We start from the raw sequence: 72,089 nt of genomic DNA, 5'->3' as shown, positions 1-72,089 counted from the left end.
TACTTCCTTTGACCCTCACCTGAAGTTCTCCCTTAGAGCCTCAGCTGCAGCAGACCTAAAAAAAAGGGCCACATAATGGGCTGTTGCCGCGCAAGGCGGACTTATTGTTGTCCGATGGCGGAACGAATCACTGCCACATCGGCGCAACTATTTGGGCCGTGACCCCTTTCACAAACGAGCCTTAGTATTTTGCCAGCGTGATTGAATCAAGTTACGTTCTCGCGACGTCGACAACACTGGTGAGCCTAACCATTCGATGAATAAGACCCGCCGCAGAAAGACCAATGCGCGTCACCAAGATCAGAAAAACGACCACTCAGTAGTAGTGCGCAGATAATGATACTTGTTACCCAATACACGCACTGCAGCAGGACATGACGAAACTTTCGTGTTTTCGCGTCGTCGATGTAGAAAAGACGTACGCGCTACTGTTAAACTGTTAACTTCGTTTATTCACTAGATAAGAGGGTGCGACCAGCGTCGGCCGAGGCGTAGGCCGAACTGCCGGGCGAAGAACGGAGGGAACGGAGGCCGGAGATGGGGATGAGGCTTGTTTCCCATAACTGGAGGAGAGTGACCGGAGCCCGCCGTGGGGGGCGTCCCCCTGAGCGCAGGCAGGCGGCGAGTCCTCCTAGCGAAGCGCTAAGAGGGGTGCGGGCCTCTTCATTAGCGCGCACTGCTCCACTCACAACAGAACGGACGAGCACAGCACTTGGAACACAACACTTCCTTCCCCCTTAAAAAGTTGCCTGGTAGCGTGCAGGGGGTCGGCGAGGACGCGTGGAGACGCGCTGGCTCTGTGCGCACAGGGAAGGACCACTTGTAGGCTGGATGTTGCCCGCTGTGCTTTGTAGGTCTGCCCTGGGTGCAGCCTTTTCTTCAGAAAGAGATGCCAGGCTATGTGAGAGAATGGTTCAGATGTCCTCGCTGCTGCCGGACCGCTCTCGGAAGGCGTCGTAAATCCACGCAGCTGTTTGAGGTGTCGGCGCGCCACTGTTCCACGTATGCTGACGAGCCAAGAGCGCAGGCCTATGCGTCTCACAACAGTAGCTTCCTCCCAGCGTGGTTTTCTGAGAAACTGGCGGGCGAGGACGCGCTGCCCCTCAACAAGTGTCCCGCAGCGCGGAATAGGTTTTTCTTCCCGGGTCGTCTCTGTTTCTGGCTCGGGGAGAATAACTGTGAGCTGCGTCCGCATTTCGCGCTCGAACATCATTTTCGGGTCTGGCCTATCGTGTTTTGCACTGTTGTGTGCTGCTTGAAAAGAAAACGTGCAAGGCGGCGCTGCAGGACCCTGTCTGGTCTCTCTCAAGGGCACGTTTTAGCTCGGCCACGTTGCGCTCGACTTGTCCGTTTGTCGCTGGGTGGTAGGGGGCCGATGTAACTGATGAGATCCCGTTGTCGCGATAAAACTTGAGAATCTCTGCAGATATAAACGGTGTTCCGTTGTCCGACACTACCTTGCGGGGAATTCCGAACGTTGCGAACAGTGATCGGAGGTTGTCAATGATTGCTGCCGAAGTCGTCTGTCGCATTTCCCTTATTTCAAGCCATTTGGTGTAAGCATCTACGAGTACAAGGAAAGTGCAGCCTTCAATTGGGCCTGCAAAATCAATGTGCAGGGTGTGCCAAGGTGTGTGTGGCTTTTCCCATTCTGGGAGAGGAGCTTTCGGCGGATTGCTCCGGCTGCTTTGGCAAGGCTTGCAGTTTTGTACTGTTGTTTCAATGTCGTGGTCGATGTTAGGCCACCACATATAGCTCCTGGCACACGCCCCTGTGTCCGGCGTGGATGAAGAAGATAGCTTGTGCGCGTAGCTCTCTCGGAATCACAACTCGGGATCCTGATAGGATGCAGTTGCGGTGGGTGCTCAACTCTGTAGCTCGCCTGCGGTAAGCGTCGAAGTTGTCCCCTTTGAGTTTGTGCACGTTGCCTTGTTGAACAGCTGTGTAAACTTGGCGTAGAGTTGCGCACTTCTGCGTAGATGCTGCAACTGTGCCTCCTGTAAGCGGAGGTTCTGGCAGTGCTTCGAACATAAGAACATCTCCGGGCGGAGGCGGTTCGTCAACTGTTTCATTCAGTGGCAGGCGGCTTAGCGCGTCGGCATTCTGATGTTTAGTCCCATTGCCGTAGACTAGATTGTAGTCGTACGCTGAGAGCTTGATGCACCAACGTGTCATTCGCGGAGACAATGTCGGTGGCATAGGCTTTTGTGGCCCCAGAATGCTCAGTAGCGGTCGGTGATACGTTATAAATATCCCCTTTCGGCCGGCAATGTACTGGTGAAAATGTCGTAGACGATGGCCAGCCCCTCTTTATCCAGTTGCGCGTAGTTGCGCTCCGCTTGTGACAACGTACGTGAGGCGAAGGCAATCGGGGCCTCCCTTCCTTGGTCATCAGTCTGCGAAAGAACCGCGCCGACTCCGTACGGAGATGCGTCGCAAGACAAAAGCAGTGGCTTCCTTTCGTCGTAGTGGCTGAGGACTGTACACCTTCGAAGCAGGTGTTTCAGCGCGTCGAATTCTTGCTGATGGCGTGGCGACCATGTCCATTTCACATCTTTCCGGAGCAGCTGGTATAAGTCGTTGGCCACAGTAGCTCTTTGTTCTAAGAAACGGTCGTACAACGTTAAGAGTCCGAGAAACGCCTGTAGCTAGCTCCTGCTTGTTCGTTGGTGCCCGTGCTTCGGTGATCGCTCGCACTTTGTCTTCGGTCGGGTGGATGCCTTCTGCATCAATTCGGTGTCCCAGAAATTGCACCTCTGACACCGCAAAACAGCATTTTTCTTTGCTTAAACGCAAATTTGTGTTCGCTAGTCTTTCAAGAACGTGCTCCAGGCGCGCTGCATGCTCTTCCGTGGAAGCGCCACTGATTATGACATCGTCTAGGTAGACACAAACTCCTGGGATTCCTTGAAGTACTGTCTCCATGAACTTTTGAAATATGGCCGGGGCAGCAGCTACGCCAAAGGGCAATCTCTTGACCTTGTACAGGCCTTTCAGTGTGTTGATAGTCAGTAATTCTGACGTCGTTTCGCTCACCTTCAGTTGTTGATAGGCCTGGGTGAGGTCTAGAGTGCTGAAGACTCTTGCGCCGCGTAGCACACTGAACACTTCTCCAGGTGTTGGCAGAGGGTAAGACGACGCTTTAGTCGCAAGATTTACGGTGCTCCGGTAGTCTCCACAGAGGCGTATGGTTCCGTTCTTCTTGCGAACTACAACCAGTGGTGTGGCCCATTGCGAATGTTGTGTCGGCTCGATGACACCTTGCTGCTCCAGTTTGTCCAACTCCCTTTTACGACGCGCAAACACGACAGAAACAAAGTTTTCAAGGCAGGAATTGCAACGAAAACGGGCTGGGAATACTCGTCGTTTCAGCATGACCTACGAGTCGAGTCGTGTTTTCGGCAAACTGTAGTCGCGAATGTGCTGCATGGCAAGCCAGTTGCAAAGCCTAGCGCTAGGCTTAGTGTGCTCACGCAAGTGATAAAGGTTGATAAATTTCAGGACCACTGACCAAAGCTCATGGAAGAGCATCAGGGTCGGAAAATACTATGACGAAATAATATTTCGCTGAAAGCAGCATCAAGAGGCATCACACTGAACGTGGGGTGAAGTGCTGAATCATCATATTTTTACTGGGCCTACCAAACACAGGGGAGCAGTAGCGGCACAGTGCACTCCTGACGTCATCGCAGACTAGGCTGTTATGGGATGGACTGACCGCTAGCGATTCGCGGAAATAAATTGCGGGCCGTGAAATGCGCTCACCTCTCCCGCGGCCTCGCGGCTGCGCTAGCAGGACGATCTCCATCTGGGAGACGGCACGTTTGTGGGAGCCCAGATTTGCGACAACGAGGAGGGACTTCTCTGGCTAGTTGGGTGGGAGCACAGGGCGCCTCACTTCAGCAGTGCCTTCAGTGTCCGGCAGATGAACGAGCTCCTTCTGAAGCGAGCTAGACTGAGCGTGCCTCGTGCCTTGCCTCTGCCCCAGATGGGCAAGACCCCGGGCAGGGTCAATGGGGCAGCGAGCCAGTGTTAAACTCGCTCTGTGACGTCAGATAGGAAAGGTGGGTTGCGCGCGCGCGGTCACGCCCACCTACTCGTGGCATGGGCTACTTCGTCCTCATCGCCTCCGAAGGTAATTGGGCAAAGGTTTTAGTCGTAGTAGACACGGTCAAGTTTGGCTCCACTCTTTCGTCCATAGGGTCACGGTGCAGGAGGTCGAAAGAATAAAATACCCTATGCTGCGTTTAGAGGAATAGAAACTGGGTGGTGATGATTAGTTGAGTTTATTGGCGCAAGGGCATCCGTGACCAAAGAGTGCCACAGACTGATACTTTATTGTTACTATGGGAAATAACAAATAGTCATGAGATGCTGTGAATGTAGAAAAGGGATTTAGTCCACTGTAAATGGGTGGAAATATAATCAGAAAACTTATGACATAAAACAAGATGATCACCTGGTAAAGAAAGGTAACAGGTTTTAAGGACGTTGCAGGGTTTGACATTAGCAATAAGGCGGACAAATTCTCACCGTGTATGGCATAGAAACTAGATCAAAGTGGACACTTCCACATGTTATGCTTTTAGGAGCCTTATCTTTTTGTTTCGCTATAAAGAGTACGGGACGCAATGCTTTCAGCCCTGCAATTGATTTTTAGTAAATGTAGGATGCAGTAAGCGTTTCACTTCATTGTGAACACCTGAACCGTATCTTGGGGTAAGGGACAGCCCTACGTCCGATCTTGGGAGGAATGGGAGGCCTTTCTTGCGTCGCATGACCCGGACATCCAACTTCTTTGTGTGAACCGGGGTGCCAGTGCCTTGGACCTACGTGGCCTGGACACATGTGAGGGCCGTGCGGTGGCCCTGGGCCCTCTAAGAGCCCAAATTCACTCGCCAATAAAGTGTTTTTCTCCTCCTCAAAATGCACTGACATCGCGCAGCCCACGAGTTCCTCTCGCACTTCACCTGCATCGGATAGCGGTCGGGTTTGGACCCGTAAACTCCGACTTAGTAGCCGAACACTCTCACCACTGAACCCCAAAGGCGGGCGATGTTTGTACACACGCGCCCGTCGAAAATGTAGAAAGTCGGAGACAGGGCTACGATATTGACACGTCAGGTCCGCAGGAATCCGACGACATCCGCGGGAACCGCTCGCTCTGTTCCGTTGCTGTCGTGAGTGCCTTCCCTGTAATGCCTCTGCATTTCGAAGACGCGACAAATCACGATGATTTGCAGGCAGCGAAGGTAAATATGCTAAGTGAACCTAGGAGGAGCAAGAAAGAAAAAAAAAACGATGGAAATAAGGTTCCACTGAGGGCAAGTCCTAAAATGTAAAGAGCATATTTCACCATGGCGTAAGATATGGTCAGCGGTACGGAATAGGCCAAATTAAAAATACTGATTAAACAATACATATGTGGTAAAAAATATATAAGAGCAAGCGAAACGACCTCAAATCCGAAACTAAAAGTGGCCTATAAAGGTTTTGTTCAATGAACAGGCAAGAAGCAAATTCGCGACAAGGCAACGCACATACGGGAGAATAAAATTTATCGTCCAGTGCGCGAGTAGAAACGTGTAATAGAGGACAGAAGTGGAACTATTTGCCGATATCAACCATTCCATTAATCCTTGAGCACCATTCCATTAATCCTTGAGCAAAACTCTTCGCTGCTTCAATACGCCACAGTAGCGGCGTGACAAATCGAATCTTAAATCTGCGATTGCGCTGAAAAACTACACGTCGACGAATAAGCGGAATTTTCACCATAGCGCGAGCCGAAGTAACCGAGCACCCCGTGAGGCCGCGAAAACAATCAAATGTGAGCGCGATACGTATCCCTTTTGCAAAGGTTCAAGTCCACCTAGGTAACAAAAAGCATCGAAAGGATGCTAACCTTTAAAGAAATGCCTTTATATCACTACTTGTTACTAATATATTCGTCTCCTCGTTTAAGTTAAGTGCGAATCGCAAGAAAAAGCATAAACCACGAGCAGCTGTTCCAGGTGGAACACTAATACTGCCACGTCAGAAGAACCTGAGAGAGTGTTCGATCAAACGTAAACGCATTCACACCACGAAACCTTCAAAAGAGCAATACCGCGGAAGTTTCCCTCAACATTTGATCTCGTTACGTTGGATAATTCTTGATCAACCCGCCCAAGCCAGCAATCATGTTGACTGCCTCGCCACCGCGCTAGGTCAAAATATTGCAACAAAGTACGTAATTTTAACCTCACGACTAATTAACCTGACGACCAGAAGGCTCCTAATTATTCGAAATAATGAACAACCGATCGGGCTGTTGTATTGCGAGGTTATTTGCGGTTCAAGGCGACACCCGCGCATTTCAAATGCATCGTGTCCTCTCGCGCTTCGGACGGGCCACGTGGTAAACCACCAGGGAAAACTAGAGTGAAATAAAATAAATATACTCACTGCGAACTCCCCGCATGACTTCAAGTTTCGACATCCCCTCTACGTAGGTGCGGAAGAAATCCAATGCCTCGTGGTGACGTTGACTATGCCGGGACTCTGGCCGGGTTCTTCTTCATCCCTGCTATACAAGCAATGGAGGTGCCCTGCACGAAATAAAAGACGATGTCAGGAGAGACAGTCACTGCCGCAGACGTTGAAGCATAGGTTACAAATACGAGATTGGGTACAGACTGGGAACCAGAAAACAATGCAGAATTTTGTATGAGCACTGACAGAATTCGGTCGGCCATTGACGAAAAGAATCAATTCGAATGAGTCGGACGCCTGCCGCTGTTGATACCACCCTGCTGTCGAAAGAGAGTATAATGATAACACTGAAATGACCGTACGCGCTTTTGTCTGCTTTTGATGGCGTAGCATATCTTAGTCTCGTGACATACATGTGTCGCCACGCTACTGGTTCAAACCTCCGGGCACTCACGTTCTTTCCAGTTCTAGCAATGTCAAGTAGACACGAAGAAGGTGTGCGCGCGTGTGCGCGCGCTTGTTTGTGCTAATGCATACTTTTTGTTTTCTGTGTGCGTGCAGGGGCTCATAAATTATAAGGTCGCCGATTCCTTCTAGCGCTGCAGAGTTAATTTGCAGATTATAAACTGCCGCCCGAAAATATAGTAAAGTACAATTTTTGGAAGCTCTGGTCATTCATTCATTCATAAATTTATTGACAGTGGTAAGAATAGTTATAGCGTTTTGTCGCAGGTGGCATTGTTATATGGTATTTATTAAGGCGCAAGCCTTTAATACCTCATCGTTGTCAGCCGGAGCTGTCGGCAGAGGGTGTCTCACTTTCGAAAGCGCAGCACCTACACATCCCCCTCGCTTATCTCTGCTCAGTAGAGCTTTATTGCGAAAGCAATACTACGCCAGGTCTAACCGCTCGTCGCTGAGTGCCGTGTCCGTGTCCGTGGTCCCCTGGCAGGAGCTGCTAACTTGGGTCTCTCGTTTCACATGGGATGGTTATGTCAGAATTAGCCTGCCGGGACCCTGGCATTCATGTTACCCCTATAGGCCACTAAGGCACGTTCATACGGCTTGGTTAAAGCGGGGCTTTATATATGGACTGAGGAAGAAGAACGCTAGGTCAACCGCAGCTAAAGCTTTCGCTCCATATTCGGTTCAGCAGCGTTGAACCCTTCTAATTTCTTTAGTCAATCATAAACATGAATAAACCTTGACTCCATCGGGAACCGAACCTCCATCTCTTGGATACCAAGCCAAGCGCTTTAACCAACTGCGCCACGCCACGGATCATGAAACGCTCATCGTAATTCCCCTTGTCTACCGTGAGGATGAAGTGGGATTCCGCGAGTGACAGATACAGTGCCGTAAACAAATCAAAGAACCCCGATGAACTTTGATGCGTTCAATGAAATGCTGGTTGTGTTCGACAAGGGGCGCGCGATGTACAGTCACGACTGGTCATGACGTCACCAGGTGATTCATGCATATATCCCAACACCGATATCTGATGTAAGCACGACGCGGTGGCGCTTCTATCGCTAGGCTTGCACGATTGGGGGTTAAAATTAGGGTTAGCGCCCAGAGGAATACATGGGACTGAAAGATTTCATATCAGTTTTCTCATTTCACGGGGCACCTATGATGTCGCCATTTGGTACAGAGACACCATGAACATTCTAGAACAGATCGTTAGTGTTGGGGGCGACCAAAAGCAAACAGAACGGCAATAATGCATCCGTGAAGGAGGTTGCTATGATGTCGACAAAATTCACTTCAGACTGAAACGCTGCAAACCAAGTGCTGGGATATATTGTGCGGTTGTTTGCATTCACGAAATAATGTAGATAAGCCCTCAAATTCACAAATGCTATGCGTACGGGTCGTGGCGGCACTGCCTACCTCCCTTAATGGCTGTTAAGCAGCATATCTACCTTTATATGTTCTCCTTTTTACGAAGTTACCGAGTTATGATGTTCCGGGTTTTGAAAAATTAGGGTTATGCAACTGTGGTGTGGTCGCTATGGTGGTGAGGTGATTGTGATGCTGGTCTCTGAGCGACGCAGATTGAGAAAAAGAAAACATCGTTTTTGTAAGCAGGTGAGCAAGATAGAGATTATTCATGTGACGTCATTGCAGCTTTACTGGCAACCATGGCACGAACAACGCAACATCGAAGAGGGGGAAAGAACGAGAGAGAGAAGGCCTACGGCGAATCATGACACGACGTCGGTGAAATCCGAGCTCTGGTTGGATGGCGTTGCAGCAGGGAGGACGCTGGTAGACCGGCGCCGAGTTTCGAACCGCCCAACGTTATGGCGTATCCACAATGCAAGGTTGCCACAACTGCCGCCTGCTAAACCTTGTGAGTAGGGTCTATAGATGTGCGCGGTGATTGTTTCTTCTGTTGACCCCAGTCATTGTTCCATTCATCCCCTCAAGAGTTTCTTGCCGTAAAAGGAATTTGAACCAACTCTGTCACTTAATTTGTTCAATGCGCAGCTTCTCTTGCCCACGCGAGTGCGAAATTAGCTAGCGGGATGTATGTCCATTCATCGTTGAGTTATCGAGGTTTCCGTGTGTTTCTCAAAGCCAACAGCGGTAACGAACATTTGTTAGACTATGCGCGGGATTTCATTACTGCTTCGCAAAAACAGTCGGTATCGGCGCCTGCTTTAACCAGCGTAAACTTATGTAAGAGATGCATGAGCGTGATATTTAAGCTTTAGTACAGGCGCATTTATAGTGCAATCCGAAATCTATGGCACAAAAAAAAAGGAAGCAAAAGTTGGCTCGATCGACTTCGCATATGACCGTTATCTCTTTTGTTGCCGGCGAGACTGTCGGATTCCTGCACCCTAACACCTTTTCTCTATGGCTTGACGCTCTCGGCGCGGGCCTTGTCATTAGTTTTTTGTTGTGCTTCTCGGTCTGAAATCCAACCAACGCTACGCATAAGGCGCGGGTTATTAAACTGTCTACCGTGCCTAATGTTTCCCTTTATTCGAACTGGTTCAGTTTAAAATTTTCTTTTTTCTCTAGTGTCAGGCCCACGGATCTTTCATTTTTAATTGGATTTAGTTCGTGGTGACTCATTTGGGTGCAGGCCCCCTTAACTTTTATTTTTCAATTTATATTGTGAGAGCCGTAAACAAGGAAACTGTGGCACAGGATGTGGCATAGGACTGACTGAAAAACATTTTGCAGGTATATCCTGTGGATCCAGTAACTGTTATTTCAGGCTTGTCTAGAGGCAGATTACGCAAACATGGTACGCTCTTCTCTCCCATAACGTTAAGTCGAAGCAGTATTACAAAAAACTGACAAATATCACAAAATTTTCCTTTAGGTACATCACCCGAGGCAGGGCTTCCTTCCATCAGCTGTATATTTGTTAAAACGGTGCAAAATCAATGGAAAAGGTTTTCGGGCACAAACAAACAAAAAAACTGTCATGTCACCATGCAAATATGCAGCCCAACATTGAGATGGGGTCATTTTCGCCCAATTTTCACCAGCAGTGAAAACAGGTCATTAACCTATTCCTTTGCGCTTACGCTAAACAGTGGCGTTTTGAGAAAACTTCACCGCACCGTCTTCACCGTACGGTCGTAACAGAAAAGTTCGTGCAGTGAAGCATCCACAAGATGTGACGGGGCCATTTGCGAAGAGGCACCACTGCTACTGCGGGGTATTGCAAAAAGCACCATCCACTGACCTTTCTGGCAAGGCTGTGGCTAAAGGTACGTCGGACGGGCCCGATCAATGGTCTTAAAGGTACGTCCGACGGACCTGGTGCGTTTTTCTTCGGGATACGTCGGACGGATCCAAGAAATATTTTTCAGAGGTACGGCGGACGGACCCGATCAAGTGTTTAAGTCGTCGGGAAAGCCGGACGCACCCGACCTGTGGGGTTCGTTCGACGGACCCAACCTAGGAGGATAAATAACCTCCTTGGACCCAATACGCATTTTTCTCCGATATAGGCCTTGGGATCCGTCGGGAAAACCGGACGGATCCGAGAAATTGACCTTGTCCGAGATCCTCAGATGTTGTAGCAACAACATGGTAGCCATATTGTTACATATATACCCTGCGTCGCTGGATGTTGAAGAAGAGGACTATTAACAGTAGTGACGCGAAAGGAAGAGGAAGCTGAAGAAACCATTGGGACTTGCCTGAACACTTGCTATGTTCTGCTCTACTGTGCTGTGAACACTTGCCCATCACCTGCTGTGGTTTCCTGTGCTAGCCTTCTGCCCCGTATCATCTTGGTGGAGGTGCGGGACAATACCAGGAGGTTCTGCGTTGATTACCGACATCTCAACATTATGTACCCAAATCGAAGTTGGTATGAGATGCGAGGTGCAAGAAGTATGTACTACATACTGCATGCGTGAAATGTGAAATTCAAATAATACTACAGTGGCAAGAATACTGCCTAGAATGGGTGATATACTACGTGATGGCATGATGATAGGTTTGCGTTAGTTGGACCGCGGCAGTGTGGCAAGCACGCAAGCGCATGTAATCACGTGCATAGGTGTCCTTAGACAAATACATACTCGGGTGTGTGATTGTGACGCATGGGTCGACAGAAGGCCATGTGGAGCCAGTGTGATATTCTTCACGAAGGCTAAAGTAAAATTGTACAACAGCTGCTGTACCATGAAGAAAAAAATTGGTCATTTAGTGTATAATTAACTGACCATGAAAAGCGTCTTACTCAGAGTATGATGTGATATATTATATCTGGTTTAGCATCCCAAAATAACTACGGCTATGAGGAACACAATAGTTCAGGGCTTCGGTATAATTTCGACCACCTGGGGTTCTTTTACATGCACCGACACCGCACTGTGCATGACGGCCTATTATTTCGCCTCTATTGAAATGCCCCTGCTGTGGCTGGAACCAAATCTACATCTATGGGTTCAGCAGCCAAGCACTCTGACTACTGAGCCAGCACAACGGGGCCAAGTATCAAAATGGATGCCATTACATTTCCTTTTAGCCTGTGGTTTCCTTCACAGAACTAATGTATACAAGAAAAAGTAAATAGCAAGAAAACACTAGTTTTATTGCACATTATATTCACATTTCAGCAAACATTCTCTAGGAAGAAATTTCTCATAATGTTTGCATGGAAACAATGAACATCTTAAAATAACAAAACAATGCACCTGCTCCACTCCAATTATTAATGGGTAAGGTTGCATCTATGCTACTACACTGCACTTATCACAAAACCACAAGCCCCATCTGCTTTGGCCAATCACTTAATGAACCTAACGAAGACAGATGTTGCACACCACAGACTGGTCATCTCGCAACATAAACATATCTCTGCATATGTTGCATTTCAATTCCATGCCTTTCCACTTAGCTTCAACTGTTGCCAGCATTACTAGTCACCCATTTTTTCTGAAATTCCTTTTTACGCTGTTGGGATCAGCATCCTTGTTAACGATGGTCTCTGGCATTTTTGATGCTATCATTTTCACATCTTCCTCACCTGGAAGAACGAAGAAAATGACATGCTTTGAGCAGACGAAAAAATTAGGGAGACTCCTAATCTCCACCTGTAAGGGTATGGTGCGGCAGCGTTATTGGCTCTTTTCTACAGATCCCACTGTGGATTCCCATTAATTTACATGCCCTTTGCTACAAACTTAATTACTAATTCCTTAATTCATGTCTGTTATCTCAGATATACTCATTAGCATACGGTCATAGGCTGCCCTGTTATGTGATAGACAAGCTGGCATAGACCTCTGTAATCCTCACGTTAACCAAACTGTACAATCATGCCTCCATGGCCTAGGAGTAACCTTTCTTAATCGGAGCTGAAATGTCTCAAAACATATTTGAAATATAACTTTGTAAGCTTGACTTAACAGCTCCTGCCATGTCGTGTGGCCTCGTGACATTTGGCTCGTGGCACTTTTGGCTTGTGCACGGGGTTCATCTGTTAAATACTGGTTAACATGCATGAAAAATACATTTTCACAGAAACTGGTGGAAAATGGTCAAGTGGTGCACTGCAGATTCTGAAATGTATACCTATATGCATGCAAGGATCGCATCATCACATAACATGATCAAGAGTTCTGTCAGTACCTGTAGTTACATAGCATTTCAATGGCCATTAATGGACCACCTCAGACAATGGTTGTTGTTACCATAAGAACTGTTCTAACAGCGTACTGACACCATTCCACTGAGCGATGGACATGTATATGCATACATATCCTAGACAGCTCATGATTGTGGATCTCATTTATTTCTATGACTTCCAAAGAGTTCCTGTCATAAGAAACCCTACACTTTATGAAATCGGGACAGCTGTCTTGAAAGGTGATGAATAGAAATAACCAGGTTACCTTGACGCAATGCTAAATTACAGAGGATGAATATGCCGCATGAAGATACCAAGAAGCTTGTACAAAGAAAAGTGAGAGTGAAATGGCAGGATTTTTGAAACATTGAAATAAACTACAAACTATACTTGTCAAACCTGTCATCGAGGAATGGAAATCATGCAGTAATCAAAAACACAACATGGAGGACATTTTAAGTCATCTTCACAAAACACATACCCACACCTCATACACAGCTTCATACTTACGAAAGAGAACAATCGAATATGCAAGGAGTGTCTAGATTAACTAACAATAAACATATCTTACACGTGCGCCAGTCAAGAAAATAAGAGGAAAACATTTTCTACAATTTTGCAACAGATCCTTTTCCATCCCAGCATGATCCTAGGAGAGACGTGCAAATTTCCTGCATTTTTGGTTTCCTAAAATGTTCCTAAACAAGCTACATCCTAAAGAACATCCTAAAGAACACACAAAATAAACACATTAAACAATGTTCTTGGTGCATGGTAGCAATAGTTGCTTATGCACCATAAAAACCAAGGTATACCTTGGTTAGCTATGTTATATGAGACAAACTTTTGGTCTCGTGTGGTCCTTGTTCACGTGACAGCGCTGTCATGAGGGTCTATGTCCCAGCGATCAGAAAGTCACCTATTCCAATAATTTTAAAAACTGAAGGCGATTCTACAGGTCTCTAAAGACTGGAGTGCTCAACTGTTTTATCAACGTTCGCCTGCTTTGACAGCCTGGAGTGAAACTGTTGAAGAGAATACATTTTTGAACATTTAACGCGTTTCTGAAGGCGTTGCTTTTAATTACGGGACCCACAAAAAGCAGCTGGATGTCAAACGCCACCTAGGTAGGCTTTCTAGCAAGACAGCGGTGTAGCGTGGAAAATCGCTCCGCCTGTCCATCGCTGGCGCCGCTGACTTGAAAGGCGAACTGTTCAAACTTATAGCTACTGACCACACCTAAAACACTGAATTGTGCATGATCAAGGCAGAATTTCTCTAACACTGAGCACTGAACACATTTCTAACCTGAAACAAAAATGTGGTTTTGGCATCAGAGCACTACTAAAAGCGCGTCCCTTTTTTAATCATGACACTTTAATAGCTCTTTACTACGCATTCATTCATAGTCATTTTAATTACTGCATCACTTCATGGGGAAACACTTACCCATCACATTTATATCAACTGCAACACCTTCAAAATCAGGCCATACATATAATAACCTACAGTTCATACCGCAGCAAAGCGCTATCACTTCTTCACGAGCACAGCATTTTACCGATCGCTTCACTGATTACCTCTAGTCTCGCAATCCTACTTTATAAAGTTGTGCACAACACCATACCCTCAATTGTAATCAACAGGGAGGCCCTCACCAATAACAATCAAACAAGATTTGCTAAGGACAACAATTTTCTATTACCAACCGTTCGAACAAACTACGGCAAGCACACGGCTCTTTTTGCTTCTTTACAAATTTGGAATAACCTCCCTTCTCATGTCAAGCAATCCCCATCTCTGTCCGGTTTTAAACAACTGTTATCCGTATTATCACAATAGTGTCACATTCAAACAAGTTTTTTCTTTATATACTTACCGCTTTGTTCACATTCAATTCATGAGTGTTTTCATATGCCTGTAGGGAAGACGTATCACTTTGTATATGTATCTTTGTATGAATATGTATCACTTCGTATACTTAATTTTAACAATACCGGCCGCGCATGAAATTTTCGAGCTTGTATTGAATTCCTATTCTTTTGTTTTTACCATATTGTGTTCGCCGGTTTTGCCTCTTTTGACTGCTTTTGCTGTACCAATAATATTTTTCATAAGTTTATACATCCATCCATAGGAGGTCCCGATATAGCCTTGAGCTCTGGGACCTCCTTCTGTATTATTTATGTAATACCTGTTTCATGAATAAACAAACTTCTTCTTAAAAAAAAAAAAAAACTGGTAGCTACCCATTTTGCGCCCAATATTGTGAAAATCTGTCCTCTCTTTGATCATTGATACGTCCAGCCGTGGGAACATGGATGCGTGGTTGTAGCAACGATCACTTGCATGGCACACTCTGCAAAATTCCAAGAGTCAGCTTCTGCAACGAAATGTGCAGCGCACATTTTCTACCGCGTACCTAAGTCCGGCGACGCATGCATATCTCCCGCTCATTTCAAAGCTGCGCGGCCGTTCAGTCGGGTCACGCTAACCTCGAGCGTGCGGGGGTTTAAACTACATGTAAAGCAAAATTCAACGACGAGAAAAAGATGCAGCTAAACACTTTAGTCTAGTCTTCCCGTAAATACCAAAGAACACTGGTGTTCATAGGGAATTCGGATAATTCGACGCGCTTCCGGCTTTCCAGTTGTGCACTCTTGCGGTGCGGTGCAGTAGGTCTTCGCCTCGACGAGTCGATGTGCAGCTCGCCGCAGTAGCAGCGCAGGCCTCTAGTAGATTCGGCATGTCTTCTGCCACGGCTCTGAGGTAGAATTTAAACGAAGAATTTAGCTAGAAACATCCTGTTTCCTCGGTCTGCATGTGAGGAATGAGCATAATGCCATTTCACATAGTTTGGACTGCCGAATGTTCCGCACGGCGAGGTGTGTGTGTTGTGCTGGCGCTAGATCTTCGGAGGTCGATGCAGGATCTAAGACAGCGTAAATGCTAGGAATAGCTCGCTCGCATTACGGGCAGATCGAGGTGAGAGTTTAGTGCGAAGCAAAAGCTGCTCGTGAATGTACGTATCGCCTGCAGCTACGTGCGTGACAGCGATGCTTGCCGTACACAATCCTGAGTGAAGACCGTGATCTATGTTAGAACGGATGCACTCTTCGTAGCACCTCATCGAGAGTCGCGGCTAGCTGATATCACAGAGGATAAGATTCATTCACGTGTAGCAAGCGGAATGTAGCCGCGTTCGACGTGCATTTAGCCATGAGCCTGTATTGCCTGTATTGCCTGTATATCGACGTCCGCCTTATCTTTACGAGAATCAAATGGGTACGTCGGACGTATACCTTTAGACACTTCGTTCTGGCAAACATAGGTTATAATCAGTGTGGTTTTTATATGCATTGATGCGACATTGTACCCGAGTGTAAAACTAAATTTTAAGCAAAATGTCTGAATCTGTTTTATACCAGTGAAATCGGAACCGAAACTAAATACACTTTGTGCTTTGTAGTTTTTATTTGTTCAACGCCGTTGTTGAAGTGCTGGAATTCTAGAACACTATAGTGCTGGGTCCCGTCGCATTAGCCATTGCCTCGTCTTTGTCACTGCTCGCTGTGCCGGACGTCGGCGAACATTAATGTTTGTTCGAAGCACTTCTTCGATTGTGCCGTGTTCAGCGTGCGAATTCTGTAGTAGGGCGTTCGCTCGTGTAGTGCTGTCGAAATGCGATATTCCACTTAAAGAGCCATTTCCAGTCTTGCTAACTTCTCAGTGTGTGTGCTTCATTGTGCTGTGCTCTGTCTGAAGGATGGGTGTTCTGTGTCCACTTTGAAAGGATCGGAAGGAGGAGGCCTGGACAGTTCTTTTCAATGCGACTACAAGTTGGATCTGCCAAATATGCAGCAGTACATTTGCTGAACCTGGATAAAGGCGAACAGCTAGCTGTCTGCATGGCTACGCTGTTGTCTTTAGAGGTAAGCAATGTTTACAATCTGAATTTAAAGTACTTGTGCACATTACGAAGTAAGACAAGTTAAGGAGACGACGTATTGTATCGTACTGCTGCAGTATGTCTTTACAGCCTCTAAATAATGTTCTAGGCGCTTCATTTAAACTGCCGTAGAGGGGTCACGGCACCTGTGGGTTAGTTTCGGTGATTTGTTGCGAGAAGGCGTGGTGCAGAAAGGCTGCAGCATGAGTATATATACACGGTCGTTTTGTATTTAAAAAAATGCTACCGTGTGTGTGCAATGCTTTTTGTGACTTTAGCTTCAGTGGGAGGCAGATTGGGTCTTTTTTTTTAATTGAAATGTGTGAAGTTAAGCTGTAATTTGGCCACGTCTGTGTGTCGTTCTACGCATTTCAGCTCATGCTAGTTCCCATATTCTTGTGTGTTTGTGTATGTGTGTTCATGCACGCCTGGGCTAGCTTAAATTTATAGTTGATGATCAAGATAATAGCTGTATTTTGTGGACATAGGTATTCAGATCACTTTATAAGCATGCACGTTATTGGCTCTGTCTTTTAACTGCTGAATCCATCCATCCTAGAATTGCAATCCTGTTGGTGTTACAAAGAGAGGTAAATTTCTCTGCGTCTGGATTTACGATCTTCATCCCATGAACATTTTTTTTTTTATGCTCATCATGTGTCTGGTTGCCTAGACTGTAGTTTCTGACATTTTGATTGCGCAGGATTTGTTATTGCTTTTGTGGTAACTATGCTTTTGGACAGGCATTGACAGATTTTCCTCAGCGTGATGATCGTGCTGCCCAGACAAAGACAAGTCCTCTCGTCGAAATGTTGGCTCGGCGAACTTGGGCTCCCCTATAACCCTTGCTCAGTGCACTTTCATGCCGTAGACATCTTCTGTCTCTTGTTTTGCCTTTGTTTTTATGGGTCACATAAAATGTTGATTTACGTTTCTCTTTTTCTTAAAATTATTGCTTGAAACAGATTAATACAGTGCAGTAGTGATAGGGGCAAGGAAGACTGATGCAAACAAAAGAACTAACAACGCTGGTAATAGACTTGAACCGGCTTTCAGAGCCACCACTTCCAAAACAATACAAGGAAAAGAAACAATGAACACATCATGGAACTGTTACATAATTCTGCCAGCAGTCTTGTGTTGGTGTCACAGCATTTGTGCAGAACAGCTGTTCTTTCAAAGGCAGGTGTGCAGTTCTTACACTTGCTGCGGTGTTCGCTTACCTCACCCAAGTTTTGATCTATGTCTGAGTTTTCTTGAGTGATATATATCCTGCTCTCCGAGACCTCACTTCTCAAAGGTGGAGTTCAAGTATGTTGAAAGCAACTCCAAAGAACTTGATCTCCATCTTTGTTCATAAAGTGAAGGTCATATTGTCTCCCAACGAAGTGGATGTTGTATTGATACATGTGTCGCGCCAGTCTTGAGTGATATATATGTCTCTCGAGACTGCAAGTTTCAGGATCAGTGCACCGAGTGCAATGTAAGCCATGGTCTTTAGGTTTATGGATTCCGTCCTTGCAGTTCTGAATGATATCAGAGGGTGTTTTGATACCACTGGCTTTTCCCCTCGATCGGTGGCAGTGCATGTGTAGACGGCATATGTTCGACCCCCTAGAACCGAGAGCCGAGCACAGCTGGGCACCGTCAGTCAATGGAATTGCTCTTCAAAAAAAAAAAGCAAGTTCTTTCGCAGGACAGGACGAGCCCAGGTTGTATTTGGAGATGTGCCCTAAGGCGCCGGGCCATGTGTGCACGTGCTTTTTCACCACTTGGCAGTTCTGCCGTAGTTTTAATTTTCTACTCGGTGCATCGAAACGAGAGGTGACTTGCGACTGTGCAGTGCGCAGAAAAACAGGCATAGCTGAGCAAGCTCCGCAGCACGTGCTGTTCTGAGGTGGCGATCCTAGAATGTTTGAGACTTATTTTAAGAATAACTGCTTGGTGCGCGGTCAATAACTGTACGAAGCTAGCACGTGTATGAAGTGCGCGAGGAACTTCACAGTGCAGAAGGGCCCTCGGATATCTTCGGAAAATGCGCGCCTTTTACGACGCCAGCTTGGAGGTTAGTTTTATTCGGCCCTTTTGGCGTCTCTTCACCACATGTGTAATTCGTTTTTTTTTTAATGTAGGTTTTGGCAAATTAACCCACGCAATATCACCGAGGCCAGTTGCATCTGCAAGGTCGGGGGCCCCTGTTAACGATGAGTCACATCGCTCTCGTATGATTTTCAAGGAAACCGAAAACACTTTGATTTTCGGTTGCTTCCCGGCGGTTTTTTGATAACTATTAAGGCACCCATAAACACAGCAGTAAATCGAGCTGTAAGTCTTAAAGGAGGTTTTCTCATTGCGGAAAGCCATAAGCGCGTGGCAAGAGCGTGCACTCCTGCAATATGCTTCGCTCTCGATGTCTCATACTTCTTCAGGCTAGTCTTCCCAAAAACGAGCGCCGAGAACAGCTGGAAACTATCATTACGAAGTCATTAAAAAAAAAACATCCGGCTGGGCAGGAAGACTGCGCGCTCTCTACAACACATAGGCCGTGTCCGAAGACATGTTGAGCACTGGTTCCAAGCATGCACGCATAGTACAACTCTTAGGGCTTCAGCTGAGTCCAGAAAAAAAAAAAATGACGCTACCCTGCTTTTTTTGTTTTTCGCATGCCGCGCGCTCGATACAACCAAGCGATTGGTCGTGCGCATGCTTGAAAAAAACCTAGCGTGCAGTTCTGAAAACAAAAACAAAAAAAACACGGGAGATGCGCAGCCGAAACGAAAAGCAATGGGTGCGATATCAGGTTGGAAGTGACCATAAAGACAACAGTAAGTAGAGGCTCTTGTTTCAGTCTGCGTTAATTTTTTTATCCTTACGGGGAACCAGGAACAAATCAGAACACAGCGTAAGCGCTACCCACTAACGCGGATTCAGACAGCCGTCTTTCTCGACGGCGCCTACCAGATGGCGCCACATGTATGGCCAAAGCTGCAGCGCACCAGGCCGATAGCAGAGAGCTCTCTGATATCACAAAGTAACCTAGGAAGCAACCCAAAGCAAACAACTCTCAATAGAAGATGTCTACGATACTGTCTTTACAGAGTGGGCAGAATGAGAGGAAGATGGCTACACAGTGTAAAAAAAGCACTGAGCAGGAGTTGAGGAAAACCTCAGTTTGCAAGCCGAGTCAACATTTTGACAAGAGAACTTGTCTTAGTCTGGTTGCAGATAAAGACAAGTCTTCTTGTCGAAATGTTGGCTCGGCTTGCGAAACTGAGGCTTCCCCTCAAACATTGAAAAAAAAAAGCATGAACTGATGTTGTCCAAAAAAAGGTAATTCTGAGAGCATAGTAGAACCCGTCTGTGTGGCCAAACATTGCCCATGTCAGCTAAACTGCAAAAAAAAAAAATGTATTTCATTCCCCTTTCATGTGGAAATATCTATATCAGCCATAGGAAGGTGTCTAAACGCTAGGCTGCAGGAGACTAGAAGGATCTGAAAGAGGTCAACTTGGGTGAGCTCAGCCAAATTTGCAGCATGTGTAAGAACTGCACACTTGCCCTTGGAAGAACAACTGTTCCATACAAGTGCTTTGACACCCCCACATGAGTGATAGCAAATGCTCAGGCCTTTCAAATTTCTTTGATTAATGTGTCAGCACACCATCCATGTACCTGAGAAGAGTTGTTTCTGAGCACCTGCGAGCATTTTATGTTAGACTGGCGGGAAGGGGCTGTTAATCATCATGGGCATCGGCAGAATGGTCCAAAGGGGCATTTTTGAGGAAGCTTCTCTGCACTGTGAAACTGAATGGTTCGTGCACTGAAGCGTCCACAAGATGTGACGGAGCCAATTGTGAAGAGGCACCATAGCTACTGCGGCATACTGCAAAAAGCGCCGTGCACTGACGATTCTGTCAACATAGGTTATAGTCAGAGTGGTTTTTAAATGCATTGATGCGACATTTTACCCAAGTTTAAAACTGAATTTTAAGCAAAATGTCTAATTGTGTTTTATCCCAGTGAAATCGGAACCGAAACTAAATGCACTTTTGTTTTTCATTCCTTCAACGTTGTTGTTAAAGTGCTGTGCCCCATCACTTTAGTCATTGCCTCGTCTTTGTCATTACTCACTGTGCCGGACGTCGGCGAACTTCAATGTTTATTCGAAGCGCTTCTTCGATTGTGAACCGTCATAAAGTCTGCTGTGTTCAGCGTGCGAATTCTGTAGTAGGTCGTTCGCTCGTGTAGTGCTGTCAAAATTCGATATTCCACCTAAAGGGCCATTTCAAGTCTTGTTAGCATCATTGTGCTGTGCTCTGTCTAAAGGATGGGTGTTCTGTGTTCATTTTGAAAGGATCGGAAGGAGGAGGCCTGGGCAGTTCTTTTCAATGCGACAAGCTGGATCTGCCATATATGCAGCAGTACGTTTGCTGAACCTGGATAAAGGTGAACAGCTATCTGCCTGATTACGCTGTTGTGTTTAGAGGTAAGCAATGTTTACAATCTGAATTTAAAGTACTTGTGCACATAAGAAGTAAGACAAGTTAGAGAGACGACATATTGTATCGTACTGCTGCAGTATGTCTTTACAGCCTCTAAATAGTGTTGTATGCACTTCATTTCAACTGCCGTAGAGGGGTCACGGCACCTGCGGGTTAGTCTCGGTGATTTATTGCGAGAAGATGTGGTGCAGAAAGGCTGCAGCATGAGTATTGACACGATCGTTTTGTATTTTAAAAAATGCTACCGTGTGTGTGCAATGCTTTTTGTGACTTTAGCTTCAGCGGGAGGCAGATTGGGTCTTTTTTTTTTATTGAAATGTGTGAAGTTAAGCAGTAATGGGCTTACATCCGTGTCTCATTCTACGCATTTCTGCTCATGCTAGTTCGCGTATTGTGTTTGTTTATGTGTGTTCATGTACGCCTGGGCTAGCTTAAATTTATGGTTGGTGATCAAGATAACAGCTGTATTTTGTGGACGCAGGTATTCAGATCACTTTATAAGCATGCACTTATTGGCTGTGTCTTTTGACTGCTGGATCCATCCAATCTAGGATTGCGAAACCGGTTGGTATTACAAAGAAAGGTAAATTTCTCTGCGTCTGGATTTGCGTTTCTCATCGCATGAACGTTTTTTTCATGCTCATCTTGTGTCTGATTGCCTAGACTTTAGTTTCTGACATTTTGATTATGCCAGATTTGTTATCGCATTTGTGCTAACTATGGTTTTGGACAGGCATTGACATTTTCCTAAGCATGATGATTGTGCAGCCCAGACAAAGACAAGTGCCCTTGTCGAAATGTTTGCTCGGCTTGCAAACTCGAGCTCCCCTATAACCCTTGCTATAACCCTTAATGCCGTAGACATCATCTTTCTCTTCTTTTAACTTTTGTTTTTATTGGTCTCATAAAATGTTGAGTTGCGTTTCTCTTTTTCTTAAAATTATTGCTTGAAACAGAATAATTCAGTTCAGTAGTGATAGAGGTGAGGAAGACTGATGTAAACAAAAGAACTAGCAACGCTGTTAATAGACTTGAACCGGCTCTCAGAGCCACCAGTTCCAAGACAATACAAAGAAAAGAAACAACAAACATGTCATGCAACTGTTACATGATTACTTTTTTGCTCTAGTCCTTCCCTGTAATATTTAACAGGGTCATGAACATTAAAGTACAATCCTTTTCCACACAAGGGCATGGACGGCATGGTAACACACTTAAAAATTTTAAAATGGCCTGAGCTTCTGCCATCAGTCTTGTGTTGGTGTCACAGCATTTGTGTCGAACAGCTGTTCTTTCAAAGGCATGTGCGTAGTTCTTACACTTGCTGCAGTGTTTGCTTACCTCACTCAAATTTCGATCTCTGAGGTTTTTTGAATTATATATAACGTGCTCTCCAAGACCTCACTTCACAAAGGTGGAGTTCAAGTATGTTTAACGCAACTCCAAAAAACTTGATCTCACTTTTGAACCAAACAACCAGCCCCCCCCCTTGAAAAGATACCTGCCGACACCCATCTTATACCTCTGTTGTACAGGCAGTCTCAATGCTCATTGAGGGAATGGCAATTGACATTTTCGATGGTCGTCCAGACGCACCACTGCCACACTGAATTTCAATGGTCATTGAGTAGTGAGCGTGTGATCCGACAGACCGAGCCGTGGGTAACAACATCTAGTAAAAATATGAAGTGAAAAAGTATAAAACTGGTGGATATCACACTAAGTGCTTTTTTTGAATGAAAGTTCGTTCAGAGAAGGGTATTCAAATACATCAGAGCACGGCATAACCCACATGTTCTGCAGGCGAGCAATGCCAGAACGACGACAAACGATTTGCATTTGCCGCATTCGTGTTGTGCCAGGATGCTGACACTGCTCGATGGTTGTCTTCGCTGCGTTTGTAGTTGCTATCGTTAAAGGTACATATGGGCTCTTCTTGGTCTTAGCTATCGCAAAGCATGGTAAAAGGTGAACATGAGTGAAATGCTGCAGCATGCCACGCTTCCTTAAAAGAAAATCGTCAGTTTGTTTACATCTGAACAGCGCATATTATCTAGAGCGATTACTTTGACTCCTGAAAAACTAGTTGACGAACTGTTTAATCTAGTGTCAGTAATTTAATCCAGGAGACATTTTGCTTTTTTGTTATTTAATTTTGTAGTTTGTTTTTTATCTTAGGGTGAATGCGAGGCTGCTCCTAATGTTCCTTTGCATTGAACCTCTTGAGTCAATACTGATTGCGTTCAAGTGTCATTGAAAACCGCTTTGTGGAATTGGCTGATCCCCACTGAGTTCAATTTCTATCGACATAATGGGCATTGAAACTTCCTGTGTGACAGCGGTCTTAGTGAGCGCCTGTGTTTGCATGTGTCTTTCTTGTCCCTACTACTACTGTGCTGTATTCTGTATTATGAACCAACATGCTAGGCAGTACATACTAGTGATTGAAGCTGTTCAAATAGCTTCATCCCTATAGACCTTATGCAAAATTGCTGCCATCGGCCGCTGCGCACATTTCCGCCATGTTCAAGGGTAGCTAGCTGCATTGAGGAGCGGCAAGCGGCATGGAGGGTTGCGCAGCCGGCTGCGTTAATGCTCGTAGTCGGTAATATCGACATACTGTTGTGCCCCTTGTACACAAAATTAAAATAAGGGTGTAGAAGAAAAGAATCAGCAAGTTACATCCCTTGAGCTTTTTTTTTTCTTGAGGCTTGTGTTAATCTGCTCTCGCGTGATTGTCGCGCTAGGCACACTTTCGATCAACGGCATGCCTGAATTGTAAAATATCTTATTTAGCGTGCATTGGAAGATTGCAAATCAGTACTCTGTGCTAAGGCAGACCAAATATATTGCCCATGGTGTGTTAAATTTGCCTGTAGACGGACTGCACATCGCCTTTTCGCATAGAAGATGTGCAAGAGTGTTGTTCCTGATTTCCTTGTCGTGCCAATTCATCCCAGCTTTTAAGGTTTCATGCATACAAGCTGTCAACAAATTTCTCCTGTATGTATACGTCCAGGTATCCAGATAGAACATGTTTCGGCACTTCAAAGGCGTCCGACTGCTCTCTTAAACTTCAGCGAGATATTCTAACGTCTTTATGCATTCGATTCATCGATGAATTAAATATAGTCGGCTGCGTCCAGGCTTCAGTTGCTGAAATGCATCTCCAGAACACGACTTGCAAAAGAAGTGACTCAGAGTATATGCGGGGCAGCAACTGCCCCTACCGTGTAGCTGCTCTCGTCTACCGTGGGTTTGCATGATTGTTGTTGATATAGTGATGGTGATCACTGCACTGTTTGCTTTTTTTATTAACGAGATTTTTTTCTACGAGTTGTGTGAGGTTCATCGAAAAGGAGTTACGCCTTAATTTGGGCCACGCCAGTTTTCTTTTCTCCCGTCCATATCACTGAATAATGCCTTTTCTTGTTTAACCTTCATGGCGTGCCATGAAAACAGTGTAACGAGGTAGGGATTGGAACTGTCAACCATTTGACACAGAGTAATATCATTTGTAGTGAGCCTTACCGCACTTAGCAGTGAGGTTTGCTACTGCGGCTATCGCAGTAGAAGCAAAAATGAGCGCACACGTCTTCCAACTTTATTTTGTCTAAAAGTATGCAGCCCTATACATGTAGCAATCCCATTTTCTGTATGCCCATTGCTTGTTACATTCTACTACTTCCCTGAATTGCTGCTGGCAAATAATGTTTGTTGTTTTGCATTATGGCAAAAAAAAATCTCATGTATCACAGCTTCACACTGAAAACATTTTTGTGTTCTTTCAGGTGTCAACTGACTGGACGCCCCATAAATTCGGACTTTGCAAAATATATTCAGCGGCTATAGAAAGAAACCCGCCATTTAACATTAGACAGCCCATATATGTTGGCTACTTTTTCGCAAAACGATTTCATGAAGAATGTCGCTAGTGTCAAATATTGCATGAGAACGCAGTGCGATTAGTTTTTTCATTCAATATCTTCACAAGCAAAGAAAGCCATTAAGGGGGGAGGCTACTCTTACAGAAAATTTTTTTTTTTCTGCACCAAACTTAATCAAAATGCACACCCTTTACTAGTTTTTTTGCGCCGGTTTCAAAAATGTGATTGCTTTTAAGATATGTTAACTAGTTCTCAGGATACACTTAATTAGCTCCTTATAATTACCACGAACAATGGGGGAAAAAGGACCTTATAAAGGGTTACAAATGGCACATGGTTAGATTCTAGAAAGAAAGAGGGATGCAATGTTGGAAACAGTTTTTTCCTTTTATCATTATAAGTGATTTTAAAAGACACTGAAACTCAAGGCACAAATCGTGCCTAACATGCAATCGAGAACTAGAGCATTTAAAAAAAAAATTCTGAAACATAATTAAAAATTATGCTTCCAACATTGCATAGCCCACATAACTAGCTATGTGCTAAAAAAAGAATTATGGTTCTATCTGCCATAGATGTCGAGATATGCTAGTTTGGGATCTGCTGAGTGTCCAAAATTTTCATTTTGAGAAAAACAACAAAAACAAAGAAAGTGCTGTTTATGGAAAAATGCATCAAATTTATTCACATATTGGTATTGCCGGGTGCTTAATACCCCCCTGGGATATAGTCAGTCTGACTACAGTCATTGAAATGGCGCTTTCTCAGTGTGCGCTGCAGAGTTTCCGCCGACTTGCGCTTCTGTATAGATGCAGTTTTCCATTGATCATCTTTCTCGTGCATCCGCTTGCTTGTCTGGGGGCTAGGCCTTAGGCTCAGCTCTTGCAGTATACGAGCAGCAGTCCTTTCACTACCGGCATTGAATTTCATTACAGCTTCAGCCACAGCAGCCTGAACGGTGAAGAGAGAAGCATGCCGTTCCTTTCGGGCAAGTGCCCATATCATTGCATGCAAACTCTCGTTGTTTGAGTCTTGCCTCGTTGGCAGCGTTCCAGCAGCCTCCTGTCTGAAAGCCTTTCGTATATAGGCAGTAAGGCACTGCAGACATAGGATGGCAGATTGTATCGGTGATGTGGCATAGCTTCGCCTCTAGCCTCTGCCGCATTTTGCCGGCACCAAGAATCAGGGCCTGTTGGACATAGGCTGTGGTTGTAAGCAGAGTCGTTCGATGTCACATGATGGTAGGTGGCCATCACAGCTTTGTGAGTGGCCTCCACATCACCTATGTGTGATTTGAGCGCCCATGAATAATAGGAGCTCATTCTGGTGATCAAATCTTGGGTGAGTTTGCCTCTTCCACCAAATGATTCTCCAGCAGGGCCCTTCTGCTTGGTGACCAGATTGCGCAGCGCAGTGCCCATGCGTTTTTGCACGTGATTTACGCAATCTTCTCTCTGAATTTCAATGTAACCGTACACTTCCGCTTCTTTCAAAGCAGGGAACGTGCGGCTGTCCCCGTCCAAGAGCATTGTGGTATAACGGAGGTTATGCTGCTGTAGTGACCGCTGGAATAGGATCAGGGCAGCCTCAACCTCCATTTCACCAGCCTTTTTGCTCGTATTTTTTTGGCAGATATGGCTCTGCTTCCAGGCTGGGTATGTGGGGTCGTCTTCTTTCGGGCCTCGTTCACACGCGGCGCAAAAGTTGCTCAGCACAACGAAGTCGAGAACAAGTTCCGTGAACAGTTCAATGACAGTTCCGATACCAACGTGCGAGGAGTGTCCACGTGTCATCCAGGAATCGTCGAATGAGACCGCGATGTTGCGTGGATGCCCAATATTTATACTCCGTTTCATACATCAAATGCAACACTCCCAAAGCTACAGCTCTTGTTTGCGCTCTCTGCATCCGCGATAAAAAATAGTGCCTGCTCTTGACGAGAGAAAATATTAGTTGCTTTGTCTGCAAGCTTAATACATTTTACATTTGCCATCAACTTCATAAAAAGCACCTTTTTTAGGGAGAAAAGGTCGGATTCGGCTAATTTGTATGTTTTTTATGTCGTTTTTGTTCGTGCCGCGTTTTGCTGCCCCGCAACCTTGCCAGCTATGTCACCAGATGGCGCTGGCTGTGCCCTCCGCGCTGCGCATCTCTTTTTGAGAAAATGGTTCTTTGGTGCACATTTTTTTTATATGATCCGCTTTGTCAAGATGTCTAAGCATCGAAGCATGTTATTGCAAACGTGTATGCTCGGAGTAGAGCCCGTTTCGGCAGGAACTACTCGCCTACAGAACGAGCGCGTAGTGATACGCCTCCTGCTTTTTTTTCTTGCGGACTACTTGCGTAGCTTTCGCTGCGTTGCACCTGATGTATGAAACGGAGTATAGCTCCGCGTAAACTTCCTGAACTGCTCGCGCACAGTCGGAAGTCAACTTATGGGCTGCGCTGTCCACTGCTGGCGTCAACTTCGTCTTGACGTACTTTTGCCAAGTTCTTGCGTGCAGACCGCGGTGCGATATATTCATTGTCGAAAATATATCATTCAGCGCCGCACGTTGATTTCCTGTCGACTGCATTGCACGTGCGGCGAGAATGTTCACCACAAAGGGACTCACTGTCTGGTCGGTCTTCACGCGCGGCGAGCTCCATCGCGATGAAATGTTTCCACAGTTCGTGCACACCAGATTCAGTTTGGCGGCAAGGCCGTATTCCCTTTCGGTTTTGTCGATGTTTACGTTGGCGTCGCACACTTTGCACTTCACAGACGCCAGCATTTCATTCACTAACTTCAAGCTTACAACTGTGAAGGTTGTGTCGCTAAGAGGGGCGATCGTGGCGTCAATTCTGTCAATGATCTGTCTTGCGCTCCGTTGCTGCAGCCGCTGCCATCTGTTGAATCTTCTCTTGGGCTTTCCTGTCCCTTTCTTTTATGTCACAAGTTTCTAGCATCGGAGTATCGCGACGAACGCAACCGCTGTCCGAAGAGGTTTCCGCAGTCGGCGCCGCCGTTAGGCCTATCCGGGTCGGCGATTCCCGATCCGCTGGCGGATCGGAATGTCCATGGCTCTCTTCACGTTGCTAATCAGCGATTTTTTTCGCTTCTTCCCGTACTTGTGAGAAACACGGAACTTCGGCGTCGACATCGTTGCAGGGCGCTCCACTCCGACGAACGCACTTTGGCAAGATGGCTACCGCTTGTGCGTTACTGACGCTCCCAGCAGACGACGCGGGGCGCGTCAACCAATAAGATAACAGGCTTTAGTCATGTGCACTGCCTAGCGACTAGCGTCGCGTGTTTCGGCTGGTCTTTGCCGGCAATTTCTCCCTCATCCAATGCGCGCAAAAGAACAGCAATGGCACGAAATTGAAACGAAAAGCAGCTCTTTCAAATGAGACCAAGATGGCGCCGATCGCTTCAGTAGACGACGATAGCGTGTCGCGGAAAAAGAACTGTTCTTGCGCGAACATTTCCTCAAAGCGAGCGTGAATATATGTTTTTCTACTCATTTTACAGTGTAAATATTGACTCCAAAGGTTAGAAAATTCACAAGCTGGTAGAAAAACAGTTGCAGATTTCGAAAATTTTATTTCTGAAAAATCGATTTTTTCGCAATTTCTTCGTCCTAAAGAGCCGCCTCCCCCCTTAAACCTCGTTCGCCCCCCCCCCCCCCCCCCCCCCCGTTTCTTTACTAAGCTCATCCCTGACATGGACAATGATAAACAACTGAAATATTTCAATTCCATCAAGAATTACGGAAAGAAAAAGAAAAAATGCGGTATTAGAGAGGAGAAAGACTGCTGCAAAGACTGCGCATTGCACAAAGCACTGCTCAAATACTCGTCCACGAAGGAGCTTGACATTGCATCTGGGTATAGGCAGACCTCTGCTATGTGACTTCGTGCAGGCAGCAGTATCTGCTATATGTTGATTTTCACGAAATAGAACCACGATGTGATGGCAATAGGAGCTATACATATCTGAGGAGGATCAGCGCGCACGGAATCGTGTCGTTGACCTCTCGCGTTTCGCCGGCAAATTCACGTGGTTGGGGGTTTTAGTCATTAACATATAGAATATGTCATCTGCTATATGTTTGATTGCACGCTAACGAGATACATCAGCTGCTAAACGTTCAGACAGAGGATGGGAACAGTAGTGCGCGCTTCACTGGGAACTGTGAAGGTCCATCAGAGTGCAGTGTTTATTAGGCATCAGTCCAATATTAAAAAAAAGAAACAACATTAAGCTCTTTCGTGTACGCATAATGACATCGCAGACATCTTTTACACCCGGAGGCAATATAAATATGTTTTGCATTTTCATGGACGCGTATTTGAGTAGCGTATCAAGGAATGCCCCAGAGCAACAACAAAGGTTTTGCCATTTGTAGCTGTTACCACCGTTCGCAAGAAGTTTTGGCAGTGGAGTATCGCTTCACGAAGTAAAATTGGAATGTCGGCAGCGTGGAGAAGTCACTCGTCTATTATTCTGTCATTTTTTGCTTTGAATGCGAACAAATACAATGAAATCACAGCACTAAACACGCAGCTAAAGCGACGGTTCCACTGTGGTTTTCTGTAAGCAGGTCAGTAAGAGGAAGCCACTGATCTGCGATTATGAATCAGTTTGCACACACACAAGGTGCGTCTGAACTTTCTTCCTCTGGAAACAACCGGAGGTTCACCACGCAATGTGCTTTTCTAAGCAGAAATAGCTAGCTGGCTTTATTATTGGAAAAATTGATACATAGTACATGTTTTTCTGCAAAAACTTGTTATTCGTCTTGCCCTAACTCAATGATAACATTGGCTGTTAGCATGCTATTTATGGACTTGCGATGCATAGCAGTAAGGCCTAATACATTTGCAATTCGACCCCGTTGATGATCTTTAAGACTTATAGAAGTGTGAGCAAAGCCAGAAAACAAAGAGCACAGAGTTCAAACTGAGGTTTATCAATTTATGCATGGATTAGTAAGCGATGGAGAATTGTTTTTGATGCATGCAAAACATCTGAAAAGAAAATCATTTACTGCCTCGTGCACAGATATAAGGGGGAACGAATTAATGTTCATTATCTTTCATACCAGAAGCAGGCTTCATTACAGCTCCAGTGCCAGATTTTTGAGATGGTAGACATATTCCTGGGACTTCGAACGACATACATATTCAGTTAGCCTTTTCTTGCTACCCTTTTTGTTTTTTGTGTCTGTAGATGCATAACTGCACACCATATATTCTTTGATTTATGACATTTGTTTCGTGCAACACACTCTTGTGGACAGGAAGTTTTCAACGCATATTTAGCAATTATCTTTTCTGCCAATACACAAAGGCCTACAATTTTTGGGAATCAAGGACGTGCCCCTATCTTTATTATTGCTCATGATGGCTTCAAAGGGCTTGTGGCTGAATGATTAGAGGAAAGAGGTTGGGTCAAAGCCATTTTTAGAATTTTTTTCACTAGTGCATATTGCTTCCTTAGAGACGACTTCAGCAAATGTTTTAAGTGACTGCTTAAAGGGACACTAAAGAGAAAAATGATGTGGTCTTGCATCCATAGAATGCCAGTTCCTAGTTTCAAAAAAGCCACTCTTACTGAAAACAGAGCTGTTATAAGGTAGTAAGAAGGAAGAACAGGAATACAGGTTTCGCCGCCACAGCCGAAACAACCGAGGCTTGCAACTACAAATCACGTGACGCGCAAGGGATCCCGGAGGCTGACAGATGCGAATTACGTTGACTGTTTGAATGCAGTAGTCGGTTTTGTCTTGAATATGATAACATGCTTTTATCTAAACGATGGCAAAAAGACAACGCAAATGTTGCAAAGCAAATATAAAACTATACTCATTTCGTCCGCTTGTCGGTAGAGGCCGCTAGCCTCTCAGCTAACACGATGCTATGGGCATCCACTTCAGTTTCAGTTATGTTCCGGCTCAGGCATTTCGTGCGGGCTCGAATAGTTTGGTTTGGGCCTGCGGCGCCTGAAATACGAGCTCAGAGTTGCAGATGCACCTACCTTAAGTGCGTATCGAATGAAGATCATGACTCGACACGCACCTGCGAAGTATTCTCCGCTCCCCAGCGAGCTAGCAATCACAGAGTCTCCTCTTGTGTCATAGTGTGCATCATTCTACCCTACTACGTAGTAGGAGAAAGTTTGAATTCAACCAGCGGGAACAAAAGAAACCTCAACTTTTTATTGCAATATCAGCAATAATTCAATTTTTTGCTGCCGGTTATGCGACGACAGTGTTACCAAATGCCGTTTATTAGATTTTGATAGCATATTTGAGTGTCTGTAGCATCCTTTTAAACTGCTCGTTTGATTGAAAAGCCGTCAACATGGCAGTAGTGGTCAGTATAGTATGTCAGAAATATTTGGGGGCTGCGTAAAAAAACCATATCATGGCAATTTGTGGTTCAAGAAAATTGAATAATTGTTTTGTAGTTGATGACAATTTATTAAATCATTGTGATTGTTGAAATAAGTGAAAAAATAAAGAAAGGGGGTTCAGAGGTGGCAAATTTCATAAAATGAAAAGCGAATGCTTGATGGGGCTAAATAATAAAATTTAGTTATTGGCATGAAATAATTGAAAAAAATGAAAAATGCTTTCAAAGTTTCAAACTTCTCGGAATAGAAAGCAAATGTTTAGTTATTCTAAGTATTGCTGTAGAAAAGTGAAAATTATAAAAAATATTTTACAGAATATTAAAAAGCAAATAAAGACGGCTATATGTGTGCAATACTGCCACATCATACCCTGAATGGCTAATTTGCAGCATGGGCATGACCACCTGCTATCTACTGTTCGTAATATCTTGTACTGTGCTCTAAGGATGAATGTATAACTAATTGCTTAAAATGTCATTAAATAGCAGCTCTTTATAAACATATTTTACTTTGACGCAAGATATTGAAGTCATCCTTTTGGATGCAGGTTCTGCTTTGAGGCCTTGCCTAGCTGCAGCTGCTTCGCACCCTCAACCCCACCGCCACTTATCATCTGGGTATGGCTGCTTTGCTGTTCCCAGTGGCCATCTACAAAGCATCTGAAGGTAAAGTGCATTCCCTGCATCCAGATTCACTGCTTGGAGACTGCCCCACCTACACAAGCCAACACTCTTCTGGGACTAATGTGGTATGCACCTACAATGAATGTGGCCATGCAATAGACTTCTTTAACTTAGGTTTGTTACCTACCCTGCTCCAGTTGTGTCCAGATTAGTAATTCAATTTGTGGTTTTAATGTCAATTCTTTGGCCTTTCTGATTGCTACCACAGATTTTCATGACTCATCCCTTTATTGCTTTGGTGCACATGCCATATGTCTTGGTAGAGCTGTCATTGGACAACCAACTGAAACCATGAACTCGAAAGACATCTCCCTTAAGTCCATCTAAAAAACCTTTATTGCAGCTATGATTTATACAGAACGCCATCCTAGCTTGGCTTTTCTTGATATATCTTGCACAGATTTGAAAATATGGTTGGCTGTCAGCCAATTCATTCTTTCTAGAAGGTCGATACTACTGCAAAGAAGACAAGGACAACCAAACACATGTGGCACATGTGAAGCACAACTTTCAGTTATATTTTTCTTAGGAAGCCTGCAGCACATACGTCACTAATATGGCAAAAGATGAATGCCTGCTTGATTGAAATTGGCAGCCTGTTGCTGGGTGCAAAAAGCCTGGGTGTAATGTAATGGAGATAAGATACCCCAAATGAAGCAGCTGCAGCATCATTTAAAAATTCATGAGCTACCTACAAAAAGCAGGTGGCAGTAAAATATGGAATTTTCATTGTAGCAGAATTGTCATCAGAAAGCGCAAAATAAAAAAAAATAATTCAAAATTGTTGACAAGAAAATTGGCTGGTCAGCTGGCTAAAAAGTGTCCCAGCAAGGTAGATTGAAAGGTAACTGACACTGAAGCTGCGTCAAGTAAAACAAACAATAAAAATGCCAATGCAAAAGCATATTTATTTATTTATTTTGCGTGCCCTCAGTCACTGAACTGTTGGAACAGGGAGTGACATCAGTAAGATCAAATGTGGCTCTTAGGTATTTGCTCAAAAGTAAAGCTGAAGCAGTGCTGAATTTCTCATTACATTTAGTTATATGATCTCAACTAGTTCCTGCTAAAGCTTTTTTTTCTATGTGCCACAATTGTAGCCTCTGTATAGAAGGTGTCGTATTTCATTGTTTTTATTCTTTCACGTTCATGCAGTCTGCTGTCAAAATCACTTTCTCATTTGCCAAATGTATATGCAGCCACAGGTAAGAGCAAGGTTGTACACAACATTAGTGGTGCATTCAATGTACAGTTCCTGATTTTCTTTTCACATCTCTCTCACTTCTTGTATAGGAGGTATGGATTCTAAACAGTTGATTAGATGTGGAATAAGGACACCATCTGTGGCCCATCTTTATGTTGTGATAAATGTAATAGAGATACGAAACTAGTTTCATGCAGCATCTGTGGGGGTTCTTACTAGGCCGTCGAGCCTCGTCTGAGGTCTAGGCCGCAAACTCCGAGCTCTCGTGATCGCACACCACGGGCAGCCGTTCTCACGGCCGCAAAGTGGTAATGCGAAGTACGACACAACACAGAATAGGACTTTTGCCCGGGACCAGATATTTATTGGGCCTTCCCAAAAACGCTGGTGATGATCTTGCTGGCAACCTTATCCGTTTGGATGGGGCCTGATAGTTGAAGGGCAAGATGGCGACAACAAAGGAAGTAAAGCGGGGAGGTATATACCTTGAGTCTTCCTGTTGTTGCAGCTCGTTGTCGTCTCTCCTTGGCGGTAGCCGGTTCCCGCCGATCTTGGCGCATTTTGCCTTTTGTCCTTTTTCGGCCAATAAGCATTGCGTCTGCGATGCCTAGCACTGCGCTCTTGCACCCAGCGAGCAAAGAGGAAAACGCTGCGCTATCAAGCAGCCCGTTTGGGTTACTCATCCTCGAAGGAGAAGGAATACAGTGAAACCGCGTTATAACAAACAGTTAAAAAATCTGAAAATAGTTCGCTATATCCATAATTTGTAATATAAAATTTCGTAGAAAACACATTCAAGAGCAGCAAAATTTAATCACAGAAGGCACAGCAACTCAGAGGGTGCTTACTTGGGTCACTTCCATTTATTTATGTGCAAAAAACTGCGTTATTGCAGCTTGCTTTTTTGTGCTGATTGGGTTCCATATCACGCACTGTTCCGCAGTTTGCAAACGCTCAATAAGGGCAAACCCACTGCCTTCAATAGCACTGCAGTGGTGGCGCAGGAAATCAATGCAGCAATCGCTTCTTGTAAAGTCAGGATGTTGTCATCGCCTGTAGATTCAGCCTGAGCTTCTTCTGCAAGATGTTCAGTAACTACTGCAGTGATTTCGGCGTCTGTCGTCACAGCCGTGGTCGCTGCGATGTTGTCGCCGCCTACAAAGTCTTCTACAGTCATTGCTGTGGGCATGTCGCCAACAAAATGCAAAAAATCGTTCCAGCGCTTATCGAGCTTGTGGAGCTCTGCTTCTGCTTCGTTGGGATTGTCACCATCATCACTTGATGCATGGGCCTCTGCTGGAACAAAACCTGCGTGCCGAAAGCAGTTGGCAATTGTTTCACCTTTCACGCTGTCCCATGCCGCTTTAATGCTCCGAGCAAGTCTATCTTCAAGTTCTGCTTCATGCGAAGCTTCCCGAGAAGAGTGTTAATCAGTCTCTTGTAAACTGCCTTGAAGGCCCCGATTTTATCTCAAGGTTTCGTCTTCGACATCAGTGCTGCTCCTTTTTTCACGTTCACCGCTATCACAGCACTACAGACACCCGCGCACCACACTCGACACAACGACCGACGCAGCCCTTCACCGAACGCTACGATGGCCACGCCGCAACGCCGCTGCTAACACTAAAACGCATAAGACGCAGAAAGGCAAAAGCGCAAAAACAACAATCGATTCTGCTGCTGCTGAAGTGGTGCTGTCAGCGATTGTAAGATGCGAAGGTTTTCTTTGGCTGTCAACTCTCAGTGCCAACGTGGCGCTGTCAGAGCCTGTGAGGTAGCCCTGAACGTTTTCTGCGTCGCACAACACACTTGTAGTGCAATGAAGCCTGCCTCCTGCTATTAAAGTGAGGTAGTGCTTGGTGTCGCGATGTTGGTTATATCCATTTTATGCCAAACCTTGTTCGCTATGGGAAGGTAAAAGTACCTGTGTTCGACAAAAATATTTCGAAAGGGTTCGATATATTCAATAATTCGTTATATGCGTGTTATATCGAGGTTTGATTGTACTTTTGTCCCTTTCGTTCTCTGTGGCGCGCGGTGTTTTGGAGGGATGCATGGTTCTCCACGATTGCTACACTCCTCCCTAAAGACTGAATGTCACGCCGACAATGATTTCCTTGCTGGCTTGTTGTCTTGCATCCAACAACGCCGCTGCCCGGGTGGCCATATGGGATGGGAGGGTAGTCCAGTCTTCCGTACACTTGCTTCACTGTCGCAGTTGTGAGCTCTGCCACGCCGGATTTGCGACATCCAGAGCCTGGAGTGTTGGTGGCGTTGTAATCTTTCCGTTCACTGCTCCCCAGCTACTCTGTCTGCCGTGAGCGCGAATTAAGTCCCATGCTTCAAAGCTCATGATGATCAGAGCACAATGTAGAAGGGTTGACGAAAATCGTACGTATTGCACATGGCACCGCTCGTCGGTACGCTGGCATCTCCATGCAGTCACACAGCTGTGATGACCGCGGTCACCCACATGCGCACACACGCTCGCGCGCCACTTGCTGGAAACATGGCGGCAATATCCGAAACGCTCATCTCGAGAGAAGTGTCCCTGGCGATTCGGTGCTCATGAGGCGATGCTGCAGCCGGCAGCTGCTGCTCCTTCAGCTGTCTAGAACCGTCTCCGGGTGCTGCCTCATGACGGCAGGGTGGCGGCGACTTGGGTTGTGGCAGCCAGATCTGCGACCGTCGGTGGCACTCACGGCGTTTTTGCTGCTGACTACCCGATGCTTGCGGTGGCGACTGCATTTGCGAGGTCACTGGGAGACGACGTGTGTCTTCGCAGCACCTTCTGTGAAACCCACTTCGGATTCCCAATTAGTTTTTCCTTTGTGCTCCTAGCGAATATTTGCCTGCCTTTTGGCCAGGTCCCTGCGGCAGCGGATGGAGAGGGGAACAGCTTAGCTTGGTGGCGCCACCGTCCACTTTTCCTTCCCCCTCCCCCTCCCGTCATGGTCATCTTCACCTAGAGGGGGTGTTGTATGGGCAAGCCTTGGGGATAGGTGGAGGCACTGAATTTTCCTTGCGATTTAGCGGGGATAGCGGCGCCGTTCTCTCAGCCACTGCCCATTGGAAGTATTGCTTTAGCTCCCCGACGTGGATGGACTTGCCGATTCAACCCGTGTTCGGATCATTCAGATTGTATTTCAGCTGCAGGAGCTTCTCAGCAACTATGAATGGCTCAATTTATTTAGGCGCAAAGCCAGCTGCGAACCCTGTGCTCGCATTGCTCTGCACTTGGCTACGCTTTAGAACGAAGTCTCCCACCTGGAATTCCACTTTCTGATGCGCACGATCATAAGCAGCTTTCTGACTAGCCCTAGCTTTAGTGCGATTTTGGCTGGCCTCGCTCACTGCCTTTTGCAAGCGATCACGCATGCGCCGCGCGTAGTCAGCTGTTGCTGTTTCGCCTGACGAAGCATCCCACCTTTTGGTCAAAATGGTGTGAGCAGGCATATTTAGTTCCCTCCCAAACATCAGGAAGGCAGGCATGAAGCCTGTGGAGAGATTCTCGCTTGTTTGCAGTGCAAAGATGATCGCGTCGAGGTGCTCATCCCAGTCGTGCTTTCGGGCATATGCCCTGAGTAGTGGCTTCACATCATGATTGCGGTGTTCGGTCACATTTGACTGCCAATGATAACACGTCATTCGCTGCTGCCGTACGCCCATGGTGGCACACACATGAAAATCTTTCGCTGTGAAGTATGAGGCATTGTCAGTGATCAGCCTCCAGAAACCCGTAGTGGCAGAACAATCTTGAGAGCTTGGTCAGGATCTCTTTCGTTGGGGCGTTTCGGAGCGGGTAGAGTTCAGCGATTCTGTTGAAGTGCCACGTCACCACTAACACAAATTTGTGCCCTCTTTTGCTGCGCAGCAGCGGTTCGATCAGATCGCACGCCACAGTTCCCCATTGCTTTGTGCTCACGATTGGTTGGAGCAGGCCAGGCGGTTTTCCACCTTGCGGCTTTCCTTTTCAGACGTGGGAGGTCCGTACGTATTTACATATATCAGCCTTCAATCCTGGCCAGGTAGCGAAGTTTCTTCAATGTCTTTGGTGCACTTCCGTGACCGTCTGCATTGTGGTAGTGCTGCAAAGCAGCATACCTCAGTTGGCTGGGGATCACAGCTCTGAAGCACTCATTTCAGTGTTCTTTGCCAGGCACATATTTCAGCAAAGCTCCATCAGCGTGAAACAGGAAGCTCTCCAGCTCACTCGCAGCAATACCAGCTGTAATAGAGCTCGCGCCTACCGCATTCTTCGTGGATTCTAGACGCTCTTCAACCAGAGGCATCGATTGGTCTGTCTCTTCACGGAGACTGGCAACCATCTCACGACAATATGAGTCTTCCTGTTGAACTTTGATAAGCTCTTTCCTGCTGAATGCAATCGCGATTGGCGTTCTCGCTGTTGTGAAATGTGCATGCTCAGGAGGCAGGAATTTCGCCTTTCGCCCTCCTTTCCCAATGAGCGGAAAAGTTGCTGCGCCTTCTCTCCCATGGCTGGGGATGAGTCATTCATCGGCACGCGCGATAGCATGTCTGCAACCACGTTTGTGGCTCCTTTCAGGGTAGTGCACCTCGAAAGCGAAGCACTGTAGCCTCAGTGCCCAGCACGCGAGCCGGCTGCTTGGCTCGTGTAGGTGGCTCAGCGTGATCGATTTCGACCATGAACCTTGTACCTTCCATGTACATCTCGAATTTCGGAGTGCGAAAATGATAGCGAGGCATTCCTTCTCCGTCACTGAGTAGTTGTGCTCCTCTGGCGACAGCGCTGCTGGCGAACACCATGGGCGCAGTTTCTCGTCCTCCTTTTGGAGAAGCACTGCGCCCACTCCGAAATCTCAGGCATCTGTCTGGATCAAAAAGGGCCTATTTAGGTCGGGGAGTTTCAGTGACGCGGTGTCGGCGATGGCTTGCGAGAGTTGACAAAAACTCAACTGCTGCTCTTCTTCCCATTCCCACGGGGCTGCATTCCTTAACAATTTTGTTAGAGGGGATTGCAGCAGATGCAGTTGGGAATGAATTGGCGATAGTAGCCCGCCGTGCCGAGAAAACGACACACAACCTTTACATAGTTCGGCACTGGGAATTCCAGGATAGCCCAAAGTTTGTCAGGGTCCGGGGCCACTTGTTACCGGCTGGATCCAGAAGCTCTGTTTCGCCTTCTCGTGGGAACCCGCATAGACGTCTTGGTGGCGCACCCATCGCTGGATCTCCTTCTCCTAGGGGAGGTATTTACCTGCTCTCCCAGCCGGTGCTGCCACGACGCTAACTGGGGTGGTAGTGATCTGTGACGGCGAAGGGGGAGGCAACTGATTTTCCACACGTCTTACAGATGCATTGAGCCCGCCTTGTTGGTTCCTTATATCTTCTGCTGTAGACACACTGACATTGCAGATGTATTTTCTGGTAAGACCAGGATAAACTTCCTTTTGGCAGACATTGTTCCAGATTTTATCAGCTTTTAATGGAAGCTGTCATGCAGATTGCTTTTTGTTCGCATTCCTTGAATAAGCTTTGAAAGCCAGCTTGAACTTCTCAAGAAAGATTACGCTCAAACGTCATCTGCCGTGTTGCAGCATGTCTTCTCCAAAGGGTAAAAGAAATCAACCAGACCTGAGTCTCGCAGTCTGAAGACAGTGCATGAAATAAATCTCTATTTCATCAAATTTCCCACAATATGAAAATGTGCAACAGATATGATGTGAAGGTGCTTTCCTCAACTACTAAACTGCTGGTAATCTGTCCCATTTTGACCAAGAAACGAGATATATGTGAAAAGAAAAATGGTAGGTTGAAATACACCACTAAGGTTAGTTAAACAGTTCGGGCAAAGGCGTGGGGAATCGATGGGCTTCCCTGTACAGCAGGTGTTTCTTGCTGTTTCTTCTACTGCCTTCATTCATGCCGAGTGGTGTTGGTGACCACCGCTGCGTCCGTGGCTCAGCGACACATTGCGGTGCGGAGATGACGACTTCCCTTCTCGGACTGTACACATTTATTTACACTTTTTACATCAACGTATTTACAATAATGTCATCGGATGCGACATCAAACATAGAGGGCTAACTGCAACTGAGTGAACAACCAGAGGTCAGAGGCTAGCAGAATCAGTCCTTGGCCTCCTGCTACACTTTAGGCCGGAGCCCCTTGAGACCTCCGTCAGTCTAGCCTCCCTCCTCGAACCGCTCGTCTGCCCTCGACTCTCGTCTCAGCCCAACTCTGCTCTGAGCCCCATTCTCCTCCGAGCCCAACTGTCCAACGCTCCTTCTTTAGCATTACCCCAAAATTCAAGTTTAGTCCGTTGACCAATCAACGACTATTCACTCTGTGGCCAATAACATGCAGTCCTTCAAAATGGGCTGGGCAATCGCTGTGCCACATACCCCTCTCCTATGCATGTTAAGTAATACAAACACAAAGCACGCACTAAGCGGTGAGTGGTTGCGCACACAAACACATACATCTGTGATTTCTCCCTCTCCAAAATCCTCCCACGCAAGTGGCGCCAAGCAGTCGCAAAGACGAATGGCGTCGGAGGTTATGCTTCCGAAAATACACATAAACACACACATGCAAACCTCAGGCCCAAACATTCCGATCCCTGCCCTTGGACGGTTGCGCGCGGGTGGCGGATTCAAAGGGACGTACAGGCGTCTTCCCGGGAAGGCATGTCAACAGCGGCTCCCTCTGCTGCGCGTTCTCCCTAGGCCCGTTTTACGTCGCGTTTCGGGATTTATGGCCCCCCGCGCCCTCTCCACTCGAACCGGGAGACATAGCAGTTAGCGCCGAACCCACAACCACTGCTCTTACGCTGTGCGCTCTAACTGCACTGCCCTGCCTCCCTTGCGGCACGGGACGGACAGCCGGCGGCGTCGCCCGCTGCCATGTGTTCTGGGCTCACTTCTGAGAAACGTTTGCCCGCGCGACCGTCATAAATCGGCCCGCGCAAAGCTGTCCCTTGACCTTGGTCGCCCCTTTGGAATCTTGCTTCTGGGTGAAGCCCGCAAACCTAACGCCTCCCCATCGAGAATGTTGCGCGTATACTTGCTGTACGCTCAACATCAAACTCCTCTAACGGGGGAAGGGGGGGGCGTTGTGGTGTGGGGTACACCAAACAAAACAAACGCAGCATGCAAACCAATAGTGCAACACTCCGTACAGAGGCGTGCGCGCTCTGAACGACAATACTCCGTGTGCACTGTCGCAAATGGTAACTAAACCATACCCCATACAAGGCGACACAGCTTGGCATACATAACACCACACAAAGCAATACAAGGTAAATTGCGTAAACCACATCATACATAGAACATAGGAGTGCCAGATACTGATACACACTGACAAACTAACAGTCCTTACTCAACACTCAAGTATAGACAGGACCCTGCCCTGTACGTTCCTTGGTCCACCATGGTAGTCACACTCACCAATATTAGGTAACTAGCACAGTCACCACGATCTTCCCCATACTCAACAAGCCAACGGGGCTTGTTACAACTTCCAGCACCCCGACGAGCGACCTGAGCCGTCCACTCTAGATGCCACTCTCTGGTCTAGACAGGGCATCGGCACACCTATTAAGCGATCCTTTGATGTGCGAAAACTCCAGATCATATTTTTGCAGCGCTAGAACCTAGTGAGTTAGGCGCGCACTGGAGGGTGTGGACTGGGTCAGATAAGTCAGCGGAATATGGTCCGTGACCACTTTGATCTTAGTACCAAAAAGCCATGTGTCAAGGCGGCTCAGCGTCCACACAATTGCAAAGGCCTCACGCTCAATAGCAGACCACTTCGCCTGTTGCGGCGTTAGCTTTTTACTGAGCAAGGCGATGGGTTTCTCAGAACCATCCAGCTCCTGACTCAGACGTGCACCTACCCCTTTTTCCGAGGCATCAGTAGTTAGCACGAACGCCTTATCTGTCTGTGGGGCACTTAATGTCAGGATTGCCTTCAATGCAACCTTTACATTGTTAAAGGTTCTTTCAGCATCCGCGCTCCATGGAAGATTGTTCAGAGCGCTTCGGTTCGTGAGATCGGTCAGAGGGCGTACAACTTCGGAGTAAGATGGTATGTACTCCCGGTAGTAGTTGAAGAGGCCCAAAGCACTACATAGTTCCCTTTTCGTTGAGGGACTCAAGCTCTGCTACAGCACTCACTCTCTCTGGATCTGTGGAGTGTGTGCCAGATCCGACCACATGCCCAAGGTACCTGACTTTAGACTGGGCTAGGCGGCCTTTTTATCAGGTTAATCGTTAGCCCCACCGATGCTATCGTGGCAAGAACCGCTTCCAGGTGCTGCATATGTAACTTCCAGGTCTCAGAGTAGACGTCTACATCATCTATGTAGGCACATTAATAGTCTCGGTGCTTTCGCAGGATCTCGTTCATGATCCTCTGAAATGTTGCCACCAAGTTACGAAGTCCGTGCGGCATCACTCTCCACGCGTAAAGACCACTGGTGGTCGCAAATGCGGTATGCTTCTGAGAGCCTGGTTCAATCACGATTTGCCAGTAACCTCTCATCATATCTAGAATGGAGATGTATCGGGCCCTGGCTACCTCGTAAAGCAGCTCACTGGTTTTTCCCATCGGGAAGCTATCTGCTTCAGTAACAGCGTTCAAGCGACGGTAGCCAATGTACATTCTTACACTGCCATCCTTTTTAGCAACACACACAACTGGATGTGCGAAGCTACTTTCTACGGGATATATGAGTCCCCATTCTTTCAGTTGCTCCACCTGCCGTTCTACCTCTCCTCTGAGTGCTATCGGCACACGATAGGGGTACGCCTTGGTAGCTTTTGCTCCTTGAAGCGAGATGATTTTGTGTTCACCGATGTTACACCTTCCCGGCCTTTCAGAAAGTGTATTGCGGTACCGTCTCAGCAGGTGATCTAGCTCCGTCAACTGTCGGTTTGACAAGTGCGTGTTTTCCTCTAGCAGTGCAGCCACTGTCCTCCCATTTTCACTAAATTGCGGGGTTGTTTCATTCTCGCCAAATTCTTCATCGGATTCAAAGACCACGCTGACGTTATTCGCACGAGCGTAGTACCTCCTGAGGCGGTTTGCGTGCACCCATCTTTCTGCATCTCCCGGGAGCTGGACGATATAGCTGTCTGGCCTCACCTGCTGTTTCACTTCGGCAGGTCCGATCCATTTGGGCTGCATTTTCGCAACTTGTCCTGTTTCTAGGATCAGTACCTGTACACCCACCCCAAATGATTTTGGCCTAGCCCTGAGGTTGTACCTATCAGTGTATAACTGTTGCATTTGCTCACCTCGTTGATCTGCGGCACGGGCTGCTTCAGCCATTCTCTCTCGGAGCTCGGTCAAATGCGCAGATGCAACGTTATTCAACCCTGTCGGGGGCTCCCACGCTCCGGTCCACGTCTTTTGCAGTATGCTAAGAGGCCCTTCTCTCTGCTCTTTTGCGAATGTGTCCGTGCATTGCTCCCCGTTCGGCACCGACGATTCTGGTGCAAACGCTTTATCCTGAACACCCGTAGGGCCCCTTCCTATCGCCTTCGGCTACTTCTCTAGGACGCACGCTCTCATCAACCGCTTCACGCGCGGCCTCTTCTGCCTGCACAATGCGCACGACTAGCTCAGTGGCTTGTCTCTGCACTTTCCTCAGCTCATCAAACGCATCTGGGGTTAGAAGCGCATCTATCCCTTCCGTTAAATGGTCCGTTACTGCGCACAGTGTCATAAGCTGAGGGGCTACGCCCTCGTCATTAGCAGACAGGCTCAGTGGGACATACATCAAATCGGCTGGAACTGTCTTACCAAATGCTCCTTTAAGGCGAACTTTACCTGCACCCTGAATGTCTGCCTCAGCCGCGATGACATCCCTTCTCAGGATGGTAATGTCAGTCCCTGAGTCCAAACAAGCCGTAAATGGGCGCCCCGCAGACGTGAGCTCAACCCAAGTTAATTTTGACGTAGAAACGGTGTCTGTTGGCGTTGCCGCGCACTCGTTCACATCTCATGCAACTCTGGCAGTCAGCTTTACCGGTACCGAGTCCTTGGTGCGTTGCCCACCCACTGTTGCTTTAGGCCTCGTTTGGTTGCTCTGCCTTTGGTAGTGACCCATCTCACCGCAGGTGAAGCACCTAAAAGACAGCTTCCCATCGATCCCATGGAACCTTCCTTTCCTACGGGGTCCCGCTGGCTGTGTGAATCAACCTTACTCGCTTCAGAAACCTTTAGAGAATTTAGGCGTTTGGAGGCTGTGCTTTCCTCGTATCCCTTGCTAACTTGGCAACACCCTCCGGTTTTAGCCATTCCCCTGTCTCATGCTGTAAGACATGTGCGCATGTCCTCCTCCATTAGCTGTTTAACGCGATCTGCAATCAGTAGCACCCGCAGATCTTCCAAGCTTGTTACGTCTCTACTACGCAGGTAGTAATCAAGCAACCCTTCTAGTTTCGTGACAAACTGTCCCCATGTTTTGCTGCTTTTCCGACAAGCATATAACCTGCGCTTATATTCCTCAGGTGTGAGCTTTAACTCACCCAGAATATAATCACACACTTCCTCATAGAACTGCCTTCCGCTTACTGCCCTATTTGCTATCAGCATGCGGCTTTTCTCGTTTAAGAATGGGACAATTATCGAGCCACGTACCTCCTCAGGAATCTCGCAACTTTGAAGCATACTTTCCGCTCTTCAGAACCATGCTGGAGCCATCTTGTCTCTCTCTGGCATTGGTGCGAGAATAGCGCATAAACCTTCTGCATATCGACCCAATCCAGATCGAGCGCCTCGCCCGCCTTGATTCTTTAATCTCTCTAACTCCACCTGGAGTCTCAGAGCTTCAATCTCCAGCTCTTTTTCTCGCAGTCTGACAGCTGCGTTGTTTCCTCCTGATGTTAGACCTCTGTCAAGATCCGCGGTTACCGACACACTACTAGAACTTTGATCATGATCGCCAGTAATGGTACTGCTTAAGGTCTGCCCCCGCTTATCGGAAGCTGTTGTGCCGGAGCTCTGCCCCGCGCCATCAGAGCTGTTCGTAGACTTTTGGCTCTGACCGAGTTACGACCATAGTGAACTCGGAGAAAACAGGACAAGGACCCACCTGTATACAGCTAGTGTCAGTCCGTCGCACTGGGTTGCCTTGCGGTCACTGCTTTTGATCCGTCGAACGCCTGGACACTATCAGCACATGAGGCTCAGCATCGGTCGTCGCCACTCGATAAGTCAGTCTTGGTGCCCTTTTTTGCTACGCCGGATCCGCGCAGCCTCGCTGGAGTCGCTCCCCGCAGCTGCCTCTCTAGGCCGGTAGCGTCGATTTACGAGGCACCCCGACCTTGGTCAGCCTTGGCTCACCGAGGTAGTGTGCCACCCTCCGTGTACATCAGTCTAAGGCATCGTCGATCTCTCGCCACTCCGCAGGAAGTCGCTGGGCCGATCCTGCCGACTGCGCCAGTTAAACAGTTCGGGCGAAGGTGTGGGGAATCGATGGGCTTCCCTGTACAGCAGGTGTTTCTTGCTGTTTCTTCTACTGCCTTCGTTCGTGCCGAGTGGTGTTGGTGACCACCACTGCGTCCATGGCTCAGCGACACATTGCGGTGCGGAGATGACGACTTCCCTTCTCGGTCTGTACATGTTTATTTACATTTTTTACATCAACATATTTACAATAATGTCGTCAGATGCGACATCAAACAGAGGGCTAACTGCAACTGAGTCAACGACCGGAGGTCAAAGGCTAGCAGAATCAGGCCTTGGCCTCCTGCTACACTTTAGGCCGGAGTCCCTTGAGACCTCTGTCAGCCTAGCCGCCCTCCTCGAACCGCCCATCTGCCCTCGACTCTCGTCTCAGCCCAACTCTGCTCTGAGCCCCATTCTCCTCCGAGCCCAACTGTCCAATGCTCCTTCTTTAGCGTTACCCAAAATTCGAGTTTAGTCCATTGACCAATCAATGACTATTCACTCTGTGGCCAATAACATGCAGTCCTTCAAAATGGGCTGGCCAATATACCCCACATATACCCCTCTCCTATGCATGTTAAGGGGGGAGGCTACCTTTGAATACCAACTTTGTTGTTTCTTGAGATAATTGAATGAAATTTTCAGGGTAGACTCATGGCACAGCCATTTGAATAACTGCAAAGTTTCATGGAGCTGCGCACCTTGGTACTCAAGTTAGAGAAGTATATCAGAATGGCTCACATGGGTTCCTTGTTCCATGCCTGGCGAACTTGCAAAATGTGTTGGCACTATGAAATTCTTTATGAAGGTTCCTGAACAGGTACCACAGGGCAAGACAGAGCCCTTTTTTTAAATTTCCCTGCCGAAAAATTTTAGCAGTGCATTGAGGTTAGTGCCACTAATTGGACTTGCATTAGCCTAATTTTGATTGTTTATTATAAATTCCAGGCTCAATAATTTGAAAAAATGAGCTTGTCTCGCCCTGGGAAATTTATTCAGGCACATAATAAAAAAAACCAGGTGGGAATCCGACTAGCGGTTCCAGAAATACTGCGGGAATAAGCAACCATACCATGAAAAAAATTAATTCTGAGAAAATGGCCCTTGAAGTTTAAAACAGCATTTTCAAGTCTAAAGTTTGTTTTTCACTGCAGCACGTTGTGCCTCCACCTCCCCGATTCCCTCGGAAAGTGCATTTTCATGCGAACAGCGGACGACGCTGACGACGCTTTATCGCTTGCGATGACAGACGCGATACGGGAGGCCGAGATCGCCGAGGTTGATATGGTCGGTACAGCAGGCACGCTTCAAACGCCGGCTCCTTACGTTGATGCGAAAGATACGCTGTTGGAAGTGGCAGCGCAGTTGGTCTAGTAGTGATGTAGCAGAAGCAGCACTAATAGAAACGTCTCTGCGCCCGCTGGCAACGCTTTTCGCTAACTTCGCGATTCGGACGGCATTCACAGAACGACGACGTATGCAGTGTTTTGAACTTCTTAGCGCGCATTGTGGCCGACCGTGCAATAATCCACAAAGTGCACATAACCGTTCAAAACACGCCACCAGAATTCGTAACGAGCGATGATCACGGCGATCTCAAAATGGTGAAATGTGAAGCGATTCAGCGAGCGCACAAAGAACACCAGCTCGATAGGCAGCCGGAGCAGACGACGCGCCGGGGAGGGGCCACCGCGTCAGCGCGCGCAGCAGCCAATAGCAGTCGCGCGATCCCCCGCGTTCTCACGGAGCGCGCGCTTTGTCCAATCACAGCCCGAATTCGAGGCGCGGGAAGCTCAACAATCCCCGTGAGGCCCCCAATCACAAGCGAGCCATGCTTCTGCTACGCCGCGGACGCCGCCGGCGAAGGCAGTATGGAAAAGGCCAAGCATTCACAAACAAAACAAGACCAAGATGGTGGCGCTCAGTTCAGCGGCAGAGAAATGGCGCGCGCGCGAAGTTCGGGTACTTTTGCCGTTCGCTCACGACTCTGGGGCTGCCGCACCCAGTTGTATATTTAATTTAAAGCAGTTCCACGATGAATTAGGCGTTTATAATTATAGGAAAGGTAGTTTATAACATATACATCCGAGATATGTACTTTTTGAAAAGCCGACTTTTTCGCGATTTTTCGACTTTCAAAGCCCGCGTCCCCCCTTAAGTAATACAAACACAAAGCACGCACTAAGCAGCGAGTGGTTGAGCACACAAACACATACATCTGCGATTTCTCCCTCTCCAAAATTCTCCCACGCAAAAGGCGCCAAGCAGTTGCAAAGACGAACGGCGTTGATGGTTACACTTCCGAAAATACATAAACACACACATGCAAACCTCAGGCCCAAACATTCCGATCCCTGCCCTTGGTCGGTTGCGCGCGGGCGGTGGATTCAAAGGGACGTACAGGTGTCTTCCCGGGAAGGCATTTCAACAGCGGCTCCCTCTGCCGCGCGTTCTCCCCAGGCCCGTGTTACGCCGCGTTTCGGGATTTATGGCCCCCGCGCCCTCTCCACTCAAACCAGAGACATAGCAGTTAGCGGCGCCGAACCCACAACCACTACGCTTACGCTGTGTGCTCTAACTGCCCTGCCTCTCTGGCGGCACGGGACGGAGAGCCGGTGGTGTCGCCCGCTGCCATGTGTTCTGGGCTCACTTCCGAGAAGCAGTCCCCTGCGCGACCGTCATAAATCAGCCCGCGCAAAGCTGTCCCTTGACCTTAGTCGCCCCTTTGGAATCTTGCTTCTGGGTGAAGCCCGCAAACTTAACTAGGTTGGGCACCGCATTTGTTTGAGCTGCGGTTGTATACACACTGTACAAATGGGGAAGTGCATCAACAGCAGACTGTATGAACATGACTAGGCAAAAAAATATGAGATGGTACATTCCTGAAAAAAAGTGAACCTTTGTACAAAGCCTACAATTCTGGCTGGTGCCGAAGCTAAACCTTGGCAACAAATAATGGAAGCTTTTGGTATAATTAATACTGGGGATAAATGTGTTTTCTCTGAACAAAAATTAGCCTCCTCAGATGGGCATGTGTGACTGCTGTCATTGCTGTACTAAGGCCTTGTGTTGAAACTGCAGAAAAGGTTGCTTGCCAACTCGGCGCATGAACTCTGTTGACCTTGTTCTTGCCTCACAGCCAGACCTAATCGAGACAAGGTTGAATGCCAATGCTTCAGAGGCCTTAATACAATGCCATTCAATCTTTCCACTCCCATGCCAATGTTGTGACCACAAAGCATTTTGGGAGCTTCAAGCACATTATGTGAGGAATAACACTAGTGCAACTTCTGTTGGTCTCAGTTAACAGCAGTAGTTAGTGTTACGAACAGTCCGTCAGGAATAAAATGCCACTTAGTATATATGTGCCCCAATTTGCATTTAGTGTGATGCAATGAGGTCTTGATTATCTGCCAGAAATTTGTTAGATAATCAGGCAACTTTTCCATGAAGTAAAAGTCATGCTTTTAATGACAAGATTATTGCATATGCTTTACAAATAAACTTTTCACTGTAATGCTCTGGAAGAAAATTCTTTCATCAGGACATGCTAGCCAACATCTGTCGTAAGCCTCAAAATTCTTGGATCTGCTAATCACTGGTATTCACTCATTTGCATTTTTTCACTAATCATTTTAGTTTCTAACTTCCATCTGACTGCCAAGCTCTTAAATGAATACCTAATTTTTATGTGCTCATGGACTGAACTAGCTTTGCATGATTACTTACTGCCTAGGCCTCGTTTTCATGGATGCTGGCAATTATTACTTCTCATTGTATCTACGAACTCATGAACTTAATGCGAGCTCATGCATTATGTGCTGTTATTTAAACCTGAGCTGCTTAAAAGGGCTATAATATGTTAGCCAAATTTTAATTTTCAGCCACTATTTTTTTCCCTCCGACTTTTTGAAGCTTTGCAAAGTGGTGTCATTAATGCCTAGAGCTGTTCGGATCCCTCAGTTATATTTTTTCTAACATGCATTTTGCATGCACAGTTTCAGGATGTTATCTATCTACATGACTCTTCCCGTCATGATTTTAACTTATTTCTTTTTTCTGTTTGCAGCTTCCATCCTGCTTTGTGCAAAAAAATTAAACAAAAGTTTTTCATGTGAATTTTTTATTGTAGATTGATACTCTTTACATTGATTTTGCAAAATCTGTTAGCCATGTTCTTGATTCACTTTATCTAAGCTGTGATGCATGTGCTTTGGTCAGGCACTATTATCATGAATTCATTTCTCTCATTGTTTGCTAATAGTACACTCCTGGTGTAGAGAATAGCATAGTCCCAACTATAGTGATTGGTACAATATTCATATATGCCTTCAAGTCATGTAGAGGGTATAAACTAGTGTTATAGGTAAGTGAATGGTCATATAGTGAAGGCTTTCATCTCTGCCTAGTGAATTATATGCGCTAATTTTTATCGCACTGGATATCACAACTGTTTTTACAATGCATTTATGAAATGATGCAACTAACAATAGTATTTTTCTGCTCTTTTTTAGCCTGGCCATGTAGAAGAGTACAAGACACGACACATATCTATTGCATGCCATCTTTAGAAATAAAGACGCTTGGTATTTCATGTTATTTCCCATGTGCATGCACTTGGATATGCCATGTGACACTTATCCCATAAACATTCACGATTTGCAAGTTACTGTTGGAAACAGCACATGTTTATATGAAGTGTGCATGCACTCGGCAGCTTTTGGGGGGAGAGGTGCTCCTGCTTAGTTACTGGAGATTACATAATGCTATGGGTATTGCATCTCTAATGAAGTGATTTGAGTTGGACCACAAACAGCCTGCTGTTTAACATATACACTGGTGGGTCATGTCATTTATTGGTGCCATGTTGCCACAATACTGGATCATATGATGAATCTTTGGGCAGGTTGTATTGTGAGGTCTCTTTGTATACCTCTCGATAAACTCTCCTACATCTTAATCATAATGCCCAGTATTTGTGGCTAAAAATCATGAATAAATTATGTGACTCACTGGTGACCAACTATGTAGTGAACATATTAATATTCAGGTCATTTCTGCTTCAGCTCAAATGACTGTTACGGAGATAATACACATACACATTATGTAATCTTCACTAACCAGAAAACCAAAGCACCCTTCTCCACGAAAACAAATGTTCTCCATTGCATGCTATATGAAACACTTCAGTACCAAGCACACAGAAATCGTCTTATGAAACAAAACAGAAGCATTTTTGGAGAACCAACTTTGTTCCGTGAACGCTATACGAAACCTCTCATTACCAAGCACACAGACTTTCTCGTATGTTCTGCTCATGGTCCGTAATTAGCATACGAAAAACCCGAGGCAATATAGTTAACTAAAATTTTTGGAAGCTCTCGTCATTCATTCATTCATAAATCTTTATTGAGAAAAGTAAGAATAGTTATAGAGTTTGGTCGTAGGTGGCACTGTTGCATGGTACTTATTTAATAAGGCGAAAATATTTAATACCTCATCGTTGTCAGCCGGAGCTGTCGGCAGAGGGTGTTATTTTTTTGAGAGCGCACCAACTACACATCCCCCTTCCTTACTCTGCTCAGTAAAGCTTTATTGCGAAAGCAATAGTACGCCAGGTCTAACCGCTCGTCACTGAGTGCCGTGTCCGTGTCCGTTGTCTCCTGGCAGGAGCTGCTAACTTGGGTCTGTTTCACATGGGATGGTTATGTTAAAGTTAGCCTGCCGGGATCCTGGCATTCATGTTATCAGTCCACTAAGGCACGTTCATACGGCTTGGTTAAAACGGGGCTTTATATAAGGGCTGAGGAAAAAATGCTCTGTCAACCGCATCTAAAGCTTCGCTCCATCAGCAGCGTCGAACCCTTATAATTTTTTTAGTCAATCATAAAAATGAATAAACCTTGACTCCATCGCGAACCGGACTCCATCCCTTGGATCCCAAGCCAAGCACTTTAACCAACTGCGCCACGCCACGGATCATGAAATGCTCATCATAATTCCCCTTGTCTTCCGTGAGGATGATAGTGGGATTCCGCGAGTGAAAGATACAGTGCCTTTCCTGTAAACAAATTATAGAATGCCAATGAACTTTGATGCGTTCAATGGAATGATTGTGTTCAACAAGGGGCGCGCGATGTACGGTCACGACTGATCATGACGTCACCAGGTGATTCATGCTTATATACCAACACTGATATCTGACGTAAGCACGATGCGGTGGCACTTCTATCGCCAGGCTTGGACGACTGGAGGTGAAAATTAGGGTTAGTGCCCAGAGGAATACATAGAACGGAAAGATTTCAAAGCAGTTTTCTCATTTCACGGAGCACCTGTGATGTCATTTGGTACAGAGCAACCATGAACATTTTAGAACAGATCGTAAAAGTAGGAAATCTCATTACTGAGCGAAGTATTTCTAAAACAGCGGGAAATGTATGGGGGTATGGGTTGGGTTAAACAGCTAAATACAACACAGCTAAATACAACTTACCGCACCATTTTTCTCGTTTCGCAGCGCACCAGAAGTAATAGCTGGTCGTGAAACGTTGGCCAGTGCTTTGAAGAACTGCGTGACAAAGTGTGCTGTCACTGCGGAGGCAATCTACTTTTAAAACTCTTCGTCTAAAATCTGAGTTAGAAATGCACAGTGGTAGCGCAGCCCAAAGTAATGTAGAGAACGGTTCGCAAAGAAACTGACTTTGCACCTACGAAAGCAGTCTTCCTTTAAGATCTAGCTGGTGCAATACTCCAAGACAATGAATATATGTATGCAACAGCAATTTGCACCTGACCTCTCTGTAAACCATATTTATGAATGAATATACATATGGGTGGCGCATTTCCAAATGAACCCCCACGTCTAAGGTGAGTAGCCCAAATGGTTTTTTTTTTGTGAACATCTTGTACCGTGTGCCGACATCATTTGCATGGTGGAAGTAAAAAAAAAATTCAAGTGCTGGCGACGCGCACGAGCTGCGTAAGGCAGTATAATGGTGCCATCGAGACAGTTCATTTTGTAAATTCAAAGGAATAATATTGTCATGCGCCTTCGAAGAACGTCTACAGAAGATGAACGGTCGGGTAGATCGGTGAAGAGGAAGAGCAAGGGCAGAGGGACGTTTGTACGCTTCGCAGCAGTCCTGTTTGGACCGATCCCTGTAAATAAACCCCTCGTATGTACAAGGCACGTAACATCTTGGTGAGAGGGAGGTGCTTGGGTAGCAACCACGGGCCGTTCCATCCAGCGAAGAAGCCATAGACTCGCTGGCTTACCACCAATGCCATCAGACATGACTGAAGACGGCAGTACCGAACAGCCAGGATCATCCACGGCAAAACTGGCCCCATTTTCGAGAGCCGCGAACATTCTGTGGAAAACCTGAGGAGGACATTGATGAGTGGCTGAAACACTACGAAAGAGTGAGTAAATACAATCGCTGGAACGCCGCTAGTAAGCTGGCTAACGTAGTGTTCTTCCTTGCCGCCACTGCCTTCGACTGGTTCGATAATCACGAGGACTCATTAAGTACATGGGCTATTTTTACAAGCGAGATCAAGAAAAATTTGGGGGATGAACCTGCAAAGAAGAAGCACGCTGAACAGACTTTGCTTCACCGGGCACAAGTACCAGGAGAAACTTGTACAGCATACATCGAAGCCATTTTAAAGCTATGCAAGCTGGTCATCCCCACTATGCTTTAAGAAGACAAAGTCGGCCACCTCCTGAAAGGAATAGCGGAATACGTTTATAATTTATTAGTAAAGAGATCCTGAGCACCACTGCTGATGTTATAAAGCATTGTAGAACATTTGAGGCTCTCAAGCTGTGCCGAATTACACCTAAATTCGGAAGACTGGCCAATGTCACCTCTGTAGCAAGTGTTGAAGCCTGTCCTTCAGTTTCAATGGCTGATATGATATGACAGATTGTACGTGAGGATGTCAAGATCCAGAGACACCATCTGTGGTGATGAATATGTGCGGCAGAGTTGTGCACTGCAGGCAAATGTTGCCGCCCTGTCAACTCCGTGGGTTCAACCTATTGGCACTTCGCATATGGACGATCGGCGCAGCTCTACTCAGCGTTATGACCACCAGCCGATGGAAAGGAGGCCTGCCTAATCTGGAAACATGGTCCGTCAGCAGCGAGAGCCTGGCTACAACCAACGTCGCGACTTTGTTAGTGAGGACTCTTATGCTGATCGCTGGTGCCCTCAACCTGTGTGCTACAGGTGTGGCATTGCAGGGCATATCGCTAGATACTGCCGCTGCCGTTTTCCAACTGTCCAAGACTACCGACCCTCCGCAAACATTCACAGATGGCTGCACACCGAACAGCAGCGATCACCGATTATGTCCACTTCAGACTCATCATCATCATCAGCCTGATTATACCCACTGCAGGGCGAAGGCCTCTCCCATATTTCTCCACTTAACCCGGTTCTGTGCTAGCTGCATCCACTTGACCCCTGCGAACTTCTTAATCTCATCTGCCCACCTAACTTTCTGCCGCCCCCTGCTACGCTTTCCTTCCCTTGGAATCCAGTTTGTTACCCTCAGCGACCATCGGTTATCCTCTCTCCGTGCTACATGTTCTGCCCATGTCCATTTCTTCTTAATTTCTACTAGAATGTTGGTAACTTGAGTTATTTCTCTGCACGCTTTCTATCTCTTAATGTTACCCCTACCATTTTTTGTTCCATAGCCCTCTGGGTTGTCCTCAACTGAAGTAGAACTCTCTTGGTTAGCCTCCACGTTTCAGCCCCATAGGTGAGTACAGGCAAGATGCAACTGTTGTATACTTTCCTCTTGAGCGATACCGGTAAGCTGCTAGTCATAATTTGCGAGTGCTTGCCAAATGCGCTCCATCCCAATCTTATTCTTGTTATTTCCTTTTCATGGTCCGGATCTGCGGACAGGTCCGCATCTCCGGACCTGTCCTAAGTAGACATATTCGCCTACTACTTCCAGTATTTCGCTACCTAATGTAAACTGCTGTTCCTTCCCGAAGGGGTTGAACATTACCTTAATCTTCTGCATATTGATTTTCAAGCCTACCTTTCTACTTTTCCTGTCTAGGCCATCAATCATTATTTGTAGTTCATCCCCCGAGTTGCTTAGCAAGGCAATGTCATCAGAAAATCTCAGATTACTGAGGGATTCTCCATCTACCCTTATCCCTAACTGCTCCCATTCCAAGTCTCTGAATACTTCCTCTAAACAAGCTTTGAATAGTACTGGGGAGATTGTGTCTCCTTGCCTAACACCTTTCTTTATGGGAATTTTGTTACTTTCTTTATGCAGAACTATGGTTGCTGTGCAGCCACTATATATATCTTCCAGCACTTTCACGTATGGCTCGTCTACCCCCTGATTTCGCAATGCCTGCATCACCACCGAGGTTTCAACTGAATCACATGCTTTTTCGTAATCAATGAATGCTATGTATAAGGGCTGGTTATATTCCGAGCATTTTTCTATCACCTGATTGATGGTATGGATATGATCGATAGTAGAGTACCGTTTCCGAACCCCTGCTTGATCCTTTGCTTGATTGCATTTTAAGGTTGTCCTGATTCTATTAGTGATTACCTTAGTAAATACCTTATACGTAACAGACAGTAAGCTGATTGGTCTGTAATTTTTAAGGTCCTTAGAGTCCCCTTTCTTGTGAATGAGGATAATGTTTGCATTCTTCCATGGTTCCGGTACCGTTGATGACACCAGGCACTGCGTATACAGGGTGGCCAGTTTTGCTAGCACGATATCTCCTCCGTCCTGCAGCAAATCTGTAGTTATCTGATCCTCTCCAGCTGATTTCCCCCTTTTCATAGTTTCTAGTGCTTTCTTGACCTCGTCCTTCGTCACTGGTGGAACGTCTGACTGTTTTTCCCTACCGCCAATCTCATTACGGTCCTGACTACTTTGGCTACTGTAGAGATCTGTATAGAACTCCTCGGCTACTTTGACTATCTTTTCCATATTAGTGATGACGTTGCCCACCTTGTCCCTTATCGCATACGTCTAGTTTTTGCTTGTGCCCAATTTCTTCTTTACCGCTTTAAAGCTTCCCCCGTTCTTTACAGCATGCTCAATTTTCTCCATGTTATACTTACTTATATCGGCCACCTTGCGCTTATATATTAGCTTTGATATCTCGGCCAATTCGATCTGGTCTGCTGGATTGGAAGCTTTCATACTCTGGCGTTTCTTAATCAAATATTTCGTCTCCTTAGACAGCTTACCGGTATCCTCTCTAACTATCCTACCGCCTACTTCTACCATGCACTCAGTAATGATATCTCTGAAATTATTGTTCCTTGCCTCTAGGGTAATGTTGTCATCCTCAGTTAGAGCTGAATACCTATTCTGTAGCGAGATCCTGAACTCTTCTGCCCTCCCCCTCACCGCTAATTCGTTGATGGGTTTTTTTCTTACTAATCTGTTGCGTTCCTTCTTCAGATTTAGGCTAATTCGGGACCTCACCATCCTGTGGTCACTGCATCGCACTTTCCCGATTACCTCTACGTCCTGCACAATGGCGGGGGTTGAACACATTAAGTCGATTTCATTTTTAGTCTCCGTTGGGACTTTTCCATGTCCATTTCCGGTTCTTCCGTTTGCTGAATAAGGTATTCATGATTCGTAAGTTATTGCGCTCTGCAAACTCAACTAGTAACTCCCCTTTGCTATTCCTAGAACCAATGCCATAGTCACCTACTGCCTTGTCTCCTGCCTGTTTTTTCCCTACCTTGGCATTGAAGTCGCCCATTAGTACAGTATACTGCGTCTTTACTTTTCACATCGCCGATTCTAAATCTTCATAGAAGCTTTCAACTGCCTGGTCATCATAACTACATGTAGGTGCATAGGCCTGTATGACGTTCAGTTTATACCGCTTAATAAGCCTAATTACGATGCCTGCAACCCTCTCATTAATACTATAGAATTCATCTATATTACCCGCTATATACTTATTGACATGAAAACCTACTCCTAGTTGTCGCCTCTCTGGTAAACCTCGATAACACAGTACATGCCCATGCTTCAGTACAGTATATGCCACATTCGGCCTCCTAACCTCACTAAGCCCTATGACATCCCATTTCATGCCCTCTAGTTCCTCTAACAGCACTGCCAAATTAGCTTCACTAGCTAGGGTTCTAGCATTAAACGTTGCCAGGGTCAGTTTCCAATGGCGGCCTGTCCAGCGGAGCCAGGCTTTCTTAGCACCCCCTGCTGCGTCACAGGTCTGACTGCTGCCGTGGTCAGTTCCGCAGCCGCTGGTGACTGAGGGCTGGGGTTTTGTGGAGCTTATCATAGGAGGTTGCGGCCAATTACTGCACCAGGGTGGCCAACTCCTGTTCTGGTGAGGAAGTGCGTTGCCGGAGGTGTTCACCGGCATCAGGTCGCACCCCAAACCTGTGTATGCAATTCCATCGACACGCGGATTTCTTTTTTTTTTTTTTCATCCGGTGGAGAACTGTGCGGCCCTGGGATTTGAACCCCGGTCCTCTTGCTTGCGAGGCGGATGTTCTACTGCTACGCCACCGCGGCCTTTGGGACTCATACCATTCGACATATTTGTGGAATTCATCTTCTGCATCTGATTGTAGTGTGACGCCGCCACCCCTGCGCCAGCGCAGATCACCTTCCCCTCGACGTTCTTTCCCTCCGCCTCGGAAACTAGGAGGCGCGGCCGATGGAGGTGAGGCTGCCGGCGAATCGATGACATCCATACCTCTACCCGTGTTCATGTTAAAGAACAATTTGGAAATCTTTGTTGATGTGAAAACAATGGCTTTTGTGGATACTGGTGCTACAGTATCTGCTATGAGTTTGAGTTTTAAGAACCGTTTAGGTAGGAAAGTAATGTTCAGTGGTCACCATGGAGTGTTATTCCGTGGTGTCGGTGGTGAACCTTTAGTTCCCCTTGGTGTGTGTGCCTTGGATGTAGTTATTGGTGGCCTCAAGTTTGGAGTAGAATTTGCAGTACTGCCTTGATCAACGCATGATGTGATTCTCGGGATTGATTTTCTGCAAGAGTGTGGTGCAACTTTAGAGATTGCTTTGAATCCTTCACTACTTTCGACTCTTGTGGAGGACTCGACACCTGATTTTGGAGTATTTGCTGGGGAAGAAGACACAATCGTGCCAGCGTTATCTGCAGCCTTCATGTGGGTTTTCTCTATTCGCAACCAGTGCGAATCTTTTGAAGCTATAGTAGAACCTACGAGACTCACCTGCTCTAAGAAGAGTATCCTTTTGCCTCGTTGCGTTGTTCCCGTGGCTAGAGGCCGCACTGAGCTGTGGACAGTGAACCACTCTGAAGAGCCAACTGTGTTGCCTTGGGGCCTAAAACTTGCCCGTTTCGAGGAAGGCTTATCAGGTTCCGTCGCGGCTTTAAACAGCTCTGTTACTGAGCAGCAGGTGCAACCAGGTATGGAGACCCAAGTTACGGCTATGATTAAGAAGTCTCTTTCTACAACCGAGCGCCGCATTCTAATGGAACTGCGTCTGAAACGCGTGACAGTCTTCGACTTTGCCAAGGACGACTCAGTGCCATTGCCTACCAGTCGTATTCATCACACGACCAACACCGGGTCCGCACGTCCAATACGTCAGAAGCCTGATCGAGTCTCAGCAACTGAACTTAAGGTAATAGATGAGCAAGTTCAGGACATGCTAAAGCGCGACATTTTTCAAGAGTCCTGCAGTCCTTGGGCAGCTCCAGTTATTCTTTTAGAAAGAAAGCAGGCACATGGAGATTTTGTGTTGACTACCGTCGCTTAAATATAGTCACGAAGAAAGATGTCTACCCACTTCCACATATAGATGACGCAATTGACTGTCTGCACTCAGCTTCATACTTTTCTTCTATTCACTTGAGATCTGGCAAATCCCCATGCACATTGCAGGTAAGGAAAAAACGGCTTTCGTAATACCAGATGGACTTCATGAATTTAACGTTATGCCTTTGGATTATCTAATGCGCCTGCCACCTTTGAGCGCTTCATGGATACAATCCTCCGTGGACTAAAGTGGCAAATTTGTTTATGCTATTTGGTCAACGTAATTTTTGACAAAACATTTAGTGAGCACAACAGCTGTCTGGATATCGTACTTGATTGCATAGAATGAGCTGGTTTTGTACTGAATGCAAAGGAATGCCATTTTGGTGATCGTGAAACAATTGTCCTCGGTCACTTAGTTGATAAAGAAAGTGTTCGACGAGATCCCAAGAAAATTGAAGCTGTCAAAAGTTTTACCATGCCCAAATCAGTAAAAGAGCTGCAGAGCTTTTTGGGGCTATGCTCGTACTTTCGATGCTATATACCGAGGTTTGCAGACATCACTTACCCACTCATGTGTTTACTGCATAAAGATGCACCATTCAATTGGACCAGCGAATGTGACTCAGCTTTCTGTCATCTGAAATTTCTTTAGACCTCTGGCCCCATCCTCCGCCACTTCTGCCCATCAGCTCCAATTGAAGTACACACTGACACAAGGGGTGTCGGTATTGGTGCTGTACTTTTACAATGCCATGGACACGATCAGCACGTGATAGCGTATGCCAGCCGGCGTTGAGTAAATGTGAAAGAAATTACAGGGTTGCAGAGTAAGAATGTCTCGCTGTTGTTTTCGCTTTGCAGCGCTTTCGTTCCTATCTGTACGGGAATGTTTTCACCATCATGACCAACCACCATTCCCTTTGCTGGCTTGTGAGTCTTCGTGACCCCTGTGGGCGGCTCGCTCGATGGGCTTTACGCCTACAAGAGTTTAATTTTACTGTGGTGCATAAAAGCGGCCATAAACACTCAGATGCTGATTGTCTTTCGCGTTTGCCGCTTCGAACGACTGATGACGATGCTGACAACTTCGAATATTTGGCTCCAATTTCACAAATCTCCCATCTCCGAGTGTTCCAAACAGAGCAACGCAAATACCAAACATTAACCTCTCTGTTTGATTCTGCCAACGATCCTTTGAAGAACACATTTAGCATTCGCGAAGGAGTACAATTTTGCCTTTGGGGGAGCACACATGCTTCTTGTTCCGGAAAGCCTCGCATCACAGTTCTAGAAATGATGCATGATGATGCCACGTCTGGTCACCTGGGAGTGGTCCGAACACTCCACCGCACACAGCAGCGATTTTATTGGCTGAAGATGCGTTCAACGATCGAGAGATGTGTAGCCAGCTGTGTGCAATGCCAACGCTTTAAGCTGTCGACTTCAAGTCCACATGGAAAACTGCGGCTAGTCACACCTCCAAAAGCCCCATTTGAGCAAGTTGGCATTGACCTTCTTGACCTTTCCCACGGTCCTCTTAAGGTATGAGGCCACTTTTCAGAAGAAAAGTTTTGGTAGCAAATACAAAGAGAAAATTAGTGATCTATATTTAAACATTGCCTTTTGTATCTAATCAGAATGTTTAAGTACACAAAAAAAATGTTTTTAAATTTTATTTTCGAAAAATGTACTAATAATGCATCCCACGCCAGCAGTCATAAGTCACATATAGCTGACCACAAGGAAAATTCCTCTTGCAGTTATGTACATAAAGCCATCAGCTATGCAATGAACTAAAATAATTGCGATACTATCAATTGTCATTTTTTATTTACAATATTACCAAAAACAACGGTTTTCAGCAAGGAATGTTTTTAAAACAATGCAGCAATAACAAATCTTATCGCACAATTGTTTTCTGTAGTTGGTTGCACAGCTTGATATATCAAGAATGTGTTCAGTTTCGTTAAAAAATCTATTCAAGGAAAAAAGTTATGAATGTTCGCGCATGATGAAACGGCAGAAAAGTTTCGAGAAAAACAAAAAAAATTTGATATAGCTACAAATGTCATACAGCAATATCCCGGAGGGTTAAAATCGACTACATTTGTAGCTCAGGTCATCCTTTGTTTTGTCTACTTCCTTTGGTCGTGCGTCTGCTTGTTTTGTTTTTCCTTGCATTTCTTGAGGCATCGGTAGACTGACGGGAGGATTTCTTTATGTGCTGTTGGTCACCTCCTCTGCACTATAAACTTTCCCATGTGGGTAAAGCGCGTAAACAACGAAGTGAAATAGTTGAAGCACACGAGGCACCAAGTAAGCACAATTGGCAGATTCTTCAATCTGCGTGGGAACGCTCCAGGGTACACAAATGACAACTCACATGATTGAGACATTATGTGTCCCTCTTGCGAGCACCTTTGTTAATAAATGAAAGCAAAAATAAACATACATGCTTAGAAAAACTTAAAATGATTGTAAACTGAAACATTATGGTGCAAAAAAAGGTAAGTCCGCCAAAGAAGTCAAATATTTTTCGATATGTCGAAACCAAAACTGTGTTTTCGGTTTAGCAAAATGTTCAGGGGGTTACAAATTTGGCTGTATCATTGGAATGGTTTTAGTTAGAAGCATAATTTTTTTGCCAATCATACAGAAAAGAATGTGTAATTTTTTAAAACAATATTCAAAAAATTGATTTTCAAAAAAAAGTTAAGTTTTCAAAGTGGCCACATACCTTAAGGAAACCGATGGATTCTTGTGTGCGTGGATTATTTAACCCGCTATTGTGAGACAGCTGCGAAACCATCCGCTACTGCGTCTGAAGTATCTAATTTCTTACTTCGATTCATCATTCTTCAGCACGGCCCTCCTGCAGTCATCATTAATGACCATGGACGCCAATTCACAGCGGACGTTGTCGAACTTCTTCGCCTCAGTGCCTGCAGTTTTCCGAAACGAATGGTGTGGTAGAACGAACGAATAGGACGCTCACCACCATGTTGGCTATGTACGTCGCAAAAGATCATAAGGACTGGGGCGGCATTCTACCATTCATTACTCATGCATAAAACACAGCGCAACATAAGACAACAGGCTACAGCCCTCTTCTACCTTATTTATGCTAGCACGCCTCGCTGTGGCCTCGACACCATACTGCCATTTTTCATTCGTGATGAACCTTCTCTTGGTACTACACACTGCAGAGCTGAAGAAGCTTGCCAGCTGGCCAGAGTTCGAATTTTAACTTCACAAGGACGTTCTAACCGCTACGACGCCCGACAACAACAAGTTTCTTATGTTTCTGGCGACTATGTGTGGTTGTGGACACCTCTGTAAGCGTGGTCTTTGTCAAAAACTGCTGTCACACTACACCGGATCATTTGTGTATTAGAGCGCATCAGTGATCTGAATTACGTTATAGCAAGCATAACTGCGAATGATCGATGCTCACGGTAGTCCCAAATGGTGCATGTAGCCTGCCTCAAGCAATTTCATTCCTGGGATCTATGTAACTCGCCCGACGGGCTTCATCTGCGAGGAGGGAAATGTCACGCGCCTTCGAAGAATGTCGACAGAAGATGGAAGAAGAAAGGTCAGGTAGATCGGTGAAGAAAGAGGAAGAGCAAGGGCAGAGGGACGTTTGTATGCTTTGCAGCAGTCCTGTTTGGACCAATCCCTGTAAATAAATCCCAGTGCGTACAAAGCACGTAACAATATGAACATTATGAGCACGACGTCATTCTGTTCTGAGAACGTCTATCGCGGCTAAGTAGAGGCGGTATTTTTTCAGTTTTTAAACAACTGAACCTTCTGGAGGCATTGTGTAACAACAAGTGCATTCGCCTCTTCTCTGGTCCGCTCTGGGAACCGCATTTCCAGAACGGCTGATAAACTGAGCCGGGTCGTGACTGTAGTACACAGACAGAGTAGAACGAGGTGGCGGGCAAGTTATGAGTAACATCGCTCTTCAGCACTGTTAGGTCGTGAACGCAGAGTGCCTATCCTGTTTCAGGGGTCCCTGAAAAACTGGTCACAAATAGTGGCTTGTGTTACGTAGTGCGTTTAAATAAATGTTTAATTTCGATTATAAAATTTCACACTGGACAAGCAAGTCTGTGCGTGGACATGTTCTCACGAGCGTGCACTGTATCTTGCTTCGTCACTCTGACCGAGTCAGTAAAAAATGAATGAAAGCAGCCGTAGCGTCGGCCAGTCTTTCCGAACACTCCCTCTGAAGCTGCCCTTGAGAGACTGGAGCTTACGCAATCGCCTCTATATGCCTCAAGGTATTCATCTCACATTTTGCTGATGCTCAGAGAGAGAGAGGGAAGGGCATTGTGACGAGGTATATAGGACTTGCAAGACAAGTCTTGGACGTATCAAACGCGTTTAGGGAGAAGCTAGCACTGGGGTTTTTCTTAGCCCTAGTGATGAAGGTTCGATTGCATGGCTTAGATGCAAACTGCTGCCGCGGCGTCGCGGCTCTTGCTTCCTCCTCGTCAGTCCTTATCCTCTTTCCTCGGTCTGGTATTCGTCGGGCGCATGCTTGAAGGGCACCACGGGATTGCATAGGACATCACAGGGATTATATTGACGAGCTTAATTACAGTTTCACCTAAAAGGAACGCATCATTTCACAGACACAACAGGAGTGAAAATGGCAGCTAACTTCATCGGAAGTGAGGTCGTTCACTTGAGCCTCAGTGTTTAATATTCCGTAGTTAATTGTATCACCACGGGAAATAAATGTCCAGAAGTGCTCTGCGCATATAACCGCATAATTTCAGCAATCTTTGCAGATCACCCTTCCCAAGTTACAGTGCTCACTGCACACCTGCTGGCTGACAGATTAGATAGTTGTTTTGCGGCGGCTTTGCCTTAAAGAGTTCTACCACCGTGTACAAACACTGTGAACTTCGACCTTTACAATGTATATACTGCACCAAGCGAGTGAATGGTGTCATTTGCGAAGGCCTCCCAAAAGACAGTGTGCGCTAATTTAGCCAACAGCCAACGTGCAATGCTCTGCCTGTCACGTGCAGGAGGCCGCACTATAGGAGTCGAGCTCTGGCACGACATACATACTCTGGTTTGTTTCCTTTAGTGCATCTTGTCGCATTTTTTCCTCTTGCACAAACTCAACCTGGTGTCGCCTTGCATTGAGGTTCTGTACCAATATGCTTTTCATGGAGAGTAGTATTGGCGCACAGCTGGATCAGATGGATGGATGGAAGTTTGAATGCCTCTTTTCAAACGAGGGGGGTACTGCCACCACCACGCTTTGCCTTTCTTTTTTTCTTTAAGCAATTCTTTATCCTCGACTTTAGTTAAGCACTTTCTATATTTTAAATACCATTTTTAATTCTGATTTTGCCTCCTTCTTAATCCTGCTATTTAACTACCAAACCTTTGACTTGAGTTAAAGACTATATTTTTTAATTTTTATTTTTGATCTAGCCTTTGCACATCTCAACCCTGCTATTTAACTACCAATCTTCCAAATCCTTCGTGCTAACATCTACTGCAGATTCATTCCCGCATCCTTTTTATCTATAAACCTGGGTGTCGCGGAGAGTGACTGCTCGCATTGACATTTTGATGAATACTGCCACATTCCAGTATAAGATGTTCAATTGGTTCTACGCATCCACCACACGTGGAACAGATTTCATCTTCTTGATTAAACTTCTTTCCGTAACGTCACATTCTAGGACACATTGATCTAGCTCAAAGAGAAAGCCGCTGCTGTTTCAGTTGTCGTAGACTGCTTCCTTCTGAATTTGCATTTTCTATGAAGGTCTAGAGTCTGCTCCTTTTCCACTGATATATTTCAATTTTTCTCAGTGTTTTACCTATCGTTTAATGTTTTTTAATTGGCTGTCGTGTTTCCCTACATATTTACTAAATAGTTCTCTGGTTCTTTTCCACCATGTGATTCAATGCACGTATCTATGAGCTTTGTTATTTTTTTGGAACCTCCAAGCTCCTAGACTAGAATGGTGGGCACTTATCTGGTCTAACTTAGTCTTTCTTATCCCTTCTTGCTCTTTAAAGACAACTGCGAGGCATTTCGGGTGTAAAGAAACTCAGCATGTTGTACGTGTTTATATTGTTCCAGTTCACATCGACCAAATTAGGCAGCCATATCACATTTCATGCAAGATCAAATGAATTATAGCTCTTGACATCCCCGCGGCATCAGTTCAAATTTCTGCCGGAAAACCTGCAGTCTCAAAGTCGCAAGCGTTTCGAGAAGTCGGCTAGTGAACAAGCTCTCCTCCTCAATAACAAAATACTGAGGCAAGTATTAGGTTGTCTCAGGGCATTGTAATTTTAAGTCGGTGCCTCATTCATTCAATGTGCATGTAAGGGTTTTTCTAGTAATGCACGTGATGTTAGTGCTGCATCACGCGAAGCATCATTTCTGAGCAGGGATTGCACGTCAGTTTCTATTTGCGGTTCTTGCTTTCTTAAAACGGTCCCACTGGGTATATTTAAGAACAGTTTATTGAAGCGAAGAGAAAGAAATTTGAATAATGAGATGTGGCTCCATATGAACTCGAAAGGCAAAAAAAATCAGCGAAGTGGCCCCTATGATTGAAAGACCAGCTGAAAAATTAATAAGACCCCTGAAGGTTGCTCTAACGTCCAGCATCCTTCAAGAGAAAACTAAAACAGCTATATCTCACTTATGAGGCAGAAATAAAGGGGCCAAACAAATAGGTTCACATTAATTGAGGACAACGAAGCGACCTGTGGAATGTAATAAGGACAGTTGTAGCCTCAATAGAGCAGAAGTGAGCTCAGAAGGCCAGAATCCCCACTCGAGTTATACATTCTAGTCTAAACTAAGAAGAAATGGGCGTGGGCAGGGCATGTAATACAAAGGCAAGATTGCAATTGTTCGCTAAGGGTAACTGAATGTATTCTAAGAAATGGAATTCATAGCAGGGGCAGCAGAAAGGTAGGGGGGCGGATAAGATAAATGTATACGGGAATGAAGGGGCCGCAGATGGCTTGACGCAGGACAGGGCCAATTTGAAGAGATGTGGCAGAGGCCTTTCCGATGCGTTGGGCGGAGTCAGACTAATGATGGTGTAATTATGATCATTTTGTCTCAAGCACCTTTTAAAACTGGAAATATGAAAAACAATTCAGTCAAATGTAGGAGAAGCAATGGCTACAGAAATTTTACCGGTGTTTTCTCATAGTGTTCTAGTGTCGACACCACATCATTTCACGGGCTCGCGTCGGCCCAAAAGACGGCCCGGCTCAAAAAAGTGCTTTGTAAGCAGGCCTGGTCTGGGCCCGGTTCCTGGTATGTACATAAATGACCTGCATCCGGTTTTTGCTTCATTACATCAGGGTGACGTACACTTATGGTGCCTTAACGAAAAAGATAGACAAAACAGGAAGATGTGCGGGCGGCTGAGAAGAGGATGTTTTGTGCTTGTTAGTCATTTTTGGCACCTGTTTTAGTCGCATATTACTATAGGTGAGAATATTTAATAACAATACAGTTTAATTTTTGTGCTGTTACCGGCAACATCTCAGGTGTGAAAGAATTCAGGCGCTAAAATTTTGCCTGTGTGTATTTCACTGACGTGGAATGAAGTTTAAATAACTACATCATTTTTAAACCTAGTTCAATTAGTTTCACTTACGGCGCAATGTCCCTGTAACTTTGGACGCACGCCTCTGGCGAATTTGAATGCAGCAGTAGAAGTTTAATGGCACTTTCATATATTGGAGAGCAACGGCCGGAAAACCGCTTTTGCACATTCTAAAGTCTGTACTGTTGTGTTGTGCTTTTTTTGTTTCCTTAGATCGTTGTACCTCCTGAAAAACGTCCCTTTTGATGCTAGAACGCTCGCCTCGAGCCAGTTTCATCAAAATGCGGGGTGCACCTGTTCGGTTTTCGTTACCTCTTGCGAGTTGGCATTTGAAGTCTCCTAGAAACCGGTAAATAAGGATGCGCATTCAACTGCTCGATGGGTAACCTTTTCAAAATTTTTTAAGCTTTGTGTATTCACCCCCACCCCCCTTTTTTTTAAAGCGCACATCTATATGATGAGAACCACTGTTGGGGAGTTGAGTTCAATTTCTGTTAGCTACTGATGGTGTCAACCTTACGGTAACTTCTGCTGGAAATTGCTGCGCCGTAGCGACGCTTGACAAATCCTTGGTATCGACAGGCGTCATAACAAAGCTACACCCTCATGCACACAGCCCCCACTGCTTTTGTTATGACTCTAGATCACTGTCTTTAAGGAATTGTAGAATAAAGCTCACCTCCTATATGACGGCATTCCAAGAGGTTTAAAACGTCTTGAGGCGTAGCATGTGGCACTGATAACCTCTTGAATCAGATAAGCTAGACACACCTTCTAAGCACCACACATAAATCTATATAGGTCCCCACAGACAGCACATGATGTACGCATTAGTAACATTCCCAAACTTATTCCATGCACCAATTCTGATATGCGAGCAAAACCCTTGCGATTGTGGTGCAGCAGAATGTCTTTGGGTCTGTTTACTCCCTTGGTTACTCATGGCTGATTAAGGGGGGCATGGATTTGAAATGGTTGAGTGTTTTCCTTGAACATCGTTGTGTCACCTTGAAGGCCCTCAATTTCTCGACAGCTTCGCAAGTATGGCTTCACGAGCAAGGCTGTCCACCGTCTCGTTGCCGAGGGCACCTATACTCAAAGGTGCTCACTGCAAGAGCAAAGGGAAGCCTTTATGTGCAGCTTTTGCCCCAAGGGCATAGAACTAAGTCAACTACTAGAACCGACGTTCTTACCTTGACCAGACGCTTTCTAATCCGTCGGTTTGACAACAGTTCTAGCCGGAAAAAACCTTTGTAACATCAACCCATAACAATGCTTTCTGTCGTAGTGGAGAGCACGGCCCGAGTAAAGGGGGCAGACCTGGTAGTATTCGATGATCGAATAAGGAACACTGCTGTGGTACCTTCACTTGCCTTGCCTACGAAAACTACTGCTAAAGGCTTGAAGTTGATGATCATACACTGTTTCAAAGTGCTCGAGAATGGGCAAAAACCTTTCCGTCAACAAGTTCCCTGCTTAGCACGAACGCGAGGGCTAGTCAAAGTAAACAGTGTGATGGGAGTATAAGAAATGTTCAAAAATAAACCCGTGTCCCGTGCTATTTTGTATAACGGGCTTAAAGACCCAATCGTCACTCTCAAAAGGCAAAGGACAATTTAATCTGCCTCTGTGTATGAAATCTTACACCTTTAACATTTAAGGTGTTAAGTGCCAGCAAGCCAGAGACTTAGACCTGTCGAAGTAGAAGAGCCCGGCAGGCTACCGTCAATCTGAAGCGACCAAGCTGCGTGGATAATCTCTGTGAAGCCAAATGGCTTAGAAGTTTCAAGATACTCACGAACAACTTCATTTCTCGTAACTAATCGCGTTGAACCACGTGGCTTCTTATCATCCTTCTATGCTCATTGAGATAAAATTAAAGGTACCGTATTTTACTCGATTGAAAAATCTGAAATCAAGAACCCCCCCCTCGTACCCCTTCACCCCATTCTTATTGCTGCTATAACTCGATGGGACGGGTGCAAGAAATACAAATTTATTTAGCTGGAAACATTTTCAGCAAAGGTGATTACAGTTATCCTTAACTTCAAGGTCTAGGCAGCCCACTACAAACTCGGTTACAACTGCCGTTATGTTTTTCTAACAAGCGACATCTAACCAAACAAAGGGTGCCTGTGATGCCCGGAACCCTGCCGAGCGCTGCCGATGCCAGGCCCACGTGACAACATGCTGTTGGGATTATCGGGGTCGCTTTCTGTCAGTTTTCGGTGTTTTATGCCGCCATCTCTTGTGTCATGCCAGCACAGGGGAACACAGGAAGCCGGAGGTCATGACATGAATTCTAGCATATCAATGGGGAAAAAATTCAAGAAAAGGCTGCAGTCTCCCCACGAGACAGAGAACCCCTTTTATGAAAGCTGTTACGTAACTGGTTACCAAGAGTAATGCAACTAAAGTGTGCATTTACGCTATGCTTTAATACTTGCTTCTTATATTCCTATCCATTTGCTTTCATGCTGTACGCACAGTGCTTTGCTGTAAACTGTGGAGTTGCGTACAGCTTCTAAAGCTAAGATGACAATGCATTCCAGCTCCAAAGCACAACAGCCTGACAACAAATGTCGATTTTATTTCATTTTACAATATGCAGGGCGTCACAGCTAACCTCATCTTCCGATAGATTTCCGTAAAATATTGTTTCAGTTGATACCTTTTAGCTTGATTTTTTAATGCTTGTATCAAAAGCATCTCGCCATGTTGTCGTGAACAATTCTTTTATTGATAAAATAGTTCAGTATGTTTTCGCTGATTGCGAAGAATGATGTTATTGGAGTGTTTTTGCTGCAGTTTAACACATGCTTGCTATAATTATACTCATTTGTCTAGGCGCTGTAGGCGCGGTGTTTGCACCGTTACCGAAGCCGAGAAGAAAGCACGTTCTGGCTCCAAACTGCGCGAGAGCACGTGAGACAGCACACTTCTTTTTTTCTTTTTTTTTTAATACAGAAGCGGAGCACATGACTTCCACCACTGTAATGAGGGCAGTCACCACCTCCACATTTTTTTCTTGTAGGAGAAAAAAGAAAATGGTGACATAGAGTCACTTGGGAGCAGTGAGGCTCCACCCGAACAGGTTTGACGGTGTCCGGCACCCCTTTCTACTTGAATATCGCGCCGCTGTATCCGTCGTGCGGTGTCCGCCGCGGCTGCCGCCGCAACTGCGAGGAGCACCGGCTGTGAGAGTGAGGCCTAAGTCTTCAGCGCCTGAATGTATTGGCAGTTTGCACGCATGCTCAGTAGGCGTCGTATACGTCTACATCTGTACGTCTCCGACAAACATCATACGTCTCCGGCGAGCTAAATCTCTCTGGTCCCTCCAGACCGGTCGTCTCGGTGTGGCCGCATACATGCGGAGTGGGCCAAAAAGCAACCGTACAGCAGCCTTAAGCGAGCTATTCCTAGCATTTGTGCTGTCTTAGATCCTTCACCGACCTCCTAAGATCGAGCGCCGGCACAACACACTCACCTCGCCGTGCAGGACACTTGGCCGTCAAAAGTTACGCTGTAATGCTATGCTCGTTCCTCTCATGCAGAGAGGGGAAATAGGATGTTTCTAGTTAAATCTTTCCTTCAGACTCTAGCTCAGAGCCGTGGCAAAGGCATGCCAAATCTACTAGAGGTATATGCTGCTACAGTGGCAAGAAGCATGTCGAGGTGAAGACCCGCTGCACCGCAATACACAAAAGCACAGCCGGAAAGCCAGAAGCGCGAATGATCCGCTTCCCTACGAACATCATGTTCTTTGGTGTTTAGAGAAAGACAAGCGTGTCCCGATTGAATGGCCTCCACTTTCACACGAGCGGAAGATACGCGACGGCGGACATCGGTACGTGGTAGAAAATGTGCACTGCACATTTGGTTGCAGAATTCCTCGCTTGGAATTTTGCAGAGGGTGCCACGTACACAAGAAATCTTTGCTACAGCCACCCATTTATACGTTCCCACTGCTGGCCTATTCTGTGGCGCATGAATGCAGTCGAGTATGAGGCCTCCCAAGTGCTTTGACAGGCTGTGCAGAACTCGCAATTCCGCCCTTAATAGCGTTGCCGCATTATTTTCTTGCCTCGAGTTTTGATGTGTGCAAAATAAACGCGAGTTGTCGCCAAGGACTTGTCCTGTGAATGTTGTTCCTCTTGTGTTTTTGATGCATATATATGCAACGTCGAACGTACGTATGCGCTTTCAAATGAAACATGCAGTTGCATGATAAATATTCTTCTTTCGAGGGGCTGCAAGCTGCTGTACAGCAGTACGGGAAGGAAAAGTTTTATCATTTCTGCCTTGACCATGCACAACTCTGTTTCAGGTGTGGTCAGTAGCTAAATCGAACAGTTCGCCTTTCAAGTCCGTGGCCAGTGCTAGACCAGCAGAGCGATTTTCCACGTGACATCGCTGTCTTGCTAGAAAGCCAACCTATGTGGCGGTTGATGTTCAGCTGGGTTTTGTGGGCCCTGTAATAAAAAACACCTTTAGAAACGTACTGAATGTTAAAAAATATTCAGAAAAATGCTAAAAAATTATGCTTTCATCAAAAACACATCATGGAGGACATTTTAGATCATCTTCCCAGAAGACACAACCGCACTTGACACAGAGCTTCATACTTGCCATCTTTTCCAAGGAATTGTGTGGCACATTTTCTGTACTGAAAAAAATGCAATCATTGCAGTTCGCATGGAATAAACCACTTTTGCTCACCGGTGTACATTAACGGGAAGCCACAGTGGTATCCCCAGACAAGAGCTATTAGCACTGGCACATCATACCCTTACAGGTGGAGGTTAAGTAGCTCCCTAATTTTTGTCTACTCAAGGCTTGAGTCATTTTCTCCCTTCTTCCAGGTGAGGAGGATGTGAAAGTGATAGCATCGAGAATGGCCAAGACCATCATTAACAAGGGTAAGCTGATCTCACCAGTGTAAAAAAATTACTTCACAGAATATGGGTGACTAGCAGTGCTAGCAACAGTTGAAGCTAAGCAGAAAGGCATGAATTAATTGAAATGCAACAAATGCGGAAATGTGTTTCGAGATCAACTGTCGTGTGTGATATCTGCCTCTGTTGGTTTGATCAAGTGATTGGCCAAAGTAGATGGGGTTTGTGATTTTGTGAGAAGTGCAGTGTATAGCCAGGCAGCACCGAAACATTAGAGAAATGTTACATTTTTGTATCAGTCTAACGTTATTTTGATGTTGTCAATGTCCTTTTTTTCTAATGTTTTAGCAATGTTCATATAAATATTGGTATATGTTTCCATAAACATTTAAATAACATAAATCTAATATTTATGCAACATGAATGTAACATTTGTGAAAACGTAGAGCAATATTGAACGAGCATCTAAGCCCACTACTCTTGATGGTACACAGCTTCCACGCTTTACAAAGACCACATTAAAGCACAACTCCACAGTACAGCATCATTCCTACACTCACCTCTGAACAAATAGCATAGAGTCAACCTTTTATATCCATTGCCGACCGGTGTTCCATTAGTGATAGTGGAGAATGGATAATAAGCAGTACTTTCTTGCAAAATAATAGGGCTGGGCTTGCATTCTACAGTGGGCATCATCTCAAAGCTCTAGTTGTAAAATAGTGCTATTGAAAAAAACATGGTTACTGGAAGCAAAAGGGCAAAATTTCTGGGACTCAGTGTTTGAAATATATATGCTATATGTTGTTTTATAGTTATGATCTAAATATTACTTGAGCATTTAGGAGAGAATATTAGAACATTTGTTTGTAACATTAAAATATTGTTTACAATGCAACATAAACATTGAATAATATTATCATAACATTCAAGACAATATTAGTAAAATGTTCCCTTTGAATGTTTTGCTAATGTTATTTTTATGTCACAGAATGTTAAGCAACATTCAGGCAACTTAGACAACAAATTTATAACATTATTCTAATGTTTGGTGCTACCTGGGTAGTAGCATAGATGCAACCTTGCAGATTAACAATTTGAGTGCAGTATGTGCATAATTTGGCTTTTGTAAGATATTCATGGTTTCCATGCAAACATTGTGAGAAATTTCTTTCTAGTGAATGCTTGCTGAAATGTGAATATATGTGCAATAAAACGAAAGTTTTCTTGCTCTTTACTTTTAGTTCTGTGAAGGACTCCACAGGCTAGAAGGAAATGTAATGGAATGCTTTTTGTTACTTGACCCGTCTCTTTGGCTCAGTAGTTAAGAGTGCTTCTCTGTATAACCCATGAATGCAGATTTGATTCCGGCCGCAGCAGAGGCATTTCAGTAGAGGTAAAACAATTGGCTGCCATGCACCGTGTGGTGCCAGTGCATGTAAAAGAACCCCAGGGGTTTAAAATTACACTGGAGCCCTCAAATATTGTGTCCCTCATAGCCATAGTTGTTTTGGAATGCTAAACAGTATATAATAAATCACATCATAGACTGAGTAAGATGCTATAAATAGTTAATCATACACAAAATGACCAGCTTTTTCCACATGGGACCGCAGGTGTTCTAAAATTTTATAGTCGAAGCATGCCACACTGGCTCCACACAACCTTATGTCAACCCTTAGTAGGTGTCACAATCACATGCTCGATTATACATTTGTTTATGGGCACCTGTGCCTGCATGGAGGGGACCAGACCGGTACCTTCCATTTGTCAGAACTGAAATGTATGCTCTAATCATTCCTGTAAGTCAACTACTTGCTATTTGAACAGTCCAGCATTGATGCAAGCTTCAAAGAAGTGCAATTAGCAAATTAATCCAAGCAGGAAACAATGCCAAGAACTGTTTCGTTTTCATCTTCAACAACAGTTTGAGAACTATAATTAACCAAATGTTACACAACATGGATGAGTGGTTACAAAATCAAAAGAAGCACACATCCTACGAGTGGTATGTAGGGTGTCACATCCTAAAGTGACATATGATTTGTGCCTTGCATTGACATCTTGCAGCAAACAGAAGTGTTCGCATTTCACCTCCACCAAAGTGCAGTTGCCATCACTGGGATTAAATATC

The 72,089-nt window shown here is 45.7% G+C and overlaps 1 long non-coding RNA gene across 1 annotated transcript; it reads left to right on the top strand.

Annotated features, from left to right (window-relative positions):
- The first annotated feature begins 16,214 nt into the window (after positions 1–16,214).
- LOC146182843 (uncharacterized) lies at positions 16,215–49,232 on the top strand. Its single transcript, XR_014708415.1, has 4 exons — positions 16,215–16,515; positions 20,887–21,018; positions 31,869–32,069; positions 49,162–49,232. It is a non-coding gene; the product is annotated as an uncharacterized LOC146182843 (long non-coding RNA).
- The last annotated feature ends 22,857 nt before the right edge of the window (positions 49,233–72,089 follow it).

Source organism: Amblyomma maculatum, chromosome 7 (assembly GCF_055883805.1).
Source record: "Amblyomma maculatum isolate TAMU_Amacu chromosome 7, ASM5588380v1, whole genome shotgun sequence".
Lineage (NCBI taxonomy): Eukaryota > Metazoa > Arthropoda > Arachnida > Ixodida > Ixodidae > Amblyomma > Amblyomma maculatum.
This window is presented reverse-complemented; position numbering and strand designations above follow the sequence as displayed.